General features: G+C 43.3%; 2 protein-coding genes across 3 annotated transcripts; one reads left to right on the top strand and one right to left on the bottom strand.

The window, feature by feature from the left end:
- Window positions 1–23,463: 23,463 nt before the first annotated feature.
- Window positions 23,464–36,201, bottom strand: LOC139544911 (E3 ubiquitin-protein ligase KCMF1-like). Of its 2 annotated transcripts, none has more exons than XM_071352109.1 (8): window positions 35,982–36,201; window positions 34,445–34,612; window positions 33,747–33,886; window positions 33,111–33,212; window positions 32,147–32,327; window positions 26,467–26,555; window positions 25,621–25,853; window positions 23,464–25,391 (listed from the first exon to the last, which is right to left on the bottom strand). In XM_071352109.1, the coding sequence occupies exons 1-8, from the start codon at window positions 35,995–35,997 to the stop codon at window positions 25,100–25,102; spliced, it is 1,221 nt and encodes a 406-aa protein (XP_071208210.1). In that variant the 5' UTR covers window positions 35,998–36,201; the 3' UTR covers window positions 23,464–25,099. The 2 variants fall into 2 exon arrangements, with proteins under 2 accessions (XP_071208210.1, XP_071208209.1); XM_071352108.1 differs by having other exon boundaries at window positions 34,445–34,660; window positions 35,982–36,139.
- Window positions 36,202–45,421: 9,220 nt separating this feature from the next.
- On the top strand, window positions 45,422–64,468 carry LOC139544909 (endothelial lipase-like). The gene is made up of 10 exons (XM_071352107.1): window positions 45,422–45,713; window positions 51,003–51,184; window positions 51,340–51,519; window positions 53,940–54,051; window positions 54,343–54,567; window positions 54,919–55,161; window positions 60,728–60,848; window positions 62,697–62,927; window positions 63,307–63,414; window positions 63,568–64,468. The coding sequence occupies exons 1-10, from the start codon at window positions 45,623–45,625 to the stop codon at window positions 63,581–63,583; spliced, it is 1,509 nt and encodes a 502-aa protein (XP_071208208.1). The 5' UTR covers window positions 45,422–45,622; the 3' UTR covers window positions 63,584–64,468.
- Window positions 64,469–72,089: the final 7,621 nt, after the last annotated feature.

Genomic DNA, 72,089 nt, shown 5'->3' with positions numbered 1-72,089 from the left:
CATCAAGACTATATATTTTTCTACCATCTCTGTTTTAACCCCCCCACCGAGTGAACCGCACCAGACGCTGTGAGGAGGGTGGAACACGCTGGGAACCTGGCACAGGGTCACGAGACTGATGTCATTGCTTGTAACCAGGAAGTGGTCATTATGATGTCATGATTTCCTCCATTCCAACGTGATTGGCCACGTTCTGCTCTAACCCAGCGTGCTCTCTCCTTACGTTAGACTGTGTGTCGGTTGTCGATATAGATCAGACTTTTAAATTACCATTTTTATTTTGAATTTTAGATAAAAAAGCACTTTGTAATTTTGTTTCCCTATACCGCTTTGATGAGCTGCCAGACGGAGGTTACTTATTTATAGCAGGAAACGGAAAGCTTATATTACACTTGTATCATCCATGTCTAGCCAATAAGTTTAAAAGCAGACCTGAGACCAGTATCACTAAGGACAGAGCTAAGGCTAATAAATCTAAGGTCTGATTTCAAATCAGAAAAAGCTCTGTGGACTGGTAACCTAACGTAGCAGACGTAGAAAGACGCCTGAGCGGAGTTCCCAGGTTGAAAATACTGTATCCCTCAAAACCCGGGAAAGATCCGCTTTGTCGACCTGGCGGAGAGTGGTGGACAGGAGATGACCTGATATGGCTTTATGTCCGAGGCGAGATGACTGCCGCTCGCAGCTCATAGTCCTTGGACAAGCAGTGAGTTGTTATGGAGGCCCGTTCCTGCCAGCATTTTGGCATTAATCCGCTTCCATAGATTGATCCCCTTTGGAACTCACCTGGTCATATTTTTTTTTTTCATGCATTCTCAGTCCTGATAGGCTGTTAGGGATGCACGGCTCAAGGTAGAGAGAGACTCCATTTTGACCAATATTAGCTACTGATCATCAATCAATCAAAAACAACCAATGACTGGGCTGGTATGCCAATGGGGAGAGTTTGACCGTTTGTTACCATGCCGATGCTTGGTAATAGACAACCGAGCCCTCTGACACGCTGCGGGAACATTCTGTGCAATAATAATAAACAAAGCAGTTTCTTGTGGTGTGACGGCGCCACTGTCTCGCTCTGTAGAGGCACTGTTCTTCAGGGTGGATGGATGTAATGGCACTGTGTCCCCCACACGGTGGTGCGTTTGCTATAGCCCGGAATCACTCTGCGTTTCAATATTGTAAGAAACAGAGCTGAATTAATTTTGGATTTCCAGGCTAGCACTGCTGCTGCTCCTGCGGAGGAAACGGTTCCATTCCTCACTTTGTCCACCAGGTAGCGCTAGCTGTCTCTACTGAGGATGCAGACAGTGTGTCCTCATTTTCTATCTAGTCTATTCTGTGGTAGAATGTGCTCCTTACCTTAGCTGGCCTGCAGGTTCTCAAACTGCTCGGTGTTGTCTTTTATAGCGCTTCGCTGTTTAACCGTTTGATAACCGGTCCCACAGAGCCTGGGCTCCATCTAAGACTTAACAAAGTAAGCTCTTCTGGTTTGCATAATAACTGTACTGTAATGTTTTATTTGTAAAAAAAAAAAAAAATGATAATTGTGAAATGAAAAAATGGTCTGCATTTAACTAATTAAATTATGGGAATTAAAATTACAAAGGATACCAAATACAGTGTTGTGGGTGTGGTTATTTTGTGTTGTGGGTATGGTCTCAGCTAAGAGGGGGTGGCCCCAGGGAAGAAGAGAGCATGGCATAGCATTTTCAACCATTGTAAAAGGTAGACTCAGTGATACAGATATACACCGTGGGGCGATTTTTAAGACGGTACAAACCAAGAGGATAATCTCAACGTTTGTTGTCCACACACAATGATAATGAGCAATGTTTTTGTGCAGATGCTTAGCGATTTAAAAACGACCTGGTAATGAATGCAAACAATAGCCCAGGCCAATGAATGTACAATATAACGAGTATATACACTAAGTGTACAAAACATTAAGGACACCTTCCTAATATTGAGTTGTAACCCCCTTTTTCCCTCAGAACAGCCTCAATTCGTCGGGGGATGGACTCTTACAAGGTGTCGAAAGCGTTCTACAGGAGAGCTGGTCCAGGTTGACTCCAATACTTCCTACAGTTGGCTGGATGTCCTTTGGGTAGTGGACCATTCTTGATACACACGGGAAACTGTTGAGCATGAAAAACACAGCAGCGTTGCAGTTCTTAACACTCAATCCGGTGCGCCTTGCACCTACTACCATAGCAGTATATCAGCCTCTTCTTGACAACATCTGAAAGGTGTTTTGAGTTGCGGGTGCTGGGGGGTTTAGAAAAATATATATTTAAACTCAGCAAAAAAAGAAACGTCCTCACTGTCTGTCAACTGTTTATTTTCAGCAAACTTTTTTGCTGTGTCTGTCAGCGTAGTGTCCAGAGCATGGAGGCGCTACCAGGAGACAGGCCAGTACATCAGGAGACGTGGAGGAGGCCGTAGGAGGGCAACAACCCAGCAGCAGGACCGCTACCTCCGCCTTTGTGCAAGGAGGAGCACTACCAGAGCCCTGCAAAATGACCTCCAGCAGGCCACAAATGTGCATTGGGTTGTTGCCCTCCTACGGCCTCCACGTCTCCTGATGTACTGGCCTGTCTCCTGGTAGCGCCTCCATGCTCTGGACACTACGCTGACAGACACAGCAAACCTTGCCACAGCTCGCATTGATGTGCCATCCTGGATGAGCTGCACTACCTGAGCCACTTGTGTGGGTTGTAGACTCTGTCTCATGCTACCACTAGAGTGAAAGCACCGCCAGCATTCAAAAGTGACCAAAACATCAGCCAGGAAGCATAGGAACTGAGAAGTGGTCTGTGGTCACCACCTGCAGAACCACTCCTTTATTGGGGGTGTCTTGCTAATTGCCTATAATTTCCACCTTTTGTCTATTCCATTTGCACAACAGCATGTGAAATTTATTGTTAATCTGTGTTGCTTCCTAAGTGGACAGTTTGATTTCAGAGAAGTGTGATTGACTTGGAGTTACATTGTGTTGTTTAAGTGTTCCCTTTATTTTTTTGAGCAGTGTATATGTGTGTATATATATATACGTGTGTATATATATATATATACTACCATTCAAAAGCTTAGACACACTTGCTCATTCAAGGGTTTTTCTTTACTTTTACCATTTTCTACATTGTAGAATAGTGACGGCATCAAAACAACACTCATGTAATCATGTAGTTACCAAAAAAGTGTTAAACAAATCAAATATATTTTATATTCATCAAAGTAGTCACCCTTTGCACATTCTTGGCATTCTCTCAACCACCTTCACCTGGAATGCTTTTCCAGGTCAGCACTTGTTGGCTGCTTTTCCGTCACTCTGCGGTCCAACTCATCTCAAACCATCTCAATTGGGTTGAGGTCGGGTGATTGTGGAGGGCAGGTCATCTGATGCAGCACTCCATCACTCTCCTTCTTGGTCAAACAAGAGGTGTGTTGGGTCATTGTCCTGTTTTTCAACAGGACAATGGGCTCCCGAGTGATGCAGTGGTCTAAGGCACTGCATCTCAGTGCTAGAGGCATCACTACAGACCCTGGTTTGATTCCAGGCTGTATCACAACCGGAAGTGATTGGGAGTCCCATGGGGTGGCGCACAATTGGCCCAGCATCGTTAGGGTTTGGCCGGGGTAGGCCGTCATTGTAAATAAGAATTTGTTCTTAGCTGACTTGCCTAGTTAAATACAATAATAAACAAAACAAATAATAGTCCCACTAATCACAAACCAGATGGGATGGCGTATCGCTGCAGAATGCTGTGGTAGCCATGCTGGTTAAGTGTGCCGTTTAAAGTCATCCGTTTAACTACTTTGCGTCTCACAAAGACAGTTGTTGGAACCAAAAATCTCAAATTTGTACTCATCAGACCAACGGACAGTTTCCACTGGTCTAATGTCCATTGCTCGTGTTTCTTGGCCCAAGCAAGTCTCTTCTTATTATTGGTGTCCTTTAGTAGTGGTTTCTTTGCAGCAACCTTGAAGGCCTGTGGCGGTCCTCATGAGAGCCAGTTTCATCAGCGCTTGATGGTTTTTGCGACTGCACTTGAAGAAATGTTCACAGTCCGGATTGACTGACCTTCATGTCTTTAAAGTAATGATGGACTGTTGTTGCTCTTTGCTTATTTGAGCTGTTCTTGCCATAATATGGACTTGGTCTTTCACCAAATGGGTATATACTGTGTATATATGTGTGTAAACTTTCCAGTATCCTGGACTCATAGCATCATCCAACCCTTCCTTTCCAAACGCTCCGGAGTGAAGGTTCCCCTATGTACTCAGCCAATGATGCAGATGAAGCCTGTGCTACCGGTGTTGACCGATGTGCTCGTACCAATAGCCGATCTCAAGATAAGCAACTTTGTAATATATTGCTGTTTGGTCAAACGTTGAGTTCATTTGTTGGGCTTTTCAGACAGATTAGTCTTCTCTTTTCAGCAGTAGGCATTAGCTTTCCAAATGTAAGTTTTTCTCGTGATTGTATTTGTGAAATTTGCTAAGGTTAAACTGACAGCCACAACTAACCATAGAAATATAATCCATAGATTGGCAGTTCTCATTCATGCCCGGACTGACAGCCATTGCTAGTGTACCCATGAGTTTAACAGTCAGATTGCCAGGGTCAGAGGTTACAAGACCCTTCTATGGATTATATATCTATGGCCACAATGCAACAAGCTGTTCTACAGTGCATACGGAAAGTATTCAGGCCCCTTGACTTTTTCCACATTTTGTTACATTACAGCCTTATTCTAAAATGTATTCAATTGTTTTTTTCCCCCTCATTAATCTACACATAATACCCCATAATGACATCATAATACCCCATAATGACATCATAATACCCCATAATGACATCATAATACCCCATAATGACATCATAATACCCCATAATGACATCATAATACCCCATAATGACAAAACAAAAAAAGGTTGTAATAAATTGTTAATAATATATATTTTTTTAATGATATGACATTTACATAATTATTCAGACCCTTTACTCAGTACTTTGTTGAAGCATCTTTAGCAGCGATTACAGCCTCTAGTCTTCTTGGGTATGACGCTACAAGCTTGGCACACCTGTATTTGGAGAGTTTTTCCCATTCTTCTCTGCTGATCCTCTCAAGCTCTGTCAGGTTGGATGGGGGAGCGTCGCTGCACAGCTATTTTCAGGTCTCTACAGATATGTTTAGATCTGGTTCAAGTCCGGGCTCTGGCTGGGCCACTCAAAGACATTCAGAGACTTGTCCCAAAGCCACTCCTGCGTTGCCTTGGCTGTGTGCTTAGAGTTGTTGTCCTGTTGGAAGGTGAACCTTCGCCCCCAGCCTGAGGTCCTGAGCGCTCTGGAGCAGGTTTTCATCAAGAATCTCTCTGTACTTTGCTCTGTTGATATTTCCTTAGATACTGACTAGTCTCCCAGTCCCTTCCGCTGAAAAACATCCCCACAGTATGATGCTGCCACTACTATGCTTCACTGTAGGGATGGTGCCAGGTTTCCTCCAGATGTGACGTTTGGCATTCAGGCAAAAATAATTCCATCTTGGTTTCATCAGACCAGATAGTCTTTAGGTGCCTTTTGGCAAACTCCAAGTGAGCTGCCATGTGCCTTCTGCTGGTCACTCTACCACAAAGGCCTGATTGGTGGAGTGCTGCAGAGATGGTTGTCTTTCTGGAAGGTTCTCCCATCTCCACAGAGGAACTCTGGAGCTCTGGCAGAGTGACAATTGGGTTCTTGGTCACCTCCCTTACCAAGGCCCTTCTCCCCCGATTGCTCAGTTTTGGCCGGGCGGCCAGCTCTAGGAAGAGTCTTGCTGGTTCCAAACTTCTTCCATTTAAGAATGAAAGAGGCCACTGTGTTCTTGGGAATTTTCAATGCTGCAGAAATTCCTTCGACCTCATGGCTTGGTTTTTGCTCTGACATGCACTGTCAACTGTGGGACCTTTTATATAGACAGGTGTGTGCCTTTCCAAATCATGTCTAATTTCAATTTCAAGTCTCATAGCAAAAGGGTCTGAATACTTATGTATTTTGTCATTATGGGATATTGTTTGTAGATTGATGAGGAAAAAATATATAATTTGATCAGTTTTAGAAGAGGACTCTATCGTCACAAAAGGGACCTGAATATATCCCGAATGCAGTGTATATTTGGCGTAGGTTCTGCCCAAATGGCAGCCTTCCTGATTGTCAGTACTTGTGAAATTAATTCACAGCTATGTTTAATTTGTTCTCTCTGGTGTAGTTTTTCTGAATTATTTATGTCTGTTCAGACCGGAGTAAATAATGTAGTTTTTTGTTGTTGTATGTTTATATATATATATTTTTTGTGGGTGCTTATCAGGGGGTGCTGCAGCATCTCTAGCACACCTACTTCCTGCTTTGTCCATCGCCGCTCGTGGTCACTTCATATCGCTGAATCTCAATGTAAATTCATTCATTGAAATGCGAGGCCTATAGGCTAATCCAGACGTTTTCCAGACCTCTCTTCGGAGAGATGTTTCACCATTTTGTTGAACTACCTCACCCGATTCACCTAATCAAGGGCTTGATAATTGATTGACAAGTTGAGTCAGGTGTGCTAGCTGGGAAATAGTAAAAATACATGGAATGGCTGAAGGTCCCCGAGGAGAGATTTTAAAAACCTTTAATCGTCTCTTTTATGAGATGCAGGTTACTTAATGCTCTCATGTTCATGAGGCACATATAATGCTTCTTATTGAAAAGGTTGGCTTTGTCCCTCTGAGCCACCAGGGGAATATTAAAACTAGGTCGTATTCATTAAGGCACACCGTAGCAAGTTTAAGTAGCGCCTCCGTGTTTATGCCCGTTTTCTCCTGCCTGACGTCACAATAATCTGACGTTCCTGGCAACCACTTGTAATGTATTTCTGATGAGTTCTTCTGGGAGTTCATTATGCGACCAGTCAAAATGTGTTCATGTTAATATATTTGATCTAATGCTGATGTCAAAAAGTGAAGGTTATGTTCCAGCAACGGGAAGTCCTAGGATGGACACGCGCGCACGCACACACACATACACGCTGTGTTATTTTTTATTAGATTTTTCTGTCAGTTATTCAAGAGTACCGTTTAGCATTTTCTGCCGAGTTAGCGCTAGCCCTACATCAGAGGAGGTCTTCATTAGTGTCACTATGGTAACAGCATGGAATGCTGGCACGGTCGCACCAGTTGCAGAGCAACGAGAGCATCACAAATCACGCAGGACATGTCTCAAATAGCACCCTATTCCCTTTACATAGTGCACCGCTTTTAGACCAAGGACCATAGGGGTCAAATAGTAGTGCATTATATAATTACTAGGGTGCTATTTGGGGCGCACATCCACACTGAATAGAAAGTGAAGAGAAAATATATTTTCTTCCTCACTAAGTGGGCATTATTCTGCAGTTCCCAGGCCGTCATTGTAAATGAGAATTGGTTCTTAACTGACTCGCCTGGGTAAATAATGGTTAAATAGAAATACAATAAATTGTCAAATCCAGGAGCTTCGTTCAATCTAACGTGCATTCCGGTATTTACGCTGTATTTTTTCCCCCCTGTGATCTTATACCATACATGACCAACAGTATGTGGACACCTGCTCGTCAAACATCTCATTCTAAAATCTTGGGTATTAATATGGAGTTGGTCCCCCCCTTTGCTGCTATAACAGCCTCCACTCTTCTGGGAAGGCTTTCTACTAGATGTTGGAACATTGTTTGCAGGGACTTGCATCCATTCAGCCACAAGAGCATTAGTGAGGTCGGGCACTGATGTTGGGAGATTAGGCCTGGCTCGCAGTCGGCGTTCCAATTCATCCCAAAGGTGTTCGATGGGGTTGAAGTCAGAGGTCTGTGTAGGCCAGTCAAGTTCTTCCACACTGATCTCTAACAAACCATGTCTGTATGGACCTCGCTTTGTGCATGGGGGTATTGTCAGGCTGAAACAGGAAAGGGCCTTCCCTAAACTGTTGCTACAATGTTGGAAGCACAGAATCATCTAGAATGTCATTGTATGCTGTAGTGTTAAGATTTTCCTTCACTGGAACTAGGGGCCAAGCCCGAACCATGAAAAACAGCCCCAGACCATTATTCAAGCCTCCACCAAGCTTTACAGTTGACACAATGCATTTGGGCAGGTAGCGTTCTCCTGGCATCTGCCAAACCCAGATTCGTCCATCGGACTACCAGATGGTGAAGTGTGATTCATCACTCCAGAGAACGCTTTTCCACTGCTCCAGAGTCCAATTGCAACAAGCTTTACACCACTTGGCATGCGCATGGTAATCTTATGCTTGTGTGCGGCTGCTCGGCCATGGACGCCCATTTCACGAAGCTCCCGATTTGTCGTGCTTGTGCTGACGTTGCTTCCAGAGGCAGTTTGGAACCCGGTAGTGAGTGTTGCAATCGAGGACAGGCAATTTTTTTCCCCCCAACGCGCTTCAGCACTTGGTGGTACCTTTCTGTGAGCTTGTTTGGCCTACCATTTTACGGCTAAGCCATTGTTGCTCCTTCACATTTGCAGCACTTACAGTTCACCGGGGCAGCTCTAGCAGGGCAGAAATTGGGTGAGATAGAGAGAGGGGTGAAGATAGAGAGAGGGGTGAAGATAGAGAGAGGGGTGAAGATAGAGAGAGGGGTGAAGATAGAGAGAGGGGTGAAAATGTGATGCGAGGGATTTTGCCATCGACAGCCATCATCACTGTTAAGTCCTGCACAACTAACGTGCTGTTTCCCATTTAACCACAGCAGAAATAAATGATGCTCAACTGGGACCACTGGCCGAAGTGATTTATTATTTTAAAACACAACGCATGGAGAGTACACTATACATCTGTTACACCTCCTCTGATGTAGGGTTACCTGCTGGGTTAGGGTTATAGATGGTTACCTGCTGGGTTAGGGTTATAGATGGTTACCTACTGGGTTAGGGTTATAGATGGTTACCTACTGGGTTAGGGTTATAGATGGTTACCTACTGGGTTAGGGTTATAGATGGTTACCTACTGGGTTAGGGTTATAGATGGTTACCTACTGGGTTAGGGTTATAGATGGTTACCTACTGGGTTAGGGTTATAGATGGTTACCTACTGGGTTAGGGTTATAGATGGTTACCTACTGGGTTAGGGTTATAGATGGTTACCTACTGGGTTAGGGTTATAGATGGTTACCTACTGGGTTAGGGTTATAGATGGTTACCTACTGGGTTAGGGTTATAGATGGTTACCTACTGGGTTAGGGTTATAGATGGTTACCTACTGGGTTAGGGTTATAGATGGTTACCTACTGGGTTAGGGTTATAGATGGTTACCTACTGGGTTAGGGTTATAGATGGTTACCTACTGGGTTAGGGTTATAGATGGTTACCTACTGGGTTAGGGTTATAGATGGTTACCTGCTGGGTTAGGGTTATAGATGGTTACCTGCTGGGTTAGGGTTATAGATGGTTACCTGCTGGGTTAGGGTTATAGATGGTTACCTGCTGGGTTAGGGTTATAGATGGTTACCTGCTGGGTTAGGGTTATAGATGGTTACCTGCTGGGTTAGGGTTATAGATGGTTACCTGCTGGGTTAGGGTTATAGATGGTTACCTGCTGGGTTAGGGTTATAGATGGTTACCTGCTGGGTTAGGGTTATAGATGGTTACCTACTGGGTTAGGGTTATAGATGGTTACCTACTGGGTTAGGGTTATAGATGGTTACCTACTGGGTTAGGGTTATAGATGGTTACCTACTGGGTTAGGGTTATAGATGGTTACCTACTGGGTTAGGGTTATAGATGGTTACCTACTGGGTTAGGGTTATAGATGGTTACCTACTGGGTTAGGGTTATAGATGGTTACCTACTGGGTTAGGGTTATAGATGGTTACCTACTGGGTTAGGGTTATAGATGGTTACCTACTGGGTTAGGGTTATAGATGGTTACCTACTGGGTTAGGGTTATAGATGGTTACCTACTGGGTTAGGGTTATAGATGGTTACCTACTGGGTTAGGGTTATAGATGGTTACCTACTGGGTTAGGGTTATAGATGGTTACCTACTGGGTTAGGGTTATAGATGGTTACCTGCTGGGTTAGGGTTATAGATGGTTACCTGCTGGGTTAGGGTTATAGATGGTTACCTGCTGGGTTAGGGTTATAGATGGTTACCTGCTGGGTTAGGGTTATAGATGGTTACCTGCTGGGTTAGGGTTATAGATGGTTACCTGCTGGGTTAGGGTTATAGATGGTTACCTGCTGGGTTAGGGTTATAGATGGTTACCTGCTGGGTTAGGGTTATAGATGGTTACCTACTGGGTTAGGGTTATAGATGGTTACCTACTGGGTTAGGGTTATAGATGGTTACCTACTGGGTTAGGGTTATAGATGGTTACCTACTGGGTTAGGGTTATAGATGGTTACCTACTGGGTTAGGGTTATAGATGGTTACCTACTGGGTTAGGGTTATAGATGGTTACCTACTGGGTTAGGGTTATAGATGGTTACCTACTGGGTTAGGGTTATAGATGGTTACCTACTGGGTTAGGGTTATAGATGGTTACCTACTGGGTTAGGGTTATAGATGGTTACCTACTGGGTTAGGGTTATAGATGGTTACCTACTGGGTTAGGGTTATAGATGGTTACCTACTGGGTTAGGGTTATAGATGGTTACCTACTGGGTTAGGGTTATAGATGGTTACCTACTGGGTTAGGGTTATAGATGGTTACCTACTGGGTTAGGGTTATAGATGGTTACCTACTGGGTTAGGGTTATAGATGGTTACCTACTGGGTTAGGGTTATAGATGGTTACCTACTGGGTTAGGGTTATAGATGGTTACCTACTGGGTTAGGGTTATAGATGGTTACCTACTGGGTTAGGGTTATAGATGGTTACCTACTGGGTTAGGGTTATAGATGGTTACCTACTGGGTTAGGGTTATAGATGGTTACCTACTGGGTTAGGGTTATAGATGGTTACCTACTGGGTTAGGGTTATAGATGGTTACCTACTGGGTTAGGGTTATAGATGGTTACCTACTGGGTTAGGGTTATAGATGGTTACCTACTGGGTTAGGGTTATAGATGGTTACCTACTGGGTTAGGGTTATAGATGGTTACCTACTGGGTTAGGGTTATAGATGGTTACCTACTGGGTTAGGGTTATAGATGGTTACCTACTGGGTTAGGGTTATAGATGGTTACCTACTGGGTTAGGGTTATAGATGGTTACCTGCTGGGTTAGGGTTATAGATGGTTACCTGCTGGGTTAGGGTTATAGATGGTTACCTGCTGGGTTAGGGTTATAGATGGTTACCTGCTGGGTTAGGGTTATAGATGGTTACCTGCTGGGTTAGGGTTATAGATGGTTACCTGCTGGGTTAGGGTTATAGATGGTTACCTGCTGGGTTAGGGTTATAGATGGTTACCTGCTGGGTTAGGGTTATAGATGGTTACCTGCTGGGTTAGGGTTATAGATGGTTACCTACTGGGTTAGGGTTATAGATGGTTACCTGCTGGGTTAGGGTTATAGATGGTTACCTGCTGGGTTAGGGTTATAGATGGTTACCTGCTGGGTTAGGGTTATAGATGGTTACCTGCTGGGTTAGGGTTATAGATGGTTACCTACTGGGTTAGGGTTATAGATGGTTACCTACTGGGTTAGGGTTATAGATGGTTACCTACTGGGTTAGGGTTATAGATGGTTACCTACTGGGTTAGGGCTATAGATGGTTACCTACTGGGTTAGGGTTATAGATGGTTACCTACTGGGTTAGGGTTATAGATGGTTACCTACTGGGTTAGGGTTATAGATGGTTACCTACTGGGTTAGGGTTATAGATGGTTACCTACTGGGTTAGGGTTATAGATGGTTACCTGCTGGGTTAGGGTTATAGATGGTTACCTGCTGGGTTAGGGTTATAGATGGTTACCTGCTGGGTTAGGGTTATAGATGGTTACCTGCTGGGTTAGGGTTATAGATGGTTACCTACTGGGTTAGGGTTATAGATGGTTACCTACTGGGTTAGGGTTATAGATGGTTACCTGCTGGGTTAGGGTTATAGATGGTTACCTACTGGGTTAGGGTTATAGATGGTTACCTACTGGGTTAGGGTTATAGATGGTTACCTGCTGGGTTAGGGTTATAGATGGTTACCTGCTGGGTTAGGGTTATAGATGGTTACCTGCTGGGTTAGGGTTATAGATGGTTACCTACTGGGTTAGGGTTATAGATGGTTACCTACTGGGTTAGGGTTATAGATGGTTACCTACTGGGTTAGGGTTATAGATGGTTACCTGCTGGGTTAGGGTTATAGATGGTATGAATAGATGGTTACCTACTGGGTTAGGGTTATAGATGGTTACCTACTGGGTTAGGGTTATAGATGGTTACCTACTGGGTTAGGGTTATAGATGGTTACCTACTGGGTTAGGGTTATAGATGGTTACCTACTGGGTTAGGGTTATAGATGGTTACCTACTGGGTTAGGGTTATAGATGGTTACCTACTGGGTTAGGGTTATAGATGGTTACCTACTGGGTTAGGGTTATAGATGGTTACCTGCTGGGTTAGGGTTATAGATGGTTACCTACTGGGTTAGGGTTATAGATGGTTACCTACTGGGTTAGGGTTATAGATGGTTACCTACTGGGTTAGGGTTATAGATGGTTACCTACTGGGTTAGGGTTATAGATGGTTACCTACTGGGTTAGGGTTATAGATGGTTACCTACTGGGTTAGGGTTATAGATGGTTACCTACTGGGTTAGGGTTATAGATGGTTACCTACTGGGTTAGGGTTATAGATGGTTACCTGCTGGGTTAGGGTTATAGATGGTTACCTGCTGGGTTAGGGTTATAGATGGTTACCTGCTGGGTTAGGGTTATAGATGGTTACCTGCTGGGTTAGGGTTATAGATGGTTACCTGCTGGGTTAGGGTTATAGATGGTTACCTGCTGGGTTAGGGTTATAGATGGTTACCTGCTGGGTTAGGGTTATAGATGGTTACCTGCTGGGTTAGGGTTATAGATGGTTACCTACTGGGTTAGGGTTATAGATGGTTACCTGCTGGGTTAGGGTTATAGATGGTTACCTGCTGGGTTAGGGTTATAGATGGTTACCTGCTGGGTTAGGGTTATAGATGGTTACCTGCTGGGTTAGGGTTATAGATGGTTACCTACTGGGTTAGGGTTATAGATGGTTACCTACTGGGTTAGGGTTATAGATGGTTACCTACTGGGTTAGGGTTATAGATGGTTACCTACTGGGTTAGGGTTATAGATGGTTACCTACTGGGTTAGGGTTATAGATGGTTACCTACTGGGTTAGGGTTATAGATGGTTACCTACTGGGTTAGGGTTATAGATGGTTACCTACTGGGTTAGGGTTATAGATGGTTACCTACTGGGTTAGGGTTATAGATGGTTACCTACTGGGTTAGGGTTATAGATGGTTACCTACTGGGTTAGGGTTATAGATGGTTACCTGCTGGGTTAGGGTTATAGATGGTTACCTACTGGGTTAGGGTTATAGATGGTTACCTGCTGGGTTAGGGTTATAGATGGTTACCTGCTGGGTTAGGGTTATAGATGGTTACCTACTGGGTTAGGGTTATAGATGGTTACCTACTGGGTTAGGGTTATAGATGGTTACCTGCTGGGTTAGGGTTATAGATGGTTACCTACTGGGTTAGGGTTATAGATGGTTACCTACTGGGTTAGGGTTATAGATGGTTACCTGCTGGGTTAGGGTTATAGATGGTTACCTGCTGGGTTAGGGTTATAGATGGTTACCTGCTGGGTTAGGGTTATAGATGGTTACCTACTGGGTTAGGGTTATAGATGGTTACCTACTGGGTTAGGGTTATAGATGGTTACCTACTGGGTTAGGGTTATAGATGGTTACCTGCTGGGTTAGGGTTATAGATGGTTACCTACTGGGTTAGGGTTATAGATGGTATGAATAGATGGTTACCTACTGGGTTAGGGTTATAGATGGTTACCTGCTGGGTTAGGGTTATAGATGGTTACCTACTGGGTTAGGGTTATAGATGGTTACCTGCTGGGTTAGGGTTATAGATGGTTACCTGCTGGGTTAGGGTTATAGATGGTTACCTACTGGGTTAGGGTTATAGATGGTTACCTACTGGGTTAGGGTTATAGATGGTTACCTACTGGGTTAGGGTTATAGATGGTTACCTGCTGGGTTAGGGTTATAGATGGTTACCTGCTGGGTTAGGGTTATAGATGGTTACCTACTGGGTTAGGGTTATAGATGGTTACCTACTGGGTTAGGGTTATAGATGGTTACCTACTGGGTTAGGGTTATAGATGGTTACCTGCTGGGTTAGGGTTATAGATGGTTACCTACTGGGTTAGGGTTATAGATGGTTACCTACTGGGTTAGGGTTATAGATGGTTACCTACTGGGTTAGGGTTATAGATGGTTACCTACTGGGTTAGGGTTATAGATGGTTACCTACTGGGTTAGGGTTATAGATGGTTACCTACTGGGTTAGGGTTATAGATGGTTACCTACTGGGTTAGGGTTATAGATGGTTACCTGCTGGGTTAGGGTTATAGATGGTTACCTACTGGGTTAGGGTTATAGATGGTTACCTACTGGGTTAGGGTTATAGATGGTTACCTACTGGGTTAGGGTTATAGATGGTTACCTGCTGGGTTAGGGTTATAGATGGTTACCTGCTGGGTTAGGGTTATAGATGGTTACCTGCTGGGTTAGGGTTATAGATGGTTACCTGCTGGGTTAGGGTTATAGATGGTTACCTGCTGGGTTAGGGTTATAGATGGTTACCTGCTGGGTTAGGGTTATAGATGGTTACCTACTGGGTTAGGGTTATAGATGGTTACCTACTGGGTTAGGGTTATAGATGGTTACCTGCTGGGTTAGGGTTATAGATGGTTACCTACTGGGTTAGGGTTATAGATGGTTACCTACTGGGTTAGGGTTATAGATGGTTACCTACTGGGTTAGGGTTATAGATGGTTACCTGCTGGGTTAGGGTTATAGATGGTTACCTGCTGGGTTAGGGTTATAGATGGTTACCTACTGGGTTAGGGTTATAGATGGTTACCTACTGGGTTAGGGTTATAGATGGTTACCTGCTGGGTTAGGGTTATAGATGGTTACCTACTGGGTTAGGGTTATAGATGGTTACCTACTGGGTTAGGGTTATAGATGGTTACCTGCTGGGTTAGGGTTATAGATGGTTACCTGCTGGGTTAGGGTTATAGATGGTTACCTACTGGGTTAGGGTTATAGATGGTTACCTACTGGGTTAGGGTTATAGATGGTTACCTACTGGGTTAGGGTTATAGATGGTTACCTACTGGGTTAGGGTTATAGATGGTTACCTACTGGGTTAGGGTTATAGATGGTTACCTACTGGGTTAGGGTTATAGATGGTATGAGTAGATGGTTACCTGCTGGGTTAGGGTTATAGATGGTTACCTGCTGGGTTAGGGTTATAGATGGTATGAGTAGATGGTTACCTGCTGGGTTAGGGTTATAGATGGTTACCTGCTGGGTTAGGGTTATAGATGGTATGAGTAGATGGTTACCTGCTGGGTTAGGGTTATAGATGGTTACCTGCTGGGTTAGGGTTATAGATGGTATGAGTAGATGGTTACCTGCTGGGTTAGGGTTATAGATGGTTACCTGCTGGGTTAGGGTTATAGATGGTATGAGTAGATGGTTACCTGCTGGGTTAGGGTTATAGATGGTTACCTGCTGGGTTAGGGTTATAGATGGTATGAGTAGATGGTTACCTGCTGGGTTAGGGTTATAGATGGTTACCTGCTGGGTTAGGGTTATAGATGGTATGAGTAGATGGTTACCTGCTGGGTTAGGGTTATAGATGGTTACCTGCTGGGTTAGGGTTATAGATGGTATGAATAGATGGTTACCTGCTGGGTTAGGGTTATAGATGGTTACCTGCTGGGTTAGGGTTATAGATGGTATGAGTAGATGGTTACCTGCTGGGTTAGGGTTATAGATGGTTACCTGCTGGGTTAGGGTTATAGATGTATGGATAGATTGTTACCTGCTGGGTTAGGGTTATAGATGGTATGGATAGATTGTTACCTGCTGGGTTAGGGTTATAGATGGTATGGATAGATGGTTACCTGCTGGGTTAGGGTTATAGATAGATGTATGGATAGATGGTTACCTGCTGGGTTAGGGTTATAGATAGATGTACACTACCAGTCAAAAGTTTGGACACATCTACTCATTAAAGGGTTTTTCTTTATTTTTACTATTTTCTACATTGTAGAATAATAGTGAAGATATAAACTATGAAATAACACATATGGAATCATGTAGTAACCAAAAAAGTGCTAAACAAATAAAAATATATTTTATATTTGAGATTCTTCAAAGTAGCCACCCTTTGCCTTTGACAGCTTTGCACACTTGGCATCCTCTCAACCAGCTTCATGAGGTAGTCACCTGGAATGCATTTCAAATAACAGGTGTGCCTTGTTAAAAGTTAATTTGTGGAATTTCTTTCCTTCCTGATGCGTTTGAGCCAATCAGTTGTGTTGTGACATGGTAGGGATGATATACAGAAGGGCAGAACCTAATAGGGCAGAACCTATTTGGTAAAAGACCAAGTCCATATTATGGCAAGAACAGCTCAAATAGGCAAAGAGAAACGACAGTCCATAATTTCTTTAAGACATGAAGGTCAGTCAATATGAAACATTTCCAAAGTTTCTTCAAGTGCAGTCACAAAAACCATCAAGCGCTATGATGAAACTGGCTCTCATGAGGACCGCCACAGGAAAAGAAGACCCAGAGTAACCTCTGCTGCAGAGGATATGTTCATTAAAGATACCAGCCTCAGAAATTGCAGCTCAAATAAATGCTTCAGAGTTCAAGTAACAGACATCTCAACATCAACTGTTCATAGGAGACTGTGTGAATCAGGCTTTAATGTTCAAATTGCTGTTAATAAACCACTACTAAAGGACACCAATAAGAAGAAGAGACTTGCTTGGGTCAAGAAACACGAGCAACTGACATTAGACCAGTGGAAATCTGTCCTTTAGTGTTATGAGTCAAAATGTGAGATTTTTGGTTCCAACCGCTGTGTCTTTTTGAGACTCATAGTAAGTGAATGGATTATCTCTGCATGTGTGGGGGTGCTTTGCTGGTGACACTCAGTGACTTATTTAGAATTCAAGGCACACTTAACCAGTATGGCTACCACAGCATTCTTCAGCGATACGCCATCTCATCTGGTTTGTGCTTTGTAAGACTATAATTTGTTTTTCAACAGGACAATGACCCAACACACCTCCAGGCTGTGTAAGGGCTATTTGACCAAGGAGAATGATGGAGTGCTGCATCCGATGACCTGGCCCCCACAATCACCCGACCTCAACCCAATTGAGATGGTTTGAGATGAGTTGGACCGCAGAGAAGGAAAGTGAAGTGCTCAGCATATGTGGGAACTCCTTCAAGACTGTTGGAAAAGCTTTCCTCGTGAAGCTGGTTGAGAGACATGTCTTTAAAATGTTAGTAGGGTACTCTAATTGGGAATTACTCCGAAAACACTTGCTTTTAGGAGTACAACTCATCATCACTTTATGGCCACCTGTTCTTTGTACCTTGACAATACCACACTGACCCTGTTCCACTCCACACCAGGACCCCTGTTTTTCTGGAGGACTAAGTAACTACTTGGTAGTACTACTACTACTGTGAATATGTTCACCTTTCTTGTCATCCCAGAAGGGCAAGAATTGGTCAGTCTGAAGTTTGCCAGTATAAATCAAATTTTAATTATCACATACATGTTTAGCAGATGTTATTGCGGGTGTAGCGAAATGCTTGTATTTCTAGGTCCAGAAATAACACACAAACAAACTAAATACTGCAAATTTGCTTAGGAGCTAGAAGCAGAGCTGCCACCTTGCTATATCAGAATGATGTATGGCCTGCAGTGAGTACCTACTTAGTCAACAGGATTTCTGATAGGCCACTAGATCTACTGGTCTGTCTACTCTGGTCTGGTGGGGGAAGATTACACTCACCCAATGGTACATTGCTGGTCAAGACCTCAAATCGGTTGTGAAGTAGTATTGACAAATGGGCAGTCACTAAACCGCTGGTTGAATAACACATAAGCAGAAAGAAACATCTAGAAACGGATTCCAAATCTGTAACAAACGTAATGCACATTAAAAAAAACTCCATGAGGAATAGATTGGGGTAAGGGATTACAAAGAACACCAAGGGGAAAAGGAAAAACGAAATACATAAATCAGCTGGTATAGAGTCCCTCTAATCACTTAGACGTGGTAGATCCAAACGCATGTGTCTGCTGCCATCTAGAGGGCATTTCTCGGTACTGACTGCCACATAGAGAATCAATAGAGGCTAGGGTTGAACCGCAGGAACCCGGTCACGGAGATTCACCGCCCGAACTCTCTCTCTTATTCAGGGATAAATAACTTGCGAGAAACCTGTCAATTATAATACATTATTTATATGAACAACATGGCGTGAAATGGAACTGTTGAATTTTTTGCGATGTGTAAACCTGGCTTTTCTACGGCCTCTGCAGGATGTCCCCACCCTGAACGTTGATGATTCAGACGGCCCAATCTCAGTACGGAGCGCAGTTCACACCTTCACAATACATGGTGATCTATCACCTCATCAGGGTAACTGTTTGTCTTGTGACACGTAGGCCTACATTTGCTGCAGTATAGTCTATGCTACAGTAATATAAAGACCGAATGAGTGTCTAATTTACCCATCTCCATCTGGCTTTCGGAGATCACCTTATTTTTTTGTAATTGCAGAGTTTTAAAACAGCCCATGAATTGAATATCGTTGCTTTAAATCAGTTTCTCTCTCGCAGTTTCTCTCTCGCCATCAACTCCATTCAAATTGCATCCAAAATAGATAATACTGTTCTAGATAGATATATAAAGCTACCTCTTTCAGGTAATAAGGTCAATGCAGTATTAGCCTTATATTTAGCTAATTAATGATGGGGTATACATAATACGCTTCTAGCGTATAGTAGGTGTCTTTTGAGCAATACGTACACACCCTGTACTCCACTGGCCTTTCCTTAAAAAGCACTGCTTAGCTCCTGGACTAGAATAGCTTGCTGGACATTATTTTTTAGCATTTCTAATACTATTAAGAAGGACGCAAGCTCTTTTTTGTTGTTGTTGCTGAATGTTAAATACTGTACAGCAGTCAATATAACTCACGTGAAGTTTGAAAGAGCAGGCTGACGGTAGACTACAGCAGTAATTTATTCAGATCCATACCCATTCAATATTCGTGAAGAGCAGTGAAAGCCTTTTGCATCTAATTCTAGTCCTCTATTATTCAAGGATGTCATTAGAATGATGAGGATGAGGACAAATAAAACGTATTTCATTTAACTGTTGAACGCGAGGAAGTAACAATAAAGAGTTGCTAAGCTAATAACATTAGGGGAATTATGAAAAGTATATATGCGTCACTCTACTAATTGTACAAATAGGCCCTATTATATTTCAAAATAAAAATCACATTTGTTAGCCTACACTTGTAACTTTGTAGGCCGCACGTACTGCACCAGAATCGCATGTTCTCTTCAGCTTTATCGTAGTTTGAACGATGTGCGTAATTCCAGTCCATATAACACAGTATAATACAGTTCACACTCTAAACGATAAGCCTACTGTAGCTAGTTTCATTTATTTACCCAAGAGTGCATATAGTTAGCTACATGTATGGGCTTTCATGTTTTTCTGTGGTGCGTAATATGACGTAACCCATATCTAGAGTTGGGCAGGTTACTCTCTAAATGTAATCCGTTAGTTACTAATTACCTGCCCAAAATTGTAATCAGTAACGTCACTTTGGATTACAAAAATGTTGTAACGTAATCTGATTACATTCCGTTAATTTTTAAAAGCGACATTAGAAGAAGACAAATGTATGTTACCAATTTAATTAAATCTATTGCAGGATAAATCAATGTTAAAGTTTACATAGCTGGCCATATGGATATTACATTTTACTTTATGTGTTGGTTATGTAGGCTTCTTCTAACCCATTGCTTTCTACTACATATAATAATATGATTAAATTATATCTTTACCAAAGTCTATCAGAATTCCAGTCATTCCAATAAATGTTATACCCTCTGATCTTCTGGAATAGGACTTGGAAATATGTAACTATAGATTAGCCAAATAGTTTTACCTGAGCATAACCCCAAAACTAAGGATTTATTACACAGCGCTACTGTGTTGTTTATGACTGTGTTGTCATGGAGACTGATTGGGTTCATTGATTCGAGATAAAAAATAAATTCTGCGCTCATGGAATGGCATGCTTTGAGCACTACTGAAAAGTGCTATTTACATGTGAAAAATGAATGGCATATGCATATTCTGCCCTACCAAGCAAAACAGTAGTAACAGCTCATTTGGTCGAAAATGAGTTCATGTCATTTTTGCTACATTAAATACATGCTTAATCATGTGGACAAGTATCCTACCTCTGCCTCGTATTGTGTTTTGGAGATAATTGGGGTCATGTTAGCAGTAATGTTACTGTGAAACCAAGGTAAATAAAAGCAATTTTTCTCAGTTCCATGCTATGAGCAGTTATTGCCTTTTTTTGCTTGGTAGGGCCGTACTGTTTACCTTTTTGTTGGTGGCACTTTGATATCTTGATAATATGCACCTGTTTTAAAGGTCAAATCCACAGATTAAAACAATAACAAAACGGATGGCCCCGCCTCTGTTTTGGTAAAAAGATGAGGTATTGGCCTGGAGAAATGTAACCATTCTCAGATTAATAGACAGAACTATGGATGTAAGGACTGACCACCATGATATCAACATGATAGTTGTAACCATGTTATGAGGATATACAGGACTGACCATCCATGATATCAACATGATAGTTGTAACCATGTTATGAGGATATACAGGACTGACCATCCATGATATCAACATGATAGTTGTAACCATGTTATGAGTATATACAGGACTGCCCACCATGATATCAACATGATAGTTGTAACCATGTTATGAGGATATACAGGACTGACCATCCATGATATCAACATGATAGTTGTAACCATGTTATGAGGATATACAGGACTGACCATCCATGATATCAACATGATAGTTGTAACCATGTTATGAGGATATACAGGACTGACCATCCATGATATCAACATGATAGTTGTAACCATGTTATGAGGATATACAGTGTTTGTTTACATTTACAATGTTTAAGCGTTGGAGTAAAACAAGTTTATATTTTGGGTTCTGATGGAGTGTAACAGTTTATATAAACTCATGAGGCATTTAGAAGTTATATTCCAAAATAATCAATGGATATAAATATATCATTTATAAGTCCAAAAATGGACATAGCAACTACAGATTGCTCCTTTAAGTCTTATCAAAAGTGTACAAGTTTGAGCATGTGTCCATCAGTTAAATAAAGGTTAAATAAATAAAATAACAATTAGGCCTATGGATATTTTATCAACATGAATTAGATTGACAGCCAGCTTAAACTTTTTGAATTCAACCATTATTGGGTTCAAATACACTTTTAGATTTGTGAACAGCCACCCACAACAACCACAATCCATCCGTAAGGCGCAAATAGCTAAATTAGAGAGCAGCAGTGTGATTCACATCAATGCGCAATGTAGATAAGTGATATCCGTATTGCCGTAGATTACACCACTGCTGTCATCCTTACCTTCAAGCGTTTATTCAAATTGGATCATCTTTGGATGCCGACAGCAGTCGCGCCATTGGAAGACATAGCTTGGACTGTAGCCTACCAGAAGTCTATTCCTGCTCTTTTCCAGCGATCCATCAAACACATTTGGCGTGTCATCATAGTGGTCTCTGACTTGTGGTCAGACTCGCTCAGGTGGAACAAAATAAAATTTGCGCCTTTTATCAATGATGATTTGAATGTCATTGAGAAAACAGAGAAGTGTCAACGATTTTTTTTCTCGCAAACATCCTTTCTGAATTTAAAAGTAATTTTCTAGTTTTTAATCTGATTACAATATTTTTGCTGGTAACGTAACACATTAGTTACCGATTTTGTAATCCTTTAGTAATCCGTTACTCCCCAACCCTGCTAATGTCATATAGCCTATCCTATTGGATGACTGCACAATATGTTGGTATTTTGGGGGGTTTTGGCTCATTAAATATCTTTAAAGTAAGGTTCATAAAATGTATTTAATGTATGGCTAATCAGGCATGAATGTTCGATCAAATCTCTTTTCAAATCCAGACATAGTCCTATTTATATGCTTTATAATGCTTTTGAATTACGCTTCTGGTTTTGTCGGGAAATACCAGGTTACACGGGAGAAAAGGGATTTATTCCCGGGATGGATCATTTTGTAAAATACCGGGAAATGATTCAATCCTAATAGAGGCCCTGTTGCAAGTGCTTAAAGTAAGTCACAAACAATTGCTTGTCAGGCTGGGATCTATAAAGCAGTATGTCCTCCAATTGGATGCCAACTAATATTCATTCCCTTTTCTTTAGAGCTTCAAATTGAGATTGTGAAATCTTTTTTTCTTCAATGTGCACACTTTGGATTCTCCAGCTTTTGCTGGGAATTGTCCACTGTTGGCATACATTTATTTGGTCCCAAAAACAGTGTGTGGAGGATTCCATTTGTCTAGTTGTATGAGTCTCCAGTTAAAATCCATGAGGTTCATTTCAAGTTTCTAGAAGTCAATTGAAAAAGGCCCTCCTGATTTTTCAGCACAATAGGCTTCTTCAGAGGGGTTAGGGATGTATGGTTACCTGCTGGGTTTGGTTTATAGATGGTTACCTACTGGGTTAGGTTTATAGATGGATGGATGTATGGATAGAAGGTTACCTGCTGGGTGGGTTAGGTTTATAGAATGGATGTACGCATACTAGGTTACCTGCTGGGTTAGGTTAGGTTTATAGAATGGATGTATGCATACTAGGTTACCTGCTGGGTTAGGTTAGGTTTATAGAATGGATGTATGCATACTAGGTTACCTGCTGGGTTAGGTTAGGTTTATAGAATGGATGTATGCATACTAGGTTACCTGCTGGGTTAGGTTAGGTTTATAGAATGGATGTACGCATACTAGGTTACCTGCTGGGTTAGGTTAGGTTTATAGAATGGATGTACGCATACTAGGTTACCTGCTGGGTTAGGTTAGGTTTATAGAATGGATGTACGCATACTAGGTTACCTGCTGGGTTAGGTTAGGTTTATAGAATGGATGTATGCATACTAGGTTACCTGCTGGGTTAGGTTTATAGTTAGATGGTTACCTGCTGGTCATCTCTGTCTGCCTGTTGCACCTCCAACAATGTAAGCCAGCTACAAGTCATCAGAGCAGTGACAGGGAGGAGGTCGCATTTAGTTGATTCTTGACACACACACACAGCAAGATTGGTGTGGTTAATTTTACATCCAAAACAATTTTATTGTTCTCCTCCAAGTTGAACAGTTGACCCTGCCTTTTCCAAACACCCAAACCATGTCATCGTCATACAGTACATTGCATTTGTTAAGGTAACAGTGGAGGCAAAAGTCTGTCCTTCATTCTCTCTCCTCCGTGACCCGGAAACCGATAAGTGGTGGAAGAGTGTCAATTCGTTAGTAGGCGAACGGAAGACGGTCCTCCCCTCAATAGGCTCCTTTTGGCAAGGACGCAAAAGTGTATCCTACCCTGAGTCCTTCGTGGAAGAGTTTTGAAATCAGCCACACCCCCCCCTTTGAATCAGCTGTTTTCTCGAAGAAGAAAAGCATGCAAACATTTAAAACTATAATTCTACTTATCCTTTTTATCTATAAAATGTTTTGCACAACTAGCTTTTTTAGTTATCACTTTATACATTTTATTTTGGGATTCCACCCTGTAAACGTAATTTGCCTGATGACGCGTGATTGGAGGAGTCATTTTATACAGGTGTATTTTCGTCCACTTTCCCCCTCTCCTCAATTACCTTTGACCTTCTTCAAAAGGAGGCCAGAGGATGATGGAAGAGGGGAGGACGCAAGAGTTGAGCAAATCCAATTGAGAAAAGGCCTATCAGTCCAGCAAAAAACAAGGAAACTGTCAGGAGAGAGAATAGAATCAGGTTAGTTTTCATGTGATTGTCCATTGGCCTTCCCATGTTGCGTGTCTATGATCTCTTTATGTAGCGCATATATGCAAACTGTATGCAGCTTCTCTCGATATGAAATTCAAAAAGGGGCCACAGTTCAGTTGGCACAAAGCAAGGCAACATGGCCCCATAAGTGATGTCATCCTGGGTATGGGGAGGAGCTAAATAATGATTAAAACCATTCAATCAACAGTCTAAGGAAAATCATAATTAGTGTAGAATTGAACACCCATATAGTGACAGGATAGGAAAGTACCCATAGACACTGAACAAATGATATCATAGGACCAAAAGAGATTCGTTTAATCTCTATGATCCCAAAAAACCCATTTTAATACGGTGCTTAATGGAAGACCTCTCTTGACAGTAGTTAAGGGTGAAGAATATCAACATTTGTTGTGGTAAATCAGCCGAGCCCCGTTTTATTATTACTAACCATAAACAAAGAACAGCTTAGCCTGCTGGGAAGAGTCTGTCCGCCTGCCGCCTCCTCTCAGTGTGTGTGTCTGTGCACTCGTTTATGATAATAAATTATCAAAATGGCTACCTACCTATCCTACCTTGACCTGTTATGGTCAAACACACAGCTTCATGCGGAATTGATTATCGGCTTTCTTTTCATAGATTTATTTATATTTAGATCTTTATATATAGTTAATTCTCTCGCTCACGACACTCGCTCTCTCTCTCACGTTCACATTCTCTCGTCTTGCTTCCGACTTCATGTACACAACGTGGGGTGGGGTCGAGGAAGGGGTGACAAGTGAGTTGACATCACCCAGCCAAATAAAAGAAACCGAAACGAATAACAACCGAAGCCAAGAAAAAAGCTGCAATCTTATTTCTTTCAGTTGACAAGCGACGGTCGGTAACGGCAGTTGGTGGTTTAACCGTTGTAGTGATGGCGCCACCCAGCAGTGACGTCATCAAAGAGTCGGGGGTTGCTGCTCCTTTTGTTCTCGGAGGATGAGGTTCTCCAACGCCACGTCCAAGGTCATGACCTCCACGCAGCCCATGTCTCCGAAGGTGCCGAAATCCCTGAACGCGTCAGAACCTCGGATCACGGCGTCGTGGTAGTCATGGAGATCGTCATCTTCGCTGTGGTCGGGATCGGCCAGCAGGGTGGAGAGGAGGAGCTCCGTGACGAAGAGAGAGCGGTCCGCCCACTGGCCCTCACTCAGCTGGCGCTCCGCCTCCGACAACCTTGGCTCACTCAGTCTGGAGGAGGAAGGGGGGGGGGGGGGAGTGAGAAAGAGATGGTGCTCCATTACAAACACAATACATTCTCCTACATGTAGCAGACAGCTTCAGAACAAGTCTCTTGTTCAACAGATATTACCTAAAACTAGAATAACCGAAGCCGAATAATAGCACTTTTCAGTAGTGCTCAAAGCATGCCATAAAACTAGAATAACCGTTAAACGAAGTGTAGCAGACAGCAGCTAACCTGTTGAGGAGGAACTGGGAGTTGCTGTGCTGTGTGTGTGTGGTGAACTCGTGATGCCCTGGGTTGGGGCTGGTAGAGTTGGAACTGGGGTTGGCGTTGTGATGCCCTGGGCTTGGATTGGCATTCAGTCCCGCGTTGGTGGACGTGCGGCTGCCGCGCTGCGTGACACTCCGGGCCGTCTCCAACTGCTGTCTGGCAGCCTGGGTCTGCTGCCGCTCCAACTGGAGCTGCATCTAGAGGAGGACGAGGAGCAGAAGAGAAGAGAAGAGGAGAAGAAACATGAGGAGGGTTCAGGAGAAGTAAGACATTAAGGAGTTCAGTACTTTGCTTTAAGGGCATAAAGTTACATATTGCAGCTTTAAGAGCATAAAGTTACATATTGCAGCTTTAAGGGCATAAAGTTACATATTGCAGCTTTAAGGGCATAAAGTTACATATTGCAGCTTTAAGGGCATAACGTTACATATTGCAGCTTTAAGGGCATAAAGTTACATATTACAGCTTTAAGGGCATAAAGTTACATATTGCAGCTTTAAGGGCATAAAGTTACATATTACAGCTTTAAGGGCATAACGTTACATATTACAGCTTTAAGGGCATAAAGTTACATATTACAGCTTTAAGGGCATAACGTTACATATTACAGCTTTAAGGGCATAACGTTACATATTACAGCTTTAAGGGCATAACGTTACATATTACAGCTTTAAGGGCATAACGTTACATATTACAGCTTTAAGGGCATACTTGCATTACAGATTCTAGGATACGGACACCAGCAAAAGGAGGGGGCCGGGATTCAAACCTCTGGTTGCTGGCTCTCCTCTAACCTCTGGGACTACCTACCTGGAGCTGCTGTAGCTGGGAGGCTGAAGGACCTGAACTCAGCTGGCCACCCGCCGACCTACGCACCCCCGACAACTGGGAGAGAAGCTCTGTGTGGGGAGAGAGATTGAGTTGAGGGGGGGGGTGGGGGTCACATAAAATGCATTAATTCAACCCTAACCAGACAGGTCTGGGAAAGAGTGAGTGTGTGAGATATGATTGACTCCTGTTCGGAAACACTATATCAAATCAATGTTTGTCACGTACACAGCATGTATAAATGGTACAGCAGTTCAGTACAAATATCACTATCAACAGGACTAGAATAATTAAATGAGTGATGCATCTACACTGCCTTCAGAAAAATATTCACACCCCCTGGACTTTGTCCTGTTTTCTTTGTTGTGTTACAAAGTGGGATTCCCTGTAACTAGGCCACTCAGGAACATTTAATGTCGTCTTGGTAACCAACTCCTGTATATTTGGCCTTGTGTTTGAGGTTATTGTCCTGCTGAAGAGTGAATTTGTCTCCCAGTGTCCGGTGGAAAGCAGACTGAACCATTTTTTCCCTCTAGGATTTAACCTGTGCTTAGCTCCATTGATACCCACAGTGCAGGTGTCATAATACCCATAAAACCTAGCGGTCAAAACAGGGAAATGGTTCCAATTGTTTTTCCACCATAGGTGATTTTAGAAACACTTAAAGGGCTGTGTTTCGTGTATATACCGTACCCTGGCGTGACGTTTAGTCGCCTGTGGTATTCTTCCGTTTATTTTTATCTCCAAAAACTTCCTAGCCGATGACAAGCATACCCATAACATGATGCAGCCATCACCATCCTTGATAATATGAAGAGTGGTACTCAGTGATGTGTTTGCCCCAAACATAACGCTTTGTATTCAGGACATAACGTTAATTTCTTTGCCACATTTTTTGCAGTTTTACTTTAGTGCCTTAATGCAAACAGGCTTCCTTCTTTTCACGCTGTAATTTAGGTTCGTATTATAGAGCAACTACAATGTTGTTGATCCATCCTCATTTCTCTCCCATCACAGCCATTAAACTCTGTTTTAAAGTCACCACTGGCCTCATGGTGAAATCTCTGAACGGTTTCCTTCCACTCTGGCAACTAAGCTAGGAAGGACGCCTGTATCTTTGTAGTGACTGTGTGTATTGATACTCCATTCAAAGTGTAATTAATAACTACACCATGCTTAAATGGGATATTCAATAGCTGCTTCTTTTCTTTTACCCATCTACCTATAGGTTCCCTTCTTTGTGAAGCATTGGAAAACCTCCCTGGTCTTTGTGCTTCAATTCACTGCTCGACTGAGGGATCTTACAATTATCTCTATGTGTGGGGTAGTGATTTAAAAATCATGTTACCCACTTTCACACACAGTGAGTCCATGCAACTTGTGAAACACATTTTTACTCCTTAACTTACACGGATCAAAAATATAAAACGCAATAGTGTTGGCCCCATTTTACATGAGCTTTAATAAAATATTTCTCATATTGTGCACAAATTTCTTTACATCCCTGTTTGTGTACATTTCTTCTTTGCCAAGATAATCCATCCACTTCACAGGTGTGGCATATCAAGAATCTGATTAAACAGCATGATAATTACACAGTTGCACCTTGTGCTGGGACAATAAAAGGCCACTAAAATGTGCAGTTTTGTCCCACGCCGCCACAGATGTCAAGTTTTGAGGGAGTGTGCAATTGGCATGCTGACTGCAGGAATGTCCAACAGAACTGTTACCAGAGAAAGTTAATTTCCCTACCAGAAGCCACCTCCAATGTCATTTTAGAGAATTTGGCAGTAGATCCAACCAGCCTCACAACCACATCAGTCCAGGACCTCCACATCCAGGTTCTTCACCTGCGGGATCGTCTGAGGGGAAGTATTTCTGTCTGTAATAACGCCATTTTGTGGGGAAAAGCTCATTCTGATTGCCTGGCTCGCAAGTGGGTGGACCTGGATTCCAAATGGGTGGGCCTATGCCCTCCCAAACCCACCCATGGCTGCGCCCCTGCCCAGTCATGTGAAATCCATAGATTAAGGCTTATGAATTTATTTCAGAAGTGTCTCCTGACCCCTCCGGTCTCAGCCTCCAGTATTTATGCTGCAGTAGGGTCAGTCTGTAATATCTAGAGTATTTCTCCTGTCTTATCCGGTGTCCTGTGTGAATTTAAGTATGCTCTCTCTAATTCTCTCTCGGAGGACCTGAGCCCTAGGACCATGCCTCAGGACTACCTGGCATGATGACTCCTTGCTGTCCCCAGTTTCAACTGTTCTGCCTGCGGCTATGGAACCCTGACTTGTTCACCGGACGTGCTACATGTCCCAGACCTTCTGTTTTCAACTCTCTAGAGACTGCAGGAGCGGTAGAGATACTCTCAATGATCGGCTATGAAAAGCCAACTGACATTTACTCCTGAGGTGCTGACTTGCTGCACCCTCGACAACTACTGTGATTATTATTATTTGACCCTGCTGGTCATTTATGAACATCTTGGCCATGTTCTGTTATAATCTCCACCCGGCACAGCCAGAAGAGGACTGGCCACCCCTCATAGCCTGGTTCCTCTCTAGGTTTTGGCCTTTCTAGGGAGTTTATCCTAGCCACCGTGCTTCTACACCTGCATTGCTTGCTGTTTGGGGTTTTAGGCTGGGTTTCTGTACAGCACTTGAGATATCAGCTGATGTAAGAAGGGCTATATAAATAAATTAGATTTATTTATTTCAATAGACTGATTTCCTTCTATGAACTGTAACGCAGTAAAATCTTTGAAATTGTTTCATGTTGCGTTTATATTTTTTTTGGTTCAGTATATTTAGGCAATAAAGGGGTTGAATACTTATTGTCTCAAGACATTTTAGCTTTTCATTTTTAAATAAATTTGTAAACATTTTTTAAAACACAAGTCTACTGACATTATGGGGTAACAAAACTGAAACGTTGTGAGACCAGAAAGCATGCTACATATTGTTTTAATCCTGTATTGAACACAGATCATCCCGTCTTCAATTTTATCGATTATTAACGTAAAAAAAATACCTAAAGTTGTATTACAAAAGTAGTTTGAAATTCTTTGGCAAAGTTTACAGGTAACCGTTGAGATATTTTGTCGTCGCATTTGAGCAAGTTGGAACCTGTGTTTTTCTGTGTGTTTTCCAAATAAATTGACATTTTGGATATATAATCAACGGAATTAATCGAACAAAAAAGGACCATTTGTGATGTTTATGGGACATATTGGAGTGCCAACAACAGGAGCTCGTCAAATGTAAGGCATGAATTATATTTTTATTTCTGCGTTTTGTGTCGCGCCTGCAGGGTTGAAAAATGCTTATCTCTGTTTGTTTACAATGGTGCTATCCTCAGATAATAGCATCGTATGCTTTCGCTGAAAAGCTTATTTGAATTCTGACATGTTGGCTGGATTCACAACCAGTGTAGCTTTAATTTGGTATCTTTCATGTGTGATTTAATGAAAGTTTGATTTTATAGTAATTTTCATAGTAATTAATTTGATTTTGGCGCTCTGCATTTTCTCAGGCTTTTTGCCAAGTGAGACAGTAGCGTCCTGCCTAAACTCAGATTTCTGGATATAAATATGAACTTTACCGAACAAAACATACATGTATTGTGTAACATTAAGTCCTATGAGTGTCATCTGATGAAAATCAAAGGTTAGATTAATTTTATCTCTATTTCTGCTTTTTGTTACTGCTCTCTTTGGCTGGAAAAATGACTGTCTTTTTCTGTGACTTGGCTCATACCTAACATAATCGTTTGGTGTGCTTTCGTCGTAAAACCTTTTTGAAAATCGGACACTTTGGCTGGATTTACAACAAGTGTATCTTTAAAATGGTGTAAAATACATGTATGTTTGAGGAATTTAAATTATGGGATTTCTGTTTTGAATTTGGCGCCCTGCAGTTTCACTGGCTGTTGACGAGGTGGGACGCTACCGTCCAACATACCCTAGAGAAATTAACTTGGCAAGTCAGTTAAGAACAAATTCTTATTTATAGTGACGGCCTTCCCCCCAGCCAAACCCTCCCCTAACCCGGACAACGCTGGGCCAATTGTGCGCCGCCCTATGGGACTCCCGATCACGGCCGGTTGTGACACAGCCTGGGAACGAACCAAGGTTTGTAGTGACACCTCTAGCACTGCAATGCAGTGCCTTAGACCGCTACCCCACTTAGGATGGTTATTATATAATTAAAAGCATTTCCACCTCCATTTATCACATAAATACATTTTACAGTGACAAGAAGATCCCATCTCGTATTTTGTTTTGTCGACATTTGGATAGTTTACTGACAAATTACACAAAAATATTTTTAAAAACATTCAACAATTTCTAAGATGTTATTGAGTTACAGTTCACTGAGAGTACAGATATGCATCTGCTGGTTTAAACAATAATTATAATGTAGGGGTGTGGATCAGAAAACCAGTCAGTATCTGGTGTGACCACCATTTGCCTGATGCAGCGCGACATCTCCTTCACATAGAGTTGATCAGGCTGTTGATTGTGTCCTGTGGAATGTTGTCCCACTCCTCTTCAATGGGCTGTGCTTAGTAGCTGGATATTGGCGGGAATTAGAACATTCTGTCATACACGTCGATCCAGAGCATCCCAATGCTCAATGGGTGACATGTCTGGTGAGTATGCAGGGCATGGAAGAACTGGGACATTTTAAGATTCCAGGAATTGTGTAGATCCTTGTGACATGGGACCGTGCATTATCATGCTGAAACATGAGGTGTTGGCGGCAGATGAATGGCACGACAATGGGCCTCAGGATCTCATCACGGTATCTGTGCATTCAAATTGTAATTGATAAAATGCAATTGTGTCCGTTGTCTGGAGCTTATGCCTGCCCATACCATAACCCCGCCATGGGGCACTCTGTTCACAACGCTGACATCAACAAACCGCTCGCCCACACGACGCCATACACGTTGTCTGCCCGGTAGTTGAAACCGGGATTCATTTCCGTGAAGAGCACACTACTCCAGCGTGCCAGTGGCCATCGAAGGTGAGCATTTGCCCACTGAAGTCGGTTACGACACTTAACTGCAGTCAGGTCAAGACCCTGGTGAAGACAACGAGCACGCAGACGGGCTTCCCTGAGACCGTTTTTGTGCGTTTGGAACATTTCTGGGATATTTTATTTCAGCTCAATGAACATGGGACAAACACTTTACATGTTGCGTTTGTTCAGTGTAGCTGTTTCCATCCTGTCGTGACATCTTTTATCCGGCATGTACTTCACACGCATAAAGTTTGGCTGGAAACCTGATTAGTGACACAAAATCTCCATTTAATCAATATTAAATTCAGGTTGTAACACAACAAAATGTGTAAACAGTCAAGGGGTGTGAATACATTCTGAAGTCATAAAGCAGCCCTGGATGTACACAACAGGATGTACATTTTTCAGTCATTAAAAAACATCAGGCATTGAACCAATCAGGATTAGAATAACTTCCAAGGAATGTGTTATGGCAACACAGAAACAAACACTGTCTTTACCGTCTAGACTGGTCTATAAGGGCCTTGCGTGGGTGTGTTACACAGTGCATGTTCTCTTTTGACAAATCTGCTGTGTGTCTCTCTCTCTCTGATGTAGTCAGAGCTCTGTGTGTGTGTGTGTGTGTGTGTGTGTCCTACCGGCTATAGGATCCATGGCCTCCCTGTTGTAGTTGGAGCTCTGTGTAGAGGTCTGTGTGGTAGAGCTCCCCCCGGAGGTTGAGGAGGTGAAGTGCATGTTGGATCGACGGGCCCTTGGCCCCCCTAGACCCCGACCCGGGTGGAACATCCTACGCACGTGCCGCACCCCGCTCGACTCATCGTGGAGCAACACAGTCAAGGAACATCATGGACACGTCATGAAATACAGTCTCTCTATGCCCCGATCTAAAAACACACTCACAAGAGGCTAAACTGCAACACGCATCAGACAGACAGAGACACAGAGACACACAGAGACAGAGACAGACACACACAGAGACAGACACACACAGAGACACACACAGAGACAGACACCGACACACAGACAGAGACAGACACCGACACACAGACAGAGACACACACACAGACAGAGAGACACACAGAGACAGACACAGAGACAGAGACACACACAGAGACAGAGACAGAGACACACACAGAGACACACACAGAGACAAACAGAGACAAACAGAGACAGAGTGTGTTGCAGTACCCAGTGCTGTTCAGCGGATGGCCCTGTGGTTCTTGATGAGCTTTTACGCTGACATGTTGTTATTTCCCTGTAGGCGTTTTCCACGTCAGACATGTTACATAGTAGAACTTCAGTGGAATGCCCCACAATTGGAGCATTACATTGTAAGAGCAAAGCGGAGTAGTAGTATGTTTGCCTGTAAAGGATATCAAGTTTCTGGGTTAGGGTTAGACTGAGTGGACTGCAGAGCAGACAGTAGTATACCAATCAATCACATTTATTTTATATTGCCCCTTTTAAACCAGAGTGCTTTGCAGTTAGACAGTCTCGATTCCAAAGAGCAAGCAGTGCAGAAGCGAAAGCACAGTGGAAAGAAAAAAAACTCCCTAGAACAAAGAAACCAAGAAGAACCAGGTTCAGAGGGGTAAAGGATATCAAGTCTCTGGGGGCTCTGTGTTCAAGTGTGAGATGAGCAGCGAAGTCGTCGGTCACGTGATTAGGGTCCCCGCCGGGCAGCGAAGCACATATGGGACAGATCTGCAGAGGAGAAGGAGAGAACACAAGCCCATCTGAGCATGCTCCACATCAAATGCATTTGAACACACTGTTTTTTTTGGGTGCTGTTCATTTTACTGAACATAGCCTGGATGTTGATTTGGGGACATTTTTGCACCTCCCTCCTGCCTGGAAGACAATCTAGAGGAAGCACTGGTCTCTTTTCCACTGCAGAGATATCCACCACAGGGTTTTCCCACTGCAGAGATATCCACCACAGGGTTTTCCCACTGCAGAGATATCCACCACAGGGTTTTCCCACTGCAGAGATTTCCACCACAGGGTTTTCCCACTGCAGAGATTTCCACCACAGGGTTTTCCCACTGCAGAGATTTCCACCACAGGGTTTTCCCACTGCAGAGATTTCCACCACAGGGTTTTCCCACTGCAGAGATTTCCACCACAGGGTTTTCCACTGCAGGGATTTACACTATAGAGATGTACACTGGTGCTTGGCCTAAAGACTTGTGTTTCCATGCCCGAGGCCGGGTCCAAGAAAAGTAGTGGTAGACTTACCACCTCTGAGGAGGTCTCTGTGTGCTCTGCACCAACGTGCTCCTGTAGAGAAGTCTCTGTGTAGCCCATCCTGCCACAGTAGGGACAGGTGAAGGCCTGGGGCTGCTCCACAGACAAGGCCTCTCCTCCATAATATAGATCTATAGTAAGACAGACAGGAGTGGGGGACAGGGTTAGACAGTAGGGACAGGTGAAGGCCTGTGGCTGCTCCACGGACAAGGCCTCTCCTCCATAATATATTGGTCAATAGTAAGACAGACAGGAGTGGGGGACAGGGTTAGACAGTAAGGACAAGTGAAAGCAGGAACTGCTCAACTGACAAGGCACCTCCTCCGTAATACGGGTCTGGAAGGACAGAATCAGTGCAGGCAGAATTAACTCGCCATCTGACTAAAGTTCTCAGGGTGTTTAGTTGTGGTATTTGTCTTTTACATCTCCTGTCTGGTTATATGGGGGGGGGGGGGTTGTAATAGCTATGTACTTACTGAAGTCGACCCTGGTTAGTATGCACTGCATGGTGTGAGTTGTAGTGTGTAGTTGTGATGCGTGTGTAGTGTGTCTGATGGTGGTGTATATGCAGGGGTGTGTGTACTTACCGAAGTCGACCCTGGTTAGTATGCACTGCATGGTGTGAGTTGTAGTGTGTAGTTGTAATGTGTGTCTGATTGTGGTGTATATGCAGGGGTGTGTGTACTCACCGAAGTCGACCCTGGTTAGTATGCACTGCATGGCGTGTTCTGTTGTGTGTCTGGTGGTCGTGGCTCCGCCCTCGTAGCACGACGCACACAGGTCGTAGTCGTAGCAAATTAAACACTTGTACCGCCGCCCCCGGAAGTTACCCTTCAAACACGCATCGCAGCTCACACCTGGGGAAAGACAATTCACAGACGGACCATTTTGACCAATACCCTGTCCTAACCCCACAACACACAAGTCAGAGTATTAGAATAGACCACACAGATAGGGTGTTGGTCAAACACACAGCAATAAAGCCAACACGTTGCAACATTTAGCTAGCTATAATACACAACCAACATATTGGCATAACACTCATAACATGAACTAGCCTGTTAGCTACACAAGCACAGCAGTTTCACATTTCCAGTGTCCATGTGACTAATCAAAAGAGGCAGAACTGCATTGGCCAATATAGCTACAACGCCAGTGTATAATTGATAGCCGTCGTTATTTAAGACGAGAGTAGACTGACATGAATTTGAAATATGTGTAACTGCTATACCCAGCTAGATAGCTAGCTATGCGGACCACCAACTTTGAGGGCAGGCAATTGCACGACTGGCTCAGTGCAGAACTGATGGCCCTGGTTATTTAAGACTGGCATGAATTTGAAATATGTCGAACTGCTGTACCCAGCTAGCTAGTTTGTTACGTGGACCACCAACTTTGAGGGCATGCAGCTGATTTGACTACAACAGTCGTGCTAAAAGCTAACTAACGTTAACTGGCACAGCGAGCCAACAAACGGAGCTTGTCAACATAGCTAACTACTAGAGTTCGTTAGCTAGCTAGCTAGTTTGTATAGCCGATTCAGAACTGATCCAGGCAGCACGGTTTCCCACTAGCCAGCTCCTTTAATGTATGTTGGTGGATGTTTAATATGCTAAGTAGTTAAAGCGCTAACTAGCTAATGATGGAGGCCTCAGTTACAGGGCCTCGTTCAAGGCTACTTTGATGACAGTGCATTCACAACCTGTGACGTTAGCTAGGAAGGTTTGCTAGCTTGAAGGGGAAAGAAAACAAGAATGAAACTAGCTAGGACACTTTGCCAAGGTGATGTTTTGACAGACACGATAATGAATACATTTCCATGTTTAATGGTTTGCCGTAAGCCTAGTAAACTAGCTAGTTGGTTAGCTAACTACAGGTTAAAATGATAGCTAACTCTACAGTTACCTAGCTATCTAGTTTAGCAAGCCAATTAACGCTAGCAACCTAGAAGCTAACAAACTAGGCTAGCTCCCGTGCGAACTAGTTAACTCTGGAAAATAGGACCTGTTTTCTTGGGCAGTGCCCTTGCGCCCAACTAACGTTAGTTACCAAGATACGTTTAAGTTTTAGCTAAAGAATCACAGGAGCTAGATAAAGTGGGTAAATGTATAGCGGCAGCCATTCTAATGCAGTTCATTACAAAATACACGAAGACCTTCATGTAGTTAGCTAGCCAACAATCGCTTCGCTGCGGTCTCGTCCAGCACTTTTTGCGGGTAAACTTACCTTCATGACGGGACATCCTATGGACACTAACACAGCCCCCTACGGGCTCACTCTGGCTTGAACCACGCAATTAATATCGGCTGGAGAATAGAAGCCGGGGCTGGCTGTCCCTGGCCTCTTCCTCATGAAGGATCCGGTTTGGCACAGTGACAGTGCCTTCTCCGCTGCTGCTGTGTCACCGTCCAATGCGCCGGAGCAACGCCAGAGGGCACTGTTGTCCACATTACTGCTACTCAAACCCAACTTTATTTGTCACATGCGCCGAATACAAGTGTAGACCTTACCGTGAAATGCTTACTTACAAGCCCTTAACCAACAGTGCAGTTCAAGACGAGTTTAGACAATATTTACCCCCCCCCCCAAATAAAATATCAATAACGAGGCTATATACAGGGGGTACTTTTGTTTGTTGCAATTTTACAGCAAATTTCCTGCAATTCTACCCATTTTGCTCTGGAACTTTGGCGACAACTAAGTATTTTTGAAACCTTCCGCTTTGGGCTGGATGTGTCAATGTGTAGTTGATACACAAGCTTTAGACCCTCGCCATTTGAGTGACAGCTAGCAATGCACACGCAGCAGAGCAAGAAAGAAAGCAATAACGTAGTGCACATATCTGCACATAATGTGATGTAGTGCACCATTTTCGGGGGACCACTTTTGGCTCCTGAGTGCAACTTTTAGAACTACTGGCTAAAAAGTATATATTTTTTAAAAACTACCTGAGAATCTCTTTAATATGATATCTGAGTGAAAGTGACTAACAAATCAACGTGGACCCCTGGAGATCAGGGCCTCTTGGACACGTGATTACTGCAAATGTAGATAGCTGGCTAGACAAACTAGATTAAATTGACCAAATCTTAAAAAACGTTAACTGACATAGGCTAATTGAGTGACTGTCAGTGACTGACACAGCCTAACAAGAGGGACATTGTTGATACACAACCAAATTTCGATATTGCACCTTGTGTATTCTACTATTCTAACTCTCAACAGTAAGTTGAGACCCCGATTCTACACTACAAGTACCCTCACAGGAACATACATCTTTACCTGATCGATCTCTGAATATGTTGAAACTCCATTCCAATACAGCTTCTTGTTATACAGTGAGGACGTTGTAGTTGCTTTGTTGGCCACTAGAGTGCGCTAGAGTTGAACTTTTGATACATTTCTATTGTTTTTAACCACATTACAGTTTTATTAGGGAAAAAATAACTGTTAGTAGTCTGCCAGATGAAACTATGTACATAGACATGAGTGGAAAAATAGGGTTAGGTGGAAGAGAATCAAAGGACCATGATAATAATAATAAGAAACCTTAGGTGCTGGCTTAAGGCCGGTAGAAACCACGACAGAATGTCTGGTCAGAACAAGGATGAGTCGGTTATGGGGGTTTAATTGGGGGAGAGAGAGAGAGAGAGAGAGAGAGAGAGAGAGAGACACACACAGGCACAGACTCCTCTGACCATTCTGAAATCCTATCCAGTACTGATAACTGTGGTTCTGGAAAGAAAAGAAACGAAACATGCCATTCTGGAAAGAAAAGAAACGAAACTATTCACACCCCCTGATTTTTTTCCCCCACGTTTTTTTTGTGTTACAGCCTGAATGTAAAATTAATTACATTGAGATTTTTAGTCACTGGCTAACATTGCTAGAAAGCTGGCTGTTTTTACAGATTTGAAACCAACAACAAAGGGCAGCAAGGGCAGACAGTCACTGAGGGGGATGACATGAAGACTTGTAGTCATCAAACGAGGCAGATAGAAGTCTACTTCTAAGTAGACTAGATGGGCTACTGGTCCAACAGAAATCCTGTCTCTTGGTGTACCTGGCCACCCCGTCACCAAGGTGCCTGAGGTCGCCAGACCAGGGTGAGTGTCATGGTGGAGGCCAGTGCAGGCTGGAAGAGGGGAGCCAACAGAACGCGGCAGTGGGTCAGGTGGCAGCTTCCCCCTCTGCCCAGGCAACAGTAGGACCTCGGGCAGTGGGTCAGGTGGCAGCTTCCCCCTCTGCCCAGGCAACAGTAGGACCTCGGGCAGTGGGTCAGGTGGCAGCTTCCCCTTCTGCCCAGGCAACAGTAGGACCTCGGGCAGTAGGTCAGGTGGCAGCTTCCCCCTCTGCCCAGGCAACAGTAGGACCTCGGGCAGTGGGGGCTTGTAAGGCCCTCAGGGGAGGAGCAGGAGTCATCTTGAGCTGAGCTTGAGCTATACAATTGGCCAGTGGTAACCCTATAGGTGCACTTGATTTGCTCTCTCGGGCCTGCCGGGTAGGTTCTACCTTCAGACATGAAATGGTTCAAAATGGGAAAACTTCGCCTTCCTGGCGCAAAACGAATAATGGGAAGGAAAAAAAAGGAACGCAAGGATTTGTCGTAGTTTTTTTTTTACAGAAATGTTTGGAGATCGACCAGTGGTGGAATGGACCACTGTAAGTCTTAGATCATAAAAATCATTGTGCTGCCTTAGATACCTTTCCAAGACCTTCGATACTGTTGACCATAACAATTTCCACACTCTCATTCAAACGTCGACTGAAATAGGCCTGGATCAGGTTTCTTGCAAGTGGTTTGAGAATTATCTGTCAGACAAGACTCAATGTGTGATCTCTGATGGTGTTTAAGTCTAGTTTCCTGGATATTACAAAAGGTGTACCGCAGGGGTCGGTACTGGGACCTGTTATTTTTTACTATTTATATAAATAATATTGGTCTATCTGTTAAAACTTGTGATATTCATGTGTATGCAGACAATACTAGTATGTATGTCATTGACCCAAATGTAGACCAGGTGTTAGAGCTGCAATCTCACTTTGTTGCCTTACAAAAAGCCCTGTTTGGTTTCAGTGGTGTAAAAATACTTTAAAAGTACCACTTATGTAGTTTTTTGGGGTATGTGTACTTTACTATTTATAGTTTTGACAACTTTTACTTCACTACATTCCTAAAGAAAATTAGATAAGTTTTACTCCGTACATTTTCCCTGACACCCAAAACTATTTGTTACATTTTGAACGCTTAGCAGGACGGGAAAATGGTTAATTTCACACACTTATCAAGAGAACATCCCTGGTCATCTCTCTGCCTCTGATCTGGCAGACTCACTAAACACAAATGCTTTGTTTGTAAATGATGTCTGAGTGTTGGAATGCACACCTGGCTATCCGTAAATAAATAAAAACACGGAAGTTGTGCCATCTGGTTTGCTTAATATAAGGAATTTGAAATGATTTATACTTATGCTTTTACTTTTGATACTTAAGTATATTTTAGCAATTACATTTACTTGTGATACTTAACTTTATTAAAAATCAAATACTTTAAGACTTTTACTTAAGTAGTATTTTACTGGGTGACTTTAACTTTTACTTGAGTCATTTTCTATTAAAGTATCTCTACTTTTACTCAAGTATGACAATTGTGTATTGGTTGGTTTAAAACATTCTTAATGTGAGCAAAACGAAATATATGTTCTCTAATTCTCGCAAAAAAATGTTTTGGATGGACTACATATTTATTCATTGCATGGTTCTCCCATCGATCGGGTTCCCACCTCTAAGTATCTGGGTTTTTGGATTGACAAGGATTTAACGTTTAAAAAAAGATAATACTGATGAGCTAGTTAAAAAGCTACGATTTAAAGTGGGCTTCTTTTTTAGAAACAGATCTTGCCACTCCCTAAACAGCAGGAAGCAGATCGTACAGTCAATTTTCCTGACAGTTCTTGACTATGTTGACACAATTTACCGTCTACCGTAGCGCCCTTTGCTTTATCACAGGTAACAGTTGTAATACTCATCACTACATCCTGTATAAAAAGGCTGATCCTCATTAACGTTTCAGGTTCCTCCGAACTCCACCAAATTTGGTAAATCCGCTGTTAGTTTTAATGTGCCTCACTACTGGAACAATTTGCAGAACTCATTACAATTGGATGTTCTGGTGCCGCTCGGACAGTTTAGGATTGATTGAGGACCTAGTAGCTAAACTGTTGTTCATCAACGTTGTGTTTTGTTTTACGTTGTATTTGGTTGTTGTATTGCTTTGATCAGGGCACCCATGGGATTGAGACCCTGGTCTCAATGGGTCTTTCCTGAATAAATAAAGAATAAAAAAGATTACAGTTATTGATCTAGTCTGTTATATCTGGAGTATTTCTCCTGTCTTATCCGGTGTCCTGTGTGAATTTAAGTATGCTCTCTCTAATTCTCTCTCTCTCTTTTTCCTCTCTCTCAGAGGACCTGAGCCCTAGGACCATGCCTCAGGACTACCTGGCCTGTTGACTCCTTACTGTCCCCAGTCCACCTGGCCCTGCTGCTGCTCCAGTTTCAACTGTTCTGCCTGCGGCTATGGAACCCTGACCTGTTCACCGGACGTGCTACCTGTCCCAGACCTGCTGTTTTCAACTCTCTAGAGACAACCTCCTCAAAAGGTTCTACAGCTGCACCATTGAGAGCATCTTGACTGGCTTCATCACCGCTTGATATGGCAACTGTTTGGCATCTGACCGCAAGGCGCTACAGAGTGTAGTGCCTACGGCCCAGTACATCACTGGGACCGAGTTCCCTGCCATCCAGGACCTCTATACCAGGCGGTGTCAGAGGAAGGTCCTAAAAATTGTCATAAGACTCCAGCCACCCAAGTCATAGACTGTTCTCTCTGCTACCGCACAGAACGCTGTACCAAGTCTGGAACCAACAGGACCCTGAATAGCTTCTAACCCCAAGCTCTAAGACTGCTAAATAGTTAACGCATTGTAGTTAACGCTACAAAGTCCACCTTGTTAACATGCAACATGTCAGCATCCCTCTGTTGACAAGGAAAATCATCTAGTGTCTCTGCTCCTACTACCATTACTTCTTCAACTTCACTCCTTTCTTCCACTCCTCTCAACGCCTCCGGATAGGAGACATTCAGCCCTTATCCTTCTCCTTCACCCTAACAGGACACTTCAGATGGAGTGGGCCACCATGCGGGTCAGTCGTTGTGCACCATTCACTTGATCCAATTCTTCATGTACAGTACCAGTCAAAAGTTTTTTGTACTATTTTCTACATGTCAAGACATCAGAACTATGAAACAAGCTGGTTGAGAGAATGCCAAGAGTGTGCAAAGCTGTCATCAAGGCAAAGGGTGGCAACTTTGAAGAATCTAAAATATAATTTCATTTGTTTAAGACTTTTTTGGTTACTACATGATTCCAAATGTGTTGTTTCATAGTTGATGTTTTCACTATTATTCTACAATGTTGAATTATTATTATTTTTTAATTAAGAAAAACCCTTGAATGAGTAGGTGTGTCCAAACTTTTGATTGGTACAGTACATCACTCGTTGGCCTCTGTACTGGTACAGATCTACTACTCACACCACTCCTCTCAGGATCCCTCCCTGTTGACCAATCTTCCTCTACTTTCGCCACTGCCTCAGCATATGACAACTTCTACACTACTCCAACCTTGGAAACCTCAAACCTGCCTCTCTCACACGGGACATTTCTGATCCCCCAGCTCCATGGGCACCCCTACAATTAACACGTACTTTCTCCAATGCCCTTCTGCACACTTCTCCCACCTAGGATCCTCCCTCCTTCACACTGTTGCCACATGCCCATAAACTTGACACCTGTGACAACGTAATGTAATTGGCACAAACGCTTGTACGGGCAAAGACTCAACATCAAAACTCAAAAGGACAGACAATGACTCTTCTGTTTCACCACTCACGCCACCCTGTCTGCGTCGCACCAAACGACAAGCATCACAAACACTGAGAATCTTCCCCTTCAGTTGGTCAACTTTTACATTTACCATTACCCCAGTAATCACTCCTCTCAATGGAGCCCTTACCTCTCTTGTCCCCATTCGTTTAACACGGAGAGCCTGCTCCCTCTGACCAGCAGAAACACAAACAATTATCACAAGACCACTTCTGAATACCTTCACCGATTCCACAGCACACAACTCTGTTTTCACCCACCCTGAAACCACAATGGATGTCACTCCCACTGTCACAGACTCATCTTTATCCTGACCCTCGGTTCATCACATCTACCACCTCCGATACTTCGCCCTCATTCACTTCCATTTCTCCTCCTGTCTTCGATCCGGCGTACAGCTCACTCTGCTGACACTTTCTACCGTTCTTCTATAACACATAATTTCCCTTTATCCCTCAATTTTTAACCAACTTAAGCTGATCCCTCTTCTTCCCTCTCTCTTCGACCTCCTCTGCCTCTCTTCTTCCCTCCATTCCTCCTCCGTATTCCAGGTATACAGAGCCTTCGGAAAGTATTCAGACCCCTTGACTTTTTCCACTTTGTTACATTACAGCCTTAATTCTAAAATTGATTAAATAAAAAGAATCCTCGGCAATCTAGACACAATATCCAACAAAATGAAAACAGGTTTTTAGAAATGTTTGAAAATGTATTAAAAATAAAAAACAGATACCTTATTTACATAAGTATTCAGACCCTTTGCTATGAGACTTAAAATGTAGAAAACGTGCATCCTGTTCCATTGATCATCCTCGAGATGTTTGTGCAACTTGATTGGAGTCCACCTTTGGTAAATTGAAATTGATTGGACATAATTCGGAAAAGCACACACCTGTCTATATTAGGTCCCACAGTTGACAGTGCATGTCAAGTCAAAAACCAAGCCATGAGGTCGAAGGAATTGTCCGTAGAGCTCCAAGACAGGATTGTGTCGAGGCACAGATCCGGGGAACGGTACCAAAAAATGTCTGCAGCATTGAAGGTCCCCAAGAACACAATGGCCTCTAATCATTCTTAAATGGAAGAAGTTTGGAACCACCAAGATTCTTTCTAGAACTGGCCGCCTGGCCAAACTGAGTAATCGAGGGAGAAGGGCCTTGGTCAGGGAGGTGACCATGAACCCGATGGTCATTCTGACAGAGCTCCAGAGTTCCTCTGTGGAGATGGGATAACCTTCCAGAAGGACAACCATCTCTGCAGCACTCCACCAATCAGGCCTTTATGGTAGAGTGGCCAGACGGAAGCCACTCCTCAGTAAAAGGCACATGACAGCCTGCTTGGAGTTTGCCAAAAGGCACCTAAAGACTCTCAGACCATGAGAAACAAAATTCTCTGGTCTGATGAAACCAAGATTGAATTCTTTGGCCTGAATTCCAAGTGTCACGTCTGGAGGAAACCTGGCACCAGCCCAGTGCCAGGTGAAGCATGGTGGCAGCATCATGCTGTGGAGATTATTTTTCAGCTGCATGGACTGCGACATCAAGGCAAATATGAACGGAGCAAAGTACTGAGAGATCCTTGATGAAAACCTGCTCCAGAGCACTCAGGACCTCAGACTGGGGTGAAGGTTCACCTTCCAACGGGACAACAACCCTAAGCACACAGCCAAGACAACGCAGAAGTGGCTTCAGGACAAGTCTCTGAATGTCCTTGAGTGGCCCAGCCAGAGCTGGACTTAAACCTGATCGAACATCTCTGGAGAGACCTGGAAATAACTGTGCAGTAACGCTCCCCATCCAACTTGACAGAGCTTGAGAGGATCTGCAGAGAAGAATGGGAGAAACTCCCAAAATATAGGTGTGCCAAGCTTGTAGTGTTATACCCAAGAAGACTCGAGGCTGTAATCGCTGTCAAAGGTGCTTCAACAAAGTACTGAGTAAAAGGTCTGAATTCTTATGTAAATGTAATATTTAAGTTTTTCATTTTTACCAAATTTGCTAACATTTCTAAAAAATAAAAATAAACGGTTTTTGCTTTGTCATTATGGGATATTCTAAGTAGATTGATGAGGGGGAAACACAATTTTTGAATAAGGCTATAACATAACAAAAATGTGGAAAGAGTCAAGGGGTCTGAATACTTTCCGAAGCCACTGTATGTCTCCTTATGATAATAAACTTCTCTTGATATACATCTTGTTCTTGCCCTCTCAAGGGACGCCATTTAACCGGATGTCACAATCTCCGTACAATCTGCACAAACCCCATCGGGATGTAGCCTCAACAGTGCAAAAACAACAGTAAACGGGATCAACTGTTTACATGCCACAGTATCCCGTTTTAGATCAGCATATGCCAGGCATCTTATCCGGGTTTCTCATAAACGTTTTCGGTTTATTGTAAACGGGATATTATGTTTCTATGTCAACTCAAAAATAGAATACTCAAGTATCCCGAATAATAACGAGATATTGGTGAGCATGTAAACTTGGTCAATGTTTTGATTGTCTCCTTTTCAAGTGTATTTAGAATAGAAACAAATAGAATATAACTTTATTGTCCAGTCAAGGATGGACATTTTCTTGATATCTCTATTGAATGTTGCCTAGAAACCCCACGTTGAATTGCATAGAATTCTGTCGGGCAGAAATTAAGGTTAGAATCAGGAACGTTTACTCTCACAGCTCTACAAGCCAGAATGTTGAGTAAAATTATATTTTAAAGTACTTTACCGGTTGTCCATGCGGTTGGTCCTTTTTAACGGTAGGAATGTGAGACAATATATCCACAGGAAAGTATAATTACATCAAATTTTAAAGCGCTGGTAGTGCGTTCAAATCACCAGAAGCATGCGCACAAGATAAAAAATACACGCAGGAGATGCATGCTGATTTACCGAGTTCGTGAACGTGTTTACAAGGTTAAAGAAATATGAACGCAGTACCAGCGTTTTGAAACGTTTATTTAATTATACTTTCCAGTGGATATATTGTCTCACATACCTACCGCCAAAAGGACCCAATTCACCTACAACCGGTAAAGTACTTTAACATATCATTTTATTCCACATTATGGTTTGTAAAGGTGGTGAATGGAAACTTTACCGATTCAAACGCTCATTCCCGAAGTAGAATTGTATGCAATTCAATTTCTGGTTTCCAGACAATATTGATTGCAACCAGAAGCCACACAATTGAAATTGAATCGTTGATATTCACCTCCAATTACACTAATAACGTTCTCTCTGAAACACAATAGGCTATTTAAAAAAATAATCATCTACCAGATCACTTGCTCAGTGTTTTTACGGTCAACTAAATAAAGCCTCTAAATGTGAGGGATTACTATGGGGTAAATGCCAAAGGAAGGAGAGACTAGAGGTCCAGTTTGACTTGTAAATTTACAGACAATATAGTGTTGCTGTGATGTCTACAGGTTGTGATTGCGGTATTGGCACTTGTCGTCCATGCGTAACTGTAGTGGTTCTATTCAATGTAGTCTAATCTGTGTACTCCCCATAATCCGAGCCATACATGATCGGATCACATGGTGGCATTGTTTGTTTTCAGAGACCGCTCATAATATAGTTTAAAAGACAACGTGAAGCTACTACAAATTCATTCATGAATTCTTCGCCACGCCTTTAAAACGTAAAGAAATTGTACTTGACCAATTGCAAGCCTTGAATCCCCACATAGCGCTCTGCCGATGATCAGACGACTAAAGGAGAAACTATTTAAATCTCTAATGAACAACTTGACTCTAGGTCACTCAACTCTCACTGCTCTCAGGCGCACACGAACCACAGTCTCGCTGATACTTGGATCATTGGACATAAACTCACTGAACACACGAGTAACTGTTAAAGAGCCGGTTATCTTTACATCGACGGACTTCACATTTGTTTGCGTGAGAAAGAAATGAAAAATATCACTTTTTCTCTGTGGATTGTCCTACTTTGTGAAATTGCGCTCTTTGCGTCGGGAGTGGAAGACAACGAACTTTTCAAAGGTAAAAAAATACATCTAATCCGACTATTTCATTGACATTTAACAGCATAATCCAGTGTTTCCCCATACTGGTTCCTTGGACCCTTAGGGGTGCACGTTTTGGTTTTTGCTTAACACTACACAGCTGATTCAACTAGTCATCAAGCTGTGATCATTTGAATCAGCTGTATAGTGTTAGGACCAATACCAAAACGTGCACCCCTTGAGGTACCGAGGTCTGAGTTTGGGGAAAGTTGGCATAGCCTATTCGGAAAGCCTACATTTTTTAAATGTTAGGCTATCCACTACAAGAATGACAGTAAATATGGGGAATATTATGCTACACGCCATGAGGAAAGGGTAATTCAGACAAGAAGCAGATTCAATGGAAATCCCAGAGTTAATTATCATTTTAACCCATTAGCACAGCATGTCTGGGTTTTGAATGCATCGATCCTCTCAGGACCAAGTGGTGAGATAATGGAGACTGGGAAGAGCGGGAATGGATTTTCATGTGAGATACGTGTCCTTGGGAAGTGCTCGTGATGTGGCGCAAAAGCCGGACTAGACGTCACATCGCGTGGTTCTATTTGGAATTTAGATTTTTCCGATGACTCCGCGTTATACCGAGAACGGCAGTGCCGCGCCAGGGCTGTTGGCTTGTTCTATAAGTCTGTAAATAATCATAATGATTTTAAGTTTGCTTTCATCTAGGAAAAAACATTTATTTTATGTCCATAATTATTCCACTGTATCCTGTTCCGAATAATAATTAATACAAACTTGGCAGTCAAGTTTACATTTTTTATAAAATTTAAAAAAAATCCTGAATATAGTATTTGCCTTGACACTTACCGGAAAGGGGAAACTAAAAGACGTTATTTCACGTGAAAGTGTCAGTAAGAACACAAGGCCATATGGAATAGAAGTGCAGGAGAGTTCTGGAGTGCCGAGATATTGAAGTATAGTAGGCAGCCGGCTTTGTATTTACAGCCAACTGATACTGTCACAGAGCAGTTGTAACCTACAGTACATTCCTACATTTTATACACTGTCTGTACAATAGTAGCAGGTTGCCTTCACAAAGGATTGCCAAAGGCTGCTTCTCAGTAACCACTTACCCCCCCATGTGCACTAAACTCCACACATAGGGTAGATGATAAACGGGGGGGGGAATGAAAAGCACAGGTCTTGATAGGTATCTCTATTTTGCTTTCACCAGTCTGGTGCAGTGAATGAAGAACCAAGGAAACATTGAGCCACCTTCAATATGCTAGCTCTTTTTACCTCCAATGCCAGGGAACAGCGATGGCGTGGCATGGGTGTAAAATTATGCTAATTCCTTTCTGGGATGAGAAATTTATTTACAATGCTATATCTAATCAGTTATTTTCTAATATTGTCCTGTGGCGCCCATACATTGATGGTAGTCTGGAGGGGCACAGAGGAGGACTTGAGTAGATTTGTGTTGGTACCCAAACTCTACTAATCCCCATTTATCATTTACAGAAGCGCATTGACAGGAAGTGCAATCTCCTCTACCTCGCTATTTTTAAAGGCGACAGCTTGAAACAATTTTCTTGGGCAAACGCTCCTAACATGCTGACTAGACTAGACTGGCCGTGCGTGTCTGCTATTGCGCGCATCAGCGAGCATTGCAAAATAAATATTTACATGCATGTTATTCAATCATTGCATCTACACTGCTCGTATGTGTCTGCGTAGCCAGGCGCTAAACAAGAACTTGTTTCTATTTGTGACGCTTGACGCTGCAAGTCCCACCTCTCGCATCTCCTCATTGGTTTTTAGGAGCATATACCCACGTGGGTGATTGAAAGATGAACTGAGGTCCACAGTCCAGTTGGTAGTGGTAATGCACCTTAAAGTTGGTTGCTAACCAACATATAAAGTCCAAAGAAGAAGTGTGAAGGAGAGATTAATAGAAACGAACTCGGTTTAACCCTTTTATTTGTGGATTGTCAGAGGACCTTGTGCGTTTCAGGTAAAATGACAACCCAATATTTATATCCCAGGACAAATTAGCTAGCAACATAAAGCTAACTAGTTAAATTGCAATACATTTTAATGCTTTCCGACCTGTCCCCAAGTCTTTTTTAATGTAGTTGGTTCAGAGTTCTTTTTGATATTTCAACCTGCGCGTCCTGATTCGTGTCTGGTGTGGGTCAAAATCAATATGCACCCGATGGCGCACGCGGTCAGTGTAGTCAGCATGTAAACTATGATTATGGCTTAAAATCCGATCAGAGAGAGAGAATGTCTTTGAGCGAGCAGAACATCATTGGCACAGATAAAATAATGTGAAACATAACTGTACATAAAGAAATGTGATTTAAAACAAGTGTGTGCATGCATTCATTTGTCCACCAGCAATAGTCACTTGTCATAGCTAGCCAGGTTGAGCAGTAAGTGCCTGCTTTTCCTTCACTCTGTGGTCCAACTCATCCCAAACACAATCGGGCGATTGTGGAGGCCAGGTCATCTGATGCAGCACTCCATCACGCTCCTTGGTCAAATAGCCCTTACACAGCCTGGAGGTGTGTGTTGGGTCATTGTCCTGTTGAAAAACAAATGGTTGTCCCGCTAAGCGCAAACCAGATGGGATGGCGTATCGCTACAGAATGCTGTGGTAGCCATGCTGGTTAAGTGTGCCTTGAATTCTAAATACATCAAATGTCACCAGTAAAGCATCATCAAACCACCTCCTCCTCCATGCTTCACGGTGGGAACCACACATGCAGAGATCATCCGTTCACCTACTCTGCGTCTCACAAAGACACGGCGGTTGGAAGCAAAACTTTCCAATTTGGACTCCTCAAACCAAAGGACCGATTTCCACTTGTCTAATGTCAATTGCTTGTGTTTCTTGGCGCAAGTATTATTGGATTCCATTAGTAGTGGTTTCTTTGCAGCAATTCGACCCATGAAGTCCTGATTTCACGCTGTCTCCTCTGAACAGTTGTCTGTTACTTGAATTCTGTGAAGCATTTATTTGGGCTGCAATTTCTGAGGCTGGTAACTCTAATGGACTTATCCTCTGCAGCAGAGGTAACTCTGGGTCTTCGGTTCCTGTGGCGGTCCTCATGAGAGCCAGTTTCATCATAGCGCTTGATGGCTTTTACAATTGCACAACTTTCAAAGTTATTCATTTTCTGGATTGACTGACCATGTCTTAAGGTAATGCTGGACTATCGTTTCTCTTTGCTTATTTGAGCTGTTCTTGCCATAATAGGGACTTGGTCTTTTACCAAAAAGGGTTATGTTCTATATACCACCCCTACCTTGTCACAACACTGATTGGCTAAAAACTCATTAAAAAGGAAAGAAATTTCACAAATTCACTTTTGACAAGGCAAACCTGTTAATTGAAATGCATTCCAGGTGACTACCTCATGAAGCTGGTTGAGAGAATTCTAAGAGTGTACAAGCTGACATCAAGGCAAAGGGTGGCTACTTTGCAGAATCTCAAATGTTTTTTGGGGGGGCGGTTACTACATGATTCAATGTTTCATAGGTTTGAATGTCTTAATTTTTCTACAATGTAGAAAATAGTAAAAATAAAGCGTGTCCAAACCTTTTGACTGGGGAGAATCTGCTACCATTCATTGAGTACATAATCAGTCCCCAATAATGCAATGTAAACTGACAAACCAGATAAAGCTGATTCTGACATACTAAACTCAGGTTATTTGCCAAATACATTTGCATGGACAGGAATTTGACTGAATTGGTGCTGCCACAAACAAAATGTATAATGATGCAGAATTTCCACAGATCCAAAATATAGTAAGAACACTAAGCTGCATGTAACCTAGTAGGTTAATGGCACAACGCTATTACCTAAAGGTTAATGTGGAAAAATCTGTGCCCTTGAATGAAGCACTTAACCCTAATTACTCTGGATAAGAACTTCTGCTAAATGACCAATTTAAACAAACCAAGCTAAATTATGTTGGAAGATATGTGCAGTTTTGGGATGACTGTGCAGGGTAAATAGTGCGAAGTCCATGGATGAGAGGACCAGGTGGACTTTTGATTACCATGGCACGTGGGAAGTAACTGTTCAAGTAGTGGGAGGTTTTGGTCACGTTTGACCTGAACTGTTTGCCTGAGGGGAGTCTTTGGTGGAAGGGGTCGACGGTTATCTTTACTGCAAGCTTCCTTGCCCTGGAGTCGTACAGGACCTCAATAGAGGGCAGGCGGCAGCCAATGGTCCCCCTCAGCAGACCGGACAATCCATTGCGATGATGATGATGAGGATTGGACTTTATGGTGATTTAGAATTGACTCGGTACACACAGCATTCATTGGAGGACAGAACAACTGGCGTGAGGAGTTGAAATGTTTTAGCATCTTAATGTTGTGTTCGAGGTAGCAGTCCATTTTAAGACTCCTGTATCGACAGAGTAAAACTATGGCTAATAATTTAGCCAATTAAGTGATGAGGTGACTTGACTAAGCCCAGCTGTAGGGCCATTCCATGGGAGGAGTGATGCTGATGCACAGGTGCTATCCTATAGGTTCATGAGGTCCACTCTACAGTGTATATGACAGTAATCATCCTAAACCTCTCAAACGCAATATTCCTAGACTAATGCGAAACTGCAGCAAATCAAATGATTGAGACCTAAAGCTGAACCAATGAGGTGCCTCTAACACGGCTCATAAACGAGCACGATTGACTGGTAGAGCCGCCCTCCTCACAATAAAGACAAATGTGAGATCTGCTAGCCCCCCCAACACACTAAGCACTAGGCTACCTGCTGGTTACTGGCCCAACACAATAACCACTAGGCTACCTGCTGGTTACTGGCCCAACACACTAACCACTAGGCTACCTGCTGGTTACTGGCCCAACACACTAACCACTAGGCTACCTGCTGGTTACTGGCCCAACACACTAAGCACTAGGCTACCTGCTGGTTACTAGTCCAACACTCTAACCACTAGGCTACCTGCTGGTTACTAGTCCAACACTCTAACCACTAGGCTACCTGCTGGTTACTAGTCCAACACTCTAACCACTAGGCTACCTGCCGCCCCAATAACCTGTGTAGTCCCTGCTGCTACAACTGACAGTAATAACATGTTTGATTGAAATGAGGGACACTCCCCATGTGAGGGTATATAGGTGCCTCCCTACATGTTGTATTATTCAAGGCTCTGAAGGCGACTCCTGCTGAACTGTAAACCTAAGCTGGGCTGAAGTACGTTTTGAGTGTCTTTTTCCATGCAGCTAGAGATGTTGCTCATCCTAATGCCCCCCCCCCCGCCCCCCCGCCCCCCCCCCTAGATGAGGAGTTCAAAGTGCTCTACGGTGACGAGGCGCTCCATGACCGGATCACATACAACATGAGGAAGAGCCTGAATCTAGACGTGGACGGCTGCATCCTTCTGCCTGGTGAGAAGAGGAGTCTGCAGGAGTGTGGCTTCAACGTCACAGCCAAGACCTTCTTCATCATCCACGGCTGGACGGTAAACGGAAGCACACACACTCTTTATCCCCATATTCCACCTTGCTGTCACCGGTTGCTTTAGTGAGCCTTTGCTGTGTATTTAGGCAGAGGGTCGCTCTTCAAAGGGTTGTGTGTGTAAGTTTGAGGCTCACCGACTTGCTCTCTCCTATACAGACGAGTGGGATGTTTGAGAGTTGGATGCAGAAGCTGGTGTCTGCCATGATGCAGCGAGAACCGGAGGCCAACGTGGTCATCGTTGATTGGCTTCCCATGGCCCACCAGCTCTACCCCGATGCGGTCAACCACACCCACCAAGTTGGCCTCAGTGTCGCCACCACCATCAACTGGCTCCAGGTATGTGTGTGTGATTTGATTGTTCAGCGGTCTATTACGTTGCAGTATCAGTGAGGGCTGTTGAATACATTGATCTTTAAGCTTACATGTACTGACTGTTCATAAACACATCACCCCTTTATAGTGTCCTTTCTCTCAGGGACATTTATCTAAATGATTGATGTGGGACAGGGCCTCGTTTTCCAGTTGCGATATAACTTTAGCGTTACGATCGTAGCGGTTGCGTCGTTATTTAAGAGCCGACTTAAACTTTTTTTTTTTTTTACAAAAAAAGTGTTTACCAAACGTTCACGTAGAGTTCGTTAAGTGCATCGTTAGACCATGTGTCTACCGATGGGATCGAAAGAATAGCAACGCTGCTCTCGGATCAGCCTTCTCCACTCAAATCTTACCTAAACATTATAATTATTCCACTACTACTGACAATGGATCAGCTCCTAGAGGGATTACTTCCTATGGCTGCAAATATTGAGGCGGCTTATGATGCTTACATAATAATAATAATAATAATAATAATAATAATACACTAAATTTGACTGGGCACCTTGGTACACATTAAACGTCTTGAGGCTAACATGAGACCGTAGCCTAGTGGCTACTTAATGCAGTCATCTCGGTTTTTATTTGAAAGCCAAATTTTATCTTTCACTTGTTTTTGTAACTATTTGTCACAAGAATTTCCAATCCCAATGATAATAACAATCAATCAATAGCTCTGACCAATTCCTGAGGTTTGTAAGACCATGGGTATAATAATAATTAGTCAGACTCAGCTTATACAAAAGGTTAGTACAGTTTATTCAGAGAACGTTCTAAAGTCAAGAATACAAAACAATTAATTTTATACTGACTTCTCACGCACACACACACACAACCATACACACATACACACAACCATACAAGAATACATGGACACAACCATACGCACACACATACACTACCCAGACGACAGAGATCAGTGACCTTGTCCTTGACACGTACTCCCCGTTCTCTCCCAAATCTCTAGTCAGGTCGGCACCAAGCTCAGACAGTCTGTGTTTATAATACCATAAAGACATATTGTTTTACCCTCATTCTGACTAGACTACACATTTATTGATTATGATTTTATACATTCTAGTCAATTCCATACAATTATGTTTCAGGGCGGAATATTCTAATCATTCAATTAACAAATAATTCTCAACTATCACAATTGCAAATCATTTGGGAACTTGATATTTTTTTAAGTTAATCTTTTATTTAACTAGGCAAGTCAGTTAAGAACACATTCTTATTTTCAATGACGGCCTAGGAACAGTGGGTAAACTGCCTTGTTCAGGGACAGAACAACAGATTTTTACCTTATCAGCTCGGGGATTTGATCTTGCCAACACACAGTCCAACACTCTAACCACTAGGCTACCTGCCACCCGACTTGTCAACTTCGTTCTGACGTTATCGGCGGTCAGTCGGATAGATGCCTAGCCTAAAAATCTCGATTCTGTGTTTAGCGGAGATCTTCTGTGAATAAAAGGACGTGAAAGAACCCCCCCCCCCAAAAAGAGATCTAATGATATACTTTGGCTGCTCTACGAGTGGTCTTGATCAAAAGCTCTGGGGAAACAGAATGGTGTTTATTAAAGATGGTTCTAATGATACTCTCAATACTAGGAAGGCTCTGGGGAAATGAGGCCCAGGACCGTCAAGTAGTTTAGTGAGTTAGCTCCAGTGTGCTAGAGAGGACAGCTGAGTGTCCCAATACCCTTCCAGTCCAGCCAGCTGACTACAGTAATGGTGATGTGCAGGATTGACTGGCTGGGAACTTTTCCCTCAGGAACAGAACAGCTGGCAGTGTTTTCAGGTGTTGGGAAATCCTGGTATGCTGTGAATTCTAATGAGGGAGTTGTGGGTATTTTCCATTTGGTTGTACGGGAACTCGCCAGATGCTCTTGGGGAAGAGTTGTCCTCTGTCTAGTTTGCAATGGGTCTCGTTCTCATCACGAGTCAACTGCTGTGTGACCTAGTGTGTCTCTCCATCTTGACTTCCACTAAGAGCAGAGACTGGGTGTGGTTCCAATCCACCGTACCGCTTTCCTTTCTACCTATCTGTTCAGATGGCTGAGAGGGAAAAGGAGGCTATTTAACAGTATTGGGACGCATTCGATGTCTCATTCAGGCCAGGCTCTGTCCCCTTAACAGGCCAGGACACCGCTGACACACAAGCCCAGGGTTCAGGCTGTGGGTAACAGGGTAGACTGCCTTCAGAGATGAGCAGAAGGTGGAAGTGCTTTTACATGGAAGGGAGAGCGTGAACGTATTCTGATGACTCATCTCCACTGGGATTTGCTGGTGCCCAGGGAACGACTGACTGCTATTGGCTGAGGGCCCGTGTGTGTGTGTGTGGCAGCAGCTGATGTCGGTTGTCATGTATCCGATAGGAGGAACAGCAGCTGCCCCTGCAGAATGTGCACCTGATTGGCTACAGCTTGGGGGCCCATGTGGCAGGCTACGCTGGAACGTCTGTGCGAGGGACTATTGGCAGAATCACGGGTAAGTTGTGGGAGGTTCATGACCTCATTCACTGTTGCTCCTCATGACTCTGAACAGGCAACAGTCTGAGCCTTTGGAATGGTGCCAATCCCCTTTTTTTAAATCAAACTCCATATAGTCAAGTATGAAACCAGTACCACCTTAGCATCGACATGTCTTCATGGAGGGATGGCTGTGGCTGTAGTCACGGTGTATTGACTGCTAAGCTGTGGCTGTATGCCTAATAGATCTTAGACACACCTGTCTTGTCCACCAAATGAGACGTTCCTGTTTCTCCAATCTCTCCTATAGGTCTAGATCCGGCAGGGCCCATGTTTGAGGGGGTGGGAGATGATAAGCGCCTCTCATCGGGCGACGCCGACTTTGTGGACATCCTGCATACGTACACGCGCGAGGCACTGGGTATAAGCATTGGGATCCAGCAGCCCATCGGCGACATTGACATCTACCCCAACGGTGGAGACGTGCAGCCCGGCTGCTCCCTGAGGGAGATGCTTACCAGTGCAGCTGGAGGAAGTGAGTACCACACACAGGAAGAAGTCACTGAGGGTGTGCCCCCACCCACAAGTCTAAAAGCATTGGATTGGTGTAGGCATAGGCTAGAGGGAGTTTCCATACACCAGTCACTTCCTTTCAAATCCATGAAGGGAAGTGAACAAGTGCTCACTTTGGTTGGAAGGAGAGATTGTTGGAACGCACCACTAAACGCAGTGCTGTACCAAGTCTAACTGACTGGTATTTTCTGCTGCTGTTCCTTTGGCTAGATGGGAGTTGGCTGTTGTCTGTTGGTTGTTGGCTGCTTGTCATGTGATTGGGTAGCTGTTCCCCCTGTTGCTTATCAGTGCTGTACAACTCTTTGCTCCTCAGGCTTCATGGATGTGATGAAGTGTGAACACGAGCGGGCTGTGCTCCTGTTCGTGGACTCGCTGATGAACAACGAGTACGTGAGCCTTGCCTACCAGTGCACCGACCCCGAACGCTTCAAGAAGGGCATCTGTCTGAGCTGCCGCAAGAATCGCTGCAATAACATGGGTTACAACGCCAAGAAGATGAGGAAGAGGAGCAACTGCAAGATGTACCTGAAGACCCGTGCTGCCACACCCTTCGGAGGTGAGCTGGGGATTATTTTTGTTTGTGTGGGGGGACATATTGCCATGGGGCAAAGAAATGTGCCGTTTTATAATTCACATTTTGCCATGTTCCCTCATCCGCATGGCTAGGTTTCCATCCGACAGATTTTCATGCAAATATTCTTACATTTTGGGGGGGGGGGGGGAAACAATGTGTATTTTCCCACCAGAGAAGTGTTTTTCCATTAAATTGTCTTGTTGTAAATAAAAGGCAGTGAGTGACGACATGGTGCACATACCTTGACCTTCTGCGGTTAATTTCCCATGTACGAAATAGTGTACCATGTCCCGACCCATTTTCAACTCTGCTGATGGTTATTCTCATGTGTGTGTGATATAAATAAAATGATTTGTCACATGCGCTGAATACAACAGGTGTAAACATAACTGTGAAGTGCTTGCAGTTTCTAAGAAAAATAAAAGTGAAGGAAATATTTAATGAATAAACTAAAGTAAAATAGTTTTGGTAGCCATTTTAATTATCTGTTCAGCAGTCTTATGGCTTGGGGGGTAAAAGCTGTTAAGGAGCCTTTTGGACCTAGACTTTGCTCCGGTACCACTTTCTGTGCGGCAGCAGAGAGAACAGTCTATGATTAGGGTGGCTGGAGTCGTTACATTTTTAGAGTTTTCATCTGATACCGCCTAGTATAGAGATCCTGGATGGCAGGAAGCTTGGACTTAGTGATGTACTGGGCTGTACGCACTGCCCTCTGTAGCACCTTGCGGTCGGTAGCCGAGCAGTTTCCATACCAGGTGGTGTTATAACCAGTCAGGATGCTCTCGATGGTGCAGCTGTGGAACCTTTTGAGGCTCTGAGGAGCCATGCTAAGTCTTTTCAGTCTTCTGTGGGGGAAGAGACGTTGTCATGCCCTCTTCACGGCTGGGTGAACAGGGAGTACAGGGGGGGACTAGGCACACACCCCGTGTTGAGGGTCAGTGTGGCGGATGTGTTGTTACCTACCCTTACCACCTGGGGGCGGCCCATCAAGAAGTCCAGGATCCTGTTGCAGAGGGAGGTGTTTAATCCCAGGGTCCATAGCTTTGCGGTGATCTATGTGGGCACCAAGGGATTTTCTTATTTTTTTTATTTATTTATGCATTAACTAGGCAGGTCACTTAAGAACATTCTTATTTACAAAGACTGCCTACACTATGGTGTTGAACACTGAGCTGTAGTCAATGAACAGCATTCTCAAGTAGTTGTTCCTTTTGTCCAGGTGTGAAAGGGCAGTGTGGAGTGCAATAGAGATTGCGTCATCTGTGGCGCTGTTGGTGCGGTATGTGAATTGGAGTTGGTCTGTTCCCAAACTTTCTATAGTCCCGTACCCCTTCAAAACAGTCAACCACCAGCTGCGTACCCCCTCTATCACCAGGGTCAGCGCACTCTCAAATGTTGTTTTTTGCCATTGAATGCCTGCCACACACACTATACAATACATTTATTAAATGTAAGACTGAGTGAGGTTTTTTTCACAACCCGGCTCATGGTAAGTGACAGAGCTCTTTATAGGACCAGGACACAAATAATAATCAGTCGTTTTGCTCATTATTTTGCCATCTTCCATATAAAACCTTATTTGTTCATAAAAAATTGTGAGTAACTCCCCACAGGTTAATGAGACGGTGTACTTGAAGGGATACCCGTAACTCTGCAATGTTGTATTTAGTTTTCATGCTAGTGAGGGTTGAGAATCCACACTCAGATAGGTACGTGGTTACAAAGGGCATCAGTGTCTTAATTTGCCAAGGCAAGAAACTCAGAGCAGCCATATCCAGAAATCTGGCAGTAGCTTCTGATTTTTAAATTAAATTTTCACAGAACCGCTTGTTGCAATTTCAATGATGCTCTTGTTCAGATGGTGGTAAATGGACTGGCGGCAGGGCATGAAAGGGATACCGAATCCAGTTTGTTTTGGGGAAAGTAATTGGGCACCCACCTCACTCAGGTGCTTCGCTATATCACATTTGACATTGTCCGTAAACTTGAGTTAATTTGCACGCAAATCATACATACAATGATGGAAAGACCTGTTGTCCTTTTTAATGCAGACAGAAGAGCTCCAACTTCTTAGCCTCAATTTTGTACCACACATTGAATATAGTTGCAGAGAGTCCCTGTAATCCTATATTCAGATCATTCAGGCGAGGAAAAAACATCACCCAGACAGGCCAGTAGTGTGAGAAACTTGTCATCATGCAAGCGGTCAGACAAGTGAATTGGAGTCAGTAAAAACTTTAAGCTCGTCTCTCAATTAAAAAAATTTGTCAATACTTTGCCCCGTGATAACCAGCGCACTTCTGTATATTGTAAACGCGTTACATGGTCGCTGCCCATATCATTGCATTATGCAGAAAATACACGAGTTCAGGGGCCTTGCTTTAATAAAGTTAACCATTTTCACTAGTGTCAAACGTCTTTCAAGCTGTCAGAGCCTCTCGATGGATGCTGCAGTGTACCCAAGTGGCGTCGGGAGCAACTGCTTGCGCGTTACCACTCCACTATGTCTCCCTGTCATGGCTTTTGCGCCATCAGTACAGATACCAACACATCTTGACCACAAGTCCATTTGCTGTCACAAAGCTGTCCAGTACTTTAAAAATATCCTCATGTTGTCCTGGTTTCCAGTGGTTTGCCGGAGAGGATATCTTCCTTAATTGAACCCCCCCCAAAAACGTAACGGACATGTACCAGGCCCGCCACGTCTGACTCATCCAGCTGTAACGCATATAATTCACTGGCTTGTATGCTAAGCAGTAATTGTTTTAAAACGTCTCCTGCCATGTCACTGATGCGTCGTGAAACAACAGTGTTTGAAGAAATTGTCTGTAGTTTTTTTTGGCCTTTCCCCCCCCAGCATTGTCCCAGCCATATCTGTGGTAGCAGGAAGAATTAAGTCCTCCACAATAGTATGGGGCTTGCCTGTCCTAGCCACTCGGTAGCTCACCATATAAGACACTTCTAGCCCCTTCTTACTAATGGTATCTGTTGCTTTTATACATGTCTTACTACTCGACATGTCGTCTTCATTCTCGCTGAAATCTCCTGTGCCTAATTTTATTGGACTCTATCAGGGACAGGTGGAAAATGTCAGTGAAGAACCTTGCAAGTAGGTCAGCGCATGCGCTGAGTAAAAGTCCTGGTAATCTGTCTAGCCCTGTGTCTTTGAATGTTGACCTGGTTTAAAAGTCTTACTCGCATCGGCTACCAAGAGTGTGATCCCAGTCGTCCGGAACGGCTGGTGCTCTCATGCGTGTTGCTTGCATGCATAAAGTAATTTAGCTCGTCTGGTAGACTTGTGTCCCTGGGCTGCTCGTGGCTGGGCTTCTTTGTAGTCTGTAATAGTTTGCAAGCCCTGCCATATCTTAGCATCAGAGCCGGTGTAGTAGGATTGAATCTTAGTCCTGTATTGACACTGCCTGTTTGCCTTCCGAAGAGCCATCATAGCGGGATTTCTCATAAGCTTCCGGTTTAGAGTCCTGCTCCTTGAAAGTGGCAGCTCTACCCTTTAGCTCAGTGTGGATGTTTATATAAATAAAAGATCCCAGAAATGTTCCTTTCGCACAAGTTATTGCTCTCCAATTTTGGTCACAAATTTGTTTCGATCCCTGTTACTGAGATTTTCTGGGGACAATAAGCCCACTAATGTGCAGTTTTGTCACAACACAATGCCACAGATGTCTCTAGTTTTGCCGAAGTGTGCAAATTTCCATGCTGACTGCAGGCATGTTCACGAGAGCTGTTGCTAGATTATTTAATGTTAGTTTCTCTACCATAAGGTGCCTCCAAGGTCGTTTTAGAGAATTTGACAGTACGTCCAACAGGCCGCAAAACCGCAGACCACGCCAGCCTAGGACCTCCACATCTGTTTTCTTCACCTGCAGGATCATCTGAGACTAGCCACCCGGACTGCTGATGACTGAATAATTTCTTCACAAACGGTCTCGGGGAAACTCATCTGCGTCCTCGTCGTCTTGACCAGACTACAGTTTGCCGTTGTATCTGACTTCAGTGGGCAAATGCTCACTTTTGATGGCCACTGGCATGCTCAAGTGTGCTCTTTGTGGATGAATCCCGATTTCAACTGTACCAGGCAGACCATGTACGTGTGGGCAAGCGGTTTGCTGATGTCAATATTGTGATCAGAGTGCCTCATAGTGTGGTAATGGGCAGGCATAAGTTAGGTGAGACAATTGCATTTTCAATGTTAATTCTGAATGCACAGAGATACCGTGACAAGATCCTGAGGCCCATTGTCGTGCCAGTCATCTGCCGCCATCACCTCATGTTTCAGCATGATAATGCAACGGCCCCATGTCACAAGGATCTGCACACAATTCCTGGAAGCTGAAAATGTCCCAGTTCTTCCATGGCCTGCATACTCACCAGACAGGTCACCCATTGAGCATGTTTGGGATGCTCTGGATCGACGTGTAGGACCACGTGTTCCCGTCCCTGCCAATATCCAGCAACTTCGCACAGCCATTGAGGAGTGGGACAACATTCCACAGACTACAATCAGCCTGATCAACTCTATCTGAAGGAGATGTCGAATGGCGATCACACCAGATACTGACTGGTTTTCTGATCCACGCCCCTTACTTTTTTTTTAAGGTGTGTGTGTGACCAACCGACGCATATCTGTATTCCCAGTCAAGTGAAATCCATAAATTAGGGCTTAATGAATATTATTCCAGTTGACTGATCTCCTTTTTATATGAACTCTAATTCAGTAAAATCTTTGAAATTGTTGCACTTATATTTTTGATCAATGTTTCTATGCAAAAAAAATTCAATAGAAAAACAAGAAATGCAGCGAGTTTGCTGTCATTCCAGCTTCAGTTTGAAGTGATTGTGTTGGCTAGCTCCTCTGAATAGTAACCTGGCTAGGAAGTAAATGCTCTAATGCCTGGTGAATTTGTCCATTAAGCTCCTTGTTATAGAAAACAGCTTAAACAAACAAATGTCGATACTTTTCTGTTATTCTGGCTGCACTGTTTGACGTTACAGTTAGCAGATGTTTTCTAGCTAGCAAGCGAGGGATAAGAATGTTGCCAGCCATCATTGCAACGGAATATTTAGACCGAACGCCTGGGTGGCGTCCATAGATTTATAACAAGACCTAACTTGTCTCTGGCAAGTGAACGAACAGGTGGCTAGGGTAGCAACCCTAGATTTGGTTCAGGACTATCTTGTGGAAGGATGAAATGGTATAAATACATGCATAATAAAAAATAAATGAAAATATCAGTCATTTTAATATGTTAACCTGTTGCATAAAAGTGATGCCTTGTGAACATGTGTTTGGGGGATATATTACCACAGTTTCTCTACTTCGTCTTGGGCTTAACACTTGTGCCAATATCCTCCAGACACCGGCTTCTCGGGCATTATCACTTAAATATAACACACCTTATCAGTACTTGACCAGTAGCCAAGCGATTATCTCCGAACCTGTTTTTTTTTATGACCCAGTCACACCTTGCAGTCATAAAGCTACTGTATGGCTCCTGTTTATGCCCCTGCCTTGTGCGTTTGTCCCTCCTAGGCATCCATTATCAGATGAAGATGCACGTGTTCAACAGAAAGCAGGCTGACGATGCTGACCCAACCTTCCACGTCAAGCTGTATGGAGCTCACAATGACACCGATGACCTGCATGTAGACTTGTGAGTACTGCTGCACTTTACTCTTCTCTACTCAGTGGCAGTTAGCCTAGCGGTTTGGGCCTGATTTAGACTTAGGAAATGTACGCCTTTCCTACGCACTTAGTAGCTGGTATTCAGACTTGCCTTATGCAGATTTGTAAATAAGCTTTCCTTGTGTGCACTGAATACATTTAATTCAACCTCTGAAAACCCTTCCACTTGCTGGCAAACAGATGTTCTATGGGTTGTCATTCAATAGGGTTTTCAGTACATTTTTCTAATGCCAGCCCTTTAAATACGGTGTACTTAAAAAAAGAAATTATTCAATTTGCTGACACTCACTAGAATGCATGGACATATTTGTCTGTTTCAGCTCCAACTCAATAGTAGCTAGTTTTTAGGTTAGGAACGTATGAATCATAAAAAATAATAAAAACTTTACGCACCAAAATGGTGGTTTTGAGTTGTCCTAAAAATTGTTATGTTCAATCTATGACATATTGGAAGATGAGCAGTGTACAATAGGGATTGACCAGTAATAATCCTCAGTGATCATGGAACTGTTTTGATGGCGGTCCTGTTGTCGTGAACCGTGCTACAAGTTTAAACTGCTAGGTAAACTCTTCATTCCGTAATGATTCAAATAGGTTACATCTCCCAAATTATGATGCGTTAGCCTAATATGATCCACTAATGCTAGTGGCCCTCAGGAACAACTACACCAACGTGACAGACGAAAGGTGACTGGAATTATGTGGGCTTCAAATTGAAGGAAAAGAACGTGACAGTTATACTTGTATGTGGGTATTACTTACGGTGGCTAACGTTTAACACGATTCAACTCTGCAGGTTTTATAGAAGCCTAGTTTTTGAGTCTCCAAACTTCACCCGCGCAAATTCAGAATAACGGCACAGCTATTTATAGCCCAATTCACGCCATGTTGAGGAGATTTTCAGTTTGCGTCCAAATGACCGGTTTCACATTCGTCTCCAGTTATCATAAGGAAAATAATCTTAAACAATTGCTATGTGTATTTCCACCAGTGGAGGCTGCTGAGGGGAGGACGGCTCATAATAATGGCTGGAACGGAGCAGATGGAACGGCATGAAGCCATGTTTTGACTGCATTTGATACTATTCCGCTCTAGCTGTTACCACGAGCCCATCATCCCCGATTTTTTTTCAAGTTACCCGTCAACCTCTTGTGACTCACAATCCCCTTCTCCAAATGGATGACTCATTTACCTTTATCAATGTATAAATTACAGTGCATGTAGATTTATATTTACAAAGGGGGGGTTAAGTGATGCAGAATACAGCATTGACACCACCACACGAATAGCAGGTGAATAGTGATGATATTAGTACTATAATTATATTCTGCTGCTTAAGGTAAAGGTTAGAACTCATAGATAGAAGTATAACAAGGGAATTGCCTTATTTTTTTACGTACGCTTAACTCTGGTCGGAATTCACCCACTTCGAGCTTTTGGGCCAGTAACCAAAAGGTCGCTAGTTCGAATACCTGAGCCGACAAGGAGAAATGGCGCAAGACCACCGAAAGACACTTAACCCAAGTTGCTCCAGGGTTGCTGTTGATAGTGGCTGATCTTGGCCGTGACCCTTTGGGATATAAAAAAAATAATAATAATCCAATTCACACGTGTATAAAACACACTTATATGTGTGCAAATATAAAATGGTGCAAAATATGAAATGGTGCAAATATAAACACTTACTACTGTACTCATGTATACAGAAACTGTAAACACTTGAGTTGTCTAGTGTAATGGCAATTAGTGAATACATTTATTTTAACTATCTAATGACCTGTGACTGACCGTTTTTGTGTCTCTCTCCCCCCTCCAGTCCAAACAAAGTGGGTCTGAACCTGACCAACACCTTCCTGGTCTTCACCGAGGACGACATCGGGGATCTGCTGAAGATCCGTCTGAGCTGGGAGGGGGCGTCCGAGTCGCTAGGGTCTCTCTGGAAGAACATGAAGAAGTCTTTCTGGTCCTGGAACAGCAACGGCCCGCCCAGCAACCAGGTGCTGGAGGTCCGCAGGATCCGTGTCAAGTGTGGAGAAACGCAGAAGAAGTAAGTTGGGAGGCAGAAAGCGATGGCCATTTTTTTTTTTTTTTTCTCCACATACCATTCAATGAGTTGTTGGTTCCATAGAATGGAAAAGGAGTTCAAAATTGGGATTTCAATTCTAGTAATTGTATTTCTATAGTTGGTTCTCCAAGCAGAGTCGGCTGTCTTTGATTTGATAATCCTCTCACTCAAACAGCCTTTGTTTATAAATCAGGAAATGGAGTCATTTAGTCATGAATCAACTGCATCTTGCCGTTAAACATTACGTTTTTATATTTTCACTTTATGAACTGGGATTTGGTTGTTTTTAGCATATTTTTATCTGCTGCTCTATGTTGTGCTGTCGGTTCCTTGTTTCACTTATTGGTTTGTGCTTGTGTAGGTTCACATTCTGTGCCCAGGACCCCTCGGTGACTGAGATCTCTCCAGGACAGGTTATCACTTACGTCAAGTGTCGTGATGGCTGGGAGGTCAAACCCAGTAAAAAAAGGTACAGCTCAGCCCATTCACTTAGTGTTGCGTTCCCTAACGGTGTCTTATTCTTAGATACAGAATTGTATTATTTTAAACCATTAGGTCCTGAGATGACTGGATACATGTCTAGTCAATCCAGTATATTGACCCGGTCCTCTTGCTTTGACAGGTTGCATAACTTATAAGGATTCAGCACTTCAATCAATCAACGCACCAATGGCATGGGACCGAAAGGCGGAAGGAATGTCGGTAAGGACCGCCTTTTCTTCATCTGAGCACTTTGATTGGAGGAGTGATGAGCCCACGGTGGGAGGACCTTGGACTTGGGATGCGCCTGGATGTTTACTGGTGGTCACATGACTCTGGGCTCTGGCCAATGGGACGGCGGGAGGCTTCACGTGCGCTGTCTGTCAGGACCTGAGAATTCCCGGAGTGTTTCTTTTGTACGGACGGACTGTTCAACTCGGGGAAAATAAACGGTTGTGTTATCCATCGGACATTTCCCCCCCCCCAACAAACCTAGTCTCTTTACTGTATATTTGTATACATTTTCTGAAAATGGAAGCACTGCAAGACCATGGTTATTTATCAATCCCAACCACATCCTGTACTGAAGCACATAGTTACGGTTTGAATCATTTCCTCTGAGATGCAGTGTTTTGTGTGGTTGAGTGACTTATCTTTTGCATGTGTGAATGTGTTTGCATGCATGTAGTGTATGTGTGGCGTGACCAAGGGTATGAGCGTGCCTATTGGCTAGAGCGAGTTTAATGTGACTACACTGTAAAACTGAAGGACGTGACGGGCTACATGCACTTGATCTTTCACTGTTTTTTCCCAGGTTTTCCTGAAATCTCGGTTGGACGATTGCGGATTTTAGTTCCTTCGGTGTCCGGTAATCTTCCAACTGGGATTTGGGGAAAAACCCGGGAATTTGAGGGAAATTTAACAGAATTTTGCTACCCTACTTCTGTGTAACGTGTTACTATTGTAATTTCGATGTACCACGTCTGTGGCTGTGTTTATGTATATAATGTAAATGGTTTTTTGAAGAAAAAAAAAATCACTTTGTAATTATTTTTTGTGTTTTTTCTTTCGGCTGGATGACCAAGGTGCATGACCTAACAGGCTGTTCCTTTTGGCTCATCCTCAAAGTATAGAATAGTTTAAATTACTGCAGAAGTTTCATGTTTTAATCTCCGGTTTTACTTACAGATTAGGTTACTACTTTAAGTATGACACTTATGTTGCACTAACTTATGCCCCAAAAAATCTGATCATTCCCAGATGTTCAGTGAGCTCGATGCTGAAAAGACACGTTTTCAACCCAAGTCGTTTCAACATCGTTTGCGCCTATGTACTGTTACGTTTTATGTACTGCCTTCCAGAGGCCTAGAACTACTGTTGCCACGGTTTCAGATTCCTTGGCTTGTCTGGGTCAGCGGTGCTACTTTCTTAGTTGTGTTACAGTGCCGGGGAGTTTGGCCTCATTTTGACAGTGGAAATTCACCAATGCAACTCTAGCAGTAGTCTACGTAGGCCATGGTGTGATGCTGGGATTAATCTTACGGAATCTAGTAAACATTCCAAAAATTGTTTTTGGGGGGTTATGACCCACATCTGACAAGTCCCTGTTGGTTCTACTGTTAGAGTAGACCACTCCTGTATAGCGCTTTCCCTGTTGGTACACATGGCACAGCTAGAGTAGGACACTACTCTTCCCAAATTCCTCTTCCTTGCCTCCTTTCCCCTCCACCTTCTCTAAACGCATTGGAGAAGAAGTTCCAAGGGGAGGGAGCTTGGCTCTTCTCCAATGCAGTTTGAGGAGGTAGAGAGGAACGACTGAAATGCCTTCTGTCTAGCCAGCTAGTTAATCGGCACACCGATTCAGCTTATACTTTCTCTCTGATGTGCTTCCAAAATCTCACAGGTGACGTTCCAAGGCACTGGAATTCTTGGGAAAACCTCAAAAGGAAGAAGAAAATGAACCCCAGATTAATTGTATTTATGATGCACTTTCCCAGAATGCTCCATTACCTTTTACAGTATGTGTGGTGATACTTAGCTCGCCTAATCCACCAGTAAACTTCTGTCACACGGTTTCAATACTTTATATGGGGGGGGGGGAATAGTTTAAGAGAAATGTAAACCATAAGATTGCTGTACATATCTCACTAAATTGACAGGTTTCAACTCTTCAACATAGCAAACCAGGTGTGACGATTTCGGCAGCAAATTGCCTTTCATGATGTACGGTATCCATAAAATTAATTGTGACTTCCGACCCTACTGTGCAGCCATATTTCATTGGAAATTGGCCCAATGTTTTTTTAAACCGTAAATTTCTGTGGCTGCAGCATGACAGACTGTTTCAGGCTGCATCTGTTACTACTTATTGGTCTGCACGTCACAATCAAGGAAGTGAAGTGATTCTTGCTCTCTGTGTTCCTGAAAAGGAACTGAAATTAAAACATGGCACAACTCCAACCAGAAAATGGACATTGTGTGGCATTTCTTACTGTAAATAAATACTAATGAATTTGTCTTAGATGGAGAAGTAATTCAATCAGTCAAGTTTCAGATTCATACTGTCAATGTTGGAACATTTCTTTTACAGAAATAGAGATCACCTTTCTCAATTCTAAGGCTTTTTATCTGGTAAATATTTTGGAATGTGAAAACATTTCTAGAATCAATCTGTAATAGAAATGAATCAAAATGATCACTACTGTTCTCCCTTTTAATTGTAACTTTTTCACTATGGTAGTGACATTTAGTGGGTTGGTAGGGAATTTAGGTAAATGTTTCAAATATACAAAGTATGTTTACCTTTTTAAAGTTGGAAGACTTGTGAAAATAAGATACAAATGTAACTATTTTAGTTATGTGCAGTACCAGTGAAAAGTCTGTCTAAATACATTTACTTTTTTCTACATAGTTGATGTCTTCACTATTCTACAATGAAATTACACATGGAATCATGTAATCAAAATATATTTCAGATTCTGCAACGTAGCCACCCTATGCTTTGACGAAAGCTTTACACTCTTGGCATTCTCTCAACCAGCTTCACCTGGAATGCTTTTCCAACAGTCTTGAAGGAGTTCCTACGTTTCCTTCGCTCTGCGGTCCAACTCATCACAAACCATTTCAAATGGGTTGAGGTTGGGTGACCTGATGCAGCACCATCACTCTCCTTGGTTAAACAGCCCTTACACAGCCTGGAGGTGTGTTGGGTCATTGTCCTGTTGAAAAACAAATGATCGTTCCCACTAAGCTCAAACCAGATAGGATGGCGTATCGCTGCAGAATGCTGTGGTAGCCATGCTGGTTAAGTGTGCTTTGAATTCTAAATAATTCAGTGTCACCGGCAAAGCACCATCACACCACCTTCATGGTGGGAACCACACATGCAGAGATCATCTGTTTATGTACTCTGCTTCTCACAAAGACATGGTGGTTGGAACCAAAAATCTCCAATTTGGATTCATCAGACCAAAGGACAGATTTACACCAGTGTAATGTCCATTGCTTGTGTTTCTTGGCCCAAGCAACTCTTCTTATTGGTGTTCTTTTTAGTAGTGGTTTCTTTGCAGCAATTCAACCTTGAAGGCCTGATTCACACAGTCTCCTCTGAACAGTTGATGTCTGTGACTTGAATTCTGTGAAGGATTTATTTAGGCTGCAATTTCTGAGGTGCAGGTATCTCTAATGAACTTATCCTCTGCAGCAGAGGTAAATCTGGCTCTTCTTTTCCTGTGGCGGTCCTCATGAGAGCCAGTTTCATCAGTGCTGTGATGGTTTTTGCAACTGCACAAAGTTCTTAATTTTCCGGATTGACTGACCTTCATGTCTTAAAGTAATGACGGACTACTGTTTCTCTTTGCTTATTTGAGCTGTTCTTGCCATAACATGGACTTGGTCTTTTAGCAAAAAGGGTTATCTTCTGTATGCCACCTCTACCTTGTCACAATCATCAAATCAAATCAAGTTTATTTTATATAGCCCTTCGTACATCAGCTAATATCTCGAAGTGCTGTACAGACACCCAGCCTAAAACCCCAAACAGCAAGCAATGCAGGTGTAGAAGCACGGTGGCTAGGAAAAACTCCCTAGAAAGGCCAAAACCTAGAGAGGAACCAGGCTATGAGGGGTGGCCAGTCCTCTTCTGGCTGTGCTGGGTGGAGATTATAACAGAACTATGCCAAGATGTTCAAAATGTTCATAAGTGACAAGCATGGTCAAATAATAATCATGAATAATTTTCAGTTGGCTTTTCATAGCCGATCATCAAGAGTTGAAAATAGCAGGTCCGGGACAGGTGGCGGTTCCATAACCGCAGGCAGAACAGCTGAAACTGGAATAGCAGCAAGGCCAGGTGGACTGGGGACAGCAAGGAGCCATCACGCCCGGCAGCCCCGACGCACGGTCCCAGGGCTCAGGTCCTCCGAGAGAGAGAGAAAGAGAGAGAGAAGGAGAGAATTAGAGAGAGCCAAGATTTTCAAAATGTTCATAAATGACAAGCATGGTCAAATAATAATCAGGAATAAATGTCAGTTGGCTTTTCATAGCCGATCATTAAGAATTGAAAACAGCAGGTCTGGGACAGGTAGGGGTTCCATAACCGCAGGCAGAACAGTTGAAACTGGAATAGCAGCAGGGCCAGGCGGACTGGGGACAGCAAGGAGTCATCATGCCCGGTAGTCCTGACGTATGGTCCTAGGGCTCCGGTCCTCCGAGAGAGAGAAAGAAAGAGAGAAGGAGAAAATTAGAGAGAGCCAAGATTTTCAAAATGTTCATAAATGACAAGCATGGTCAAATAATAATCAGGAATAAAAGTCAGTTGGCTTTTCATAGCCGATCATTAAGAGTTGAACAGGTAGGGGTTCCATAACAGCAGGCAGAACAGTTTAAACTGGAACAGCAGCAAGGCCAGGTGGACTGGGGACAGCAAGGAGTCATCATGCCCGGTTTGCCGTGACTTATGGTTCTAGGGCTCAGGTTCTCCGAGAGAGAGAAAGAAAGAGAGAACGAGAGAATTAGAGAGAGCATACTTAAATTCACACAGGACACTGGATAAGATAGGAGAAGTACTCCAGGTATAACCAACTGACCCTAGCCCCCCGACACATAAACTACTGCAGCATAAATACTGGAGGCTGAGACAGGAGGGGTCAGGAGACACTGTGGCCCCATCCGATGATACCCCCGGACAGGGCCAAACAGGAAGGATATAACCCAACTCAACGGATTGGCTTAAACACATTAAGATGAAAATAAATTCCACAAATTAACTTTTAAGCAGGCTCACCTGTTAATTGACATGCATTCCAGGTGACTATCTCATGAAGCTGGTTGAGAGAATGCCAAGAGTGTTGCAAAGCTGTCAAGGCAAAGGGTGGCTACTTTTGAAGAATCTCATAACAAATATATTTTTTAATTTGTGCAACACTTTTTCAGTTACTACATGATTCCATACAGGTATGTGTTATTTCATAGTTTTGTCTTCACTATTCTACAATGTAGAAAGTAGTAAAAATAATGAAAAACCCTTGAATGAGTAGGTGTGTCCAAACTTTTAATTGGTACTGTATATTTAACCCACAATTTACACCACTTGTGTAGAACAAGCCATATATAGAGTTCAGCCAGGTTTTACGACGGCCATGTTGGCACTTTTTTATTCTTAATACGAGAGCGCCTCCAACAATTCCCATAATGAAATTACCTGCTGTGAACAAGCAAAATGGAGTAGTGAATTTAAGACGATTTTATTCATTACCATTCAGGATAATATGTATCCAAGTCTGTGGTGTCAAAGCAATTTGCATATCTGCTTTCAGTGGACATCTTCATAGGTTTTGGAAACTATGGAGGAGAAACTTTCTTGACAAAACCGCATTGGCCCAACCCTCTGTACACTGTATATGGCTGTGAGGAAGTACCACAGAACAATGAGACAGATGTTTCACCAGATGTATAAATGTGAAGCATCTGGTTGGCCTTTCCACTTACCACCAAATATGGCGTTGAGATGAAGCCATGTGGGAGAAGATGGAGCGAAATGGATTTTTGGCTGACGACCTGCTAATTTTCTCATCAATGAAAAATGTGATCTGTATAGTTCTCTTCCAAAAAACTAGGATCTGTTACGTGGAGTGGACTGTTGTTTAGTAGACTTTACCCATTTTTCTAAAGTTGTAAAAAAAAAAAAGGCATTGTTTTAAGAGTTCAAGGGGGAATTGAGTTATTGCACACGAGCACTTCACAGAGTAGGCGTTCCCTAATAAAAATATGCAAATACATTCTAGAACGCACCATTAGAATGTTGCTAGCTCGTGTGTGGCCCTGCCCACCTTGCTTTTTCTGCCCATTATGATAAATTTTCTGTAATCGACAGGCTGTTAGCTATAAAAAAATCTTTGGTAGTTCTATAGGTTTATTCTGTGGTCAGGGGTTGGACAAAGGTCTATCGTTTTCATGTTGTCCAGGGGTGTACTGTGAGTGAGCAGTGGTTGCCGTACTTTGGAATGATTGTCTCCCTAAGGCAGACTGGTTGACTTCCACATGAACAATGTTGCAGCAGGGGTCTAGGATTTCTGAGACTGACCCAAACAAAACCTTTTTTGGAATTTTCTTGTGTCCTACTGATAACGAAAAATAATTGTTGTTGTTCTTGTTGTTGCATTATCTGTAATGTGGGTGCAGTGTTTTGCACAAGAATGCTCTCTATCGCCCCTTCTGGTGGCAGCTGGGTCTGCATGGTGTGGCATGACGTGACTGCGGGCTCCACCGGCCCTGGCATCGTGATGCAGGTCCTCTATAAATACAGTAGAGGTGCCGTCATCGTCATAATTAAAGCACTTTTAATCATACAAGAATGATCTCAAAGATAAAATTGAGAAATTAAGCATCAAAGTCTAGGAGGAAGGCCATTCGATAGAGATGAGTCTTAACTGGGACCTTTTAAGGCAGGCGTTATCTGGAAGGGAGTTCCATAGGCGTGGTCCATAGGAGGGAAAGGCACGGCCCCCCCCATTCTGCAGAGCCTCTTTCTGGGGGCATGGAGCAGTTTGACTCTAAGGTGCATAGGGGGGATAATAGGTCTGACAGGTAGGCAGGTCTGACGCCATTTAGGAGACTCTAATGTGAATCGGGGGGAGAGTAGGTCTGACGCCATTTAGGGCTTTGTAGACAAGGAGGATCATTTTATAGTCAATTCTTTTGAGCAGCATGTAGCCAATAGAGATCAGCAACGATTTTTAAATGTTTTATTTAAATGGGCAAGTCATTTGAGAACAAATTCTTATTTTACAATGACGGCCTAGGAACAGTGGGTTAACGGCCTTGTTAAGAGGAAGAACGACAGATTTTGACCTTGTCAGCGCGGGGATTCGATCTTGCAACCTTTCGGTTACTAGTCCAACGCTCTAACCACTAAGCTACTTGCCGCCCCAATGATGGGGGGATGTGGGCAGACTTTTTTATTTGTTTGTCAGAATCCTAGCGGCACTGTTGTGGATGAGATGTAGTTTATGAATTGAAATTGCAGGCAGGCCTCCAAGTACTGCATTCCCATAATCACTCCTGGAGAAATTGAATGCATCGATTTAGCTTTTCTGTGTCAGATATGGTGAGACGGGTCTTAGGCAGGAGATGTTCTTTAGGTGAAAGAACAACGTTTTTCAGACGTGACTAACAAGGCCATTGAAGGAGAGAGCAGGGTTGAATTTCACAGCCAAATTAGCAATGACTGAGGAGAGGGGAGTGATGTGTCCATCTATGACAGGGTGGAAGTTGCAGGAGGCGGTGATGACTGGAGAGAGGGATGATGTGTCCGTCTATGACAGGGTGGAAGCTGCAGAGGGATGATGTGTCCATCTATGACAGGGTGGAAGCTGCAGGGGGATGATGTGTCCGTCTATGACAGGGTGGAAGCTGCAGAGGGGTGATGTGTCCATCTATGACAGGGTGGAAGCTGCAGAGGGATGATGTGTCCATATATGACAGGGTGGAAGCTGCAGGGGGAGGATGTGTCCATCTATGACAGGGTGGAAGCTGCAGAGGGATGATGTGTCCGTCTATGACAGGGTGGAAGCTGCAGAGGGGTGATGTGTCCATCTATGACAGGGTGGAAGCTGCAGAGGGATGATGTGTCCATATATGACAGGGTGGAAGCTGCAGGGGGAGGATGTGTCCATCTATGACAGGGTGGAAGCTGCAGAGGGATGATGTGTCCATCTATGACAGGGTGGAAGCTGCAGGGGGATGATGTGTCCATCTATGACAGGGTGGAAGCTGCAGGGGGATGATGTGTCCATCTATGACAGGGTGGAAGCTGCAGAGGGAGGATGTGTCCATCTATGACAGGGTGGAAGCTGCAGAGGGATGATGTGTCCATCTATGACAGGGTGGAAGCTGCAGAGGGATGATGTGTCCATCTATGACAGGGTGGAAGCTGCAGAGGGATGAAACAACAGGAATGGGCCTTCCCCAAACTGTTGCCACAAAGTTAGAAGCACAGAATCATCTAGAATGTTATTGTATTCTGTAGCGTTAAGACTTCCCTTCACTGGAACTAAGGTGCCTGAACCATGAAAAATGCCCACAGACCATTATTCCTCCTAAAATGTACAGTTGGCACTATGCATTGGGGCAAGTAGTGTTCTCCTTGCATCTGCCAAACCCAAA

This window comes from Salvelinus alpinus, chromosome 19, assembly GCF_045679555.1.
Source record: "Salvelinus alpinus chromosome 19, SLU_Salpinus.1, whole genome shotgun sequence".
Classification (NCBI taxonomy): Eukaryota; Metazoa; Chordata; class Actinopteri; order Salmoniformes; family Salmonidae; genus Salvelinus; species Salvelinus alpinus.
Note: the sequence above shows the minus strand (reverse complement) of the source record. Positions and strands in the feature narration are given on the sequence as shown.

What these genes read in the sequence shown, in the direction of transcription:
- LOC139544909 (XM_071352107.1), top strand. Translation starts at nt 45,623, where the DNA reads ATGAAAAATATCACTTTTTCTCTGTGGATTGTCCTACTTTGTGAAATT. An exon ending in GACTATTGGCAGAATCACGG is followed by an intron (nt 54,052 to 54,342) that starts GTAAGTTGTGGG and finishes TCTCTCCTATAG; the next exon opens with GTCTAGATCCGGCAGGGCCC. An exon ending in TGCTGCCACACCCTTCGGAG is followed by an intron (nt 55,162 to 60,727) that starts GTGAGCTGGGGA and finishes TGTCCCTCCTAG; the next exon opens with GCATCCATTATCAGATGAAG.
- LOC139544911 (XM_071352108.1), bottom strand. An exon ending in ACAGAGCCCCCAGAGACTTG is followed by an intron (nt 32,328 to 33,110) that starts ATATCCTTTACC and finishes GTGTTGCTCCAC; the next exon opens with GATGAGTCGAGCGGGGTGCG. An exon ending in TCCCAGTTCCTCCTCAACAG is followed by an intron (nt 25,392 to 25,620) that starts GTTAGCTGCTGT and finishes TTCCTCCTCCAG; the next exon opens with ACTGAGTGAGCCAAGGTTGT.